This window comes from Silene latifolia, chromosome Y (assembly GCF_048544455.1).
Source record: "Silene latifolia isolate original U9 population chromosome Y, ASM4854445v1, whole genome shotgun sequence".
NCBI classification, from domain to species: Eukaryota; Viridiplantae; Streptophyta; class Magnoliopsida; order Caryophyllales; family Caryophyllaceae; genus Silene; species Silene latifolia.
Window position 1 is genome coordinate 322552485 of NC_133538.1, and position 72089 is coordinate 322624573.

Here is a 72089-nt window from a genome sequence, read left to right on the forward strand (position 1 = left end):
TATGCAGATGTTAATTATTACTTGTTCTTTATATATATTAGGGTACAAACATTAACATATCGTAAGTACTTTAATCTTTACATTTGCAGAAGTTAAACAAAGTCATGGCTGCAGCTAAAGTTATTACTACTACGTCAACGGACAAAGTCACTGAAAGGACTACGTCTTCCCCAAAAACAAAACCACACGACATACAATATAAGCCAGCTACTCTTGTTGCAGTCAAGCCTGCTTATGATTCTTATTATGAATCGTGTGCATATAAGAAAAAAAAATGAAAACTACTTCGTTGAAGGCTTTGCACAACTTGGCTGTAAAAAAGTCACCTAGAGGGGATGTAGTCATGATTAACATTGAAGAGGAAATTATGAGCGCAACTGATATAGCCATACTGGACCCAAAGCAACTGATGGAATTTGTCGACCTTGACAATTTAGATGCTGTTCACATTTTGATTTGGATGAAGTAAGTTTTATTAATAAAACTATTTAGTCATTTCCATTTACGAATAATGATGTTTGTTTAAATTATCAATTACAATAACATTCTTCGTTCCATGTGGCGTAATAGGTACCTGAATAATCAGATCACTAAGTGGAAGTTCCCAATTCATGCATACGGATTCTTGAGTCCTAAGGCGTTCTCTGTGCACAGAATTTTATACAAAGAACAAATCAATAGTATCGCTCGTCGGTTGATGTCGACCAAAAAACTATGGCTTGCCCCCTACAATGAGAATATTTATGTATAGTACGTGATTATTGTAATGAATCGCGATTCTATAAATTTATTATTAACATGCTTACATGCGTGTAAATGAATTAATATCTCAATGTCCCAAATTGAATGGGAAGCATTGGGAGCTACTAGTAATCCAAGTGGAAACAAAAACAGTGTACTAGATTGACTCTCTCGAAGACAAACCCTCTGACAGTATAGTAAAGATGATAACTGAGTAAGTTTACAACCTTCAATAATGTCATTTGTTATTGTACGACTTGAGCCATATATATATATGCAAATAATAATGGCATGTGTGTATATTTATGAATTAGTGTTTTTGAAGCAAAAAGAAGATTATGTCCACTTGGGAAATATGAAAGAAACACTGATCCCAATTTTATCATGCCATTAGTAAGTGTATTCTTAATAATTACTCGTATCATTTAATTTATGTTTATACGAGAGGTTGATTATCTAATTCAGCTGATTTGTCTGTGATTTATATAATAGTCTCCTAAAGCATCAGACGACAAACAATGAGCCTTTTACGTTTTTTAGTCCATGTGGGAAGTTATCAACGGAAATTATTCTACCATTCGACACGGGTTAGTGTGATTTAAAAACTATTTCAGACGTAAATTAAGTTCAATTCTGTATACTTCCATGTATTCTGTCTAATTTGATTATGTATATTTTGAATTTTAGTTTCCACTAATAGTCAACAATGCCCCAGACAATTCGCCAGAGGACATCACCCAGTTGGGAAATATGTGTGTAATACTACGGTTTTCTGTACTATTGGGTACTCTATCGAGTAAAGCTTACTCTGTCGAGTAAGTGAGTTTTGGTTTCGAAACAGTGTACTGTCTGATGGGTACTCGATCGAGTAGGCGTCACTCGATCGAGTAGGGGGCACTCGATCGAGTAAGTGCGTCACTCGATCGAGTAAGTGAATTACTCGATCGAGTTAGTCGGTTTTACGGTTATTTCGCCGGGTTTTGATAGCAACGTGAGGAGGTTATATAAAGTTATTTTATGAATTCGTTTTTACTTTTCACTATTTTCTAAACTATTACACAAGAGAAAAACTACGTAACTTCCCTTCCTCCCATTGCTATCAAATCCTAAGGGCTAGAGTCGTCGGATCGTTGTGTTCTTTACGTCGTTGAGACCGTCGCATCATGGGTAAGATTCTAGTATGATTTTTATGTCGTTTTATTGTTTTTGGTTAAAACCCTAATTGGGTATTTTGGGGGATTTTGGGAGTATGGTGATTGTTAGATAGTAATTATATGATTGTGTGATTATAGAAGGTGGTTTTTTAGAGGAGCAGTTTTGAATAGCTGATTGTGACGATCTAAGTGATTTGTCTTTCCAGGTAGGGTTTCCCTACTCGGTTATTGATTACATTGTATTTGATAGTTGATTGGTGATGGTTGTGATGTTGTTGATCTTTATCATATTGGTATTGTAATTGGTAATTGTTATTGTATAGTTGGTTGGATGTGTTTGTCTATGGTTCGCGAGGCGCGTCCTCGGCTGAGTGGAGTTACTTGTGGGAGTGGCTTCATGCCCTTGATTCGCCCCTTGTGGTTCCCGTCACAAGGGGGTGTGCACATTAAGGAACTTGGGTTTTTGCTCGGAGTTGATGAGCGGGGATTTGGTGGGAACGGCTGCGGTCCCCCACTGGCGGTGTGGAATATCTGTTGCGATGGATATTCTGGCAGGGCTACACACTTTAGTGTGTAGTCAGGTGTGTGGAGATGTGACGGAGTTGGATGATCGTATGTATTGTTATCTAGCTTATCTTGAATTGTGTAATCAGTAACTCACCCCTTTAATTATTTTAAAAAATGTGGTGATCCATTCGGGGATGGTGAGCAGTTATTGAGCAGGTATGAGATGGATTGCGCGAGGGATAGCCTGGATGGAGTCACCGCGTGTCATTATTAGAGTCTTTCGTTGTGTCTTGAACTTATATTTCTTTTCAGTTGGTTTGATATTTTGGAACAGATATATTTTACTTTACAGTTTTGGGATTTTGGTTATGTAATCACTTAACCTCATTTATTTAAGTATGTTCTTTTATGGTCAACTTGATATACATAGCCTCGGGTAACCGAGATGGTAGCACTTTCATGCATTAGGTGGTCTTGGTAAGGCACCTTGGTGTATGGGGGTGTTACTGTGGGCCAGTTATGTTGTTTCATTAACGGAGTCTCAATAGTTTGCTCATGCTTTATGTACGTGTATATATAAAGCCGTTGTGTATTGGCTTCTTTTGTTTTTTTGAGGAAGTTGTGTATTGGCTTTTGATCATCCTGTTTGTACTGTTTTTAAACTGGGTTTAAATTGATCATGGGGTGTAATATTTTGATGCAGGATTGAATCCTTTCAGTGCACAGCTGCTTGAATGCTATTTTTCAGCAACTGCTGAAAAAATATCATTACCTAGAAACGCTGCTGAAATAATAGCATTTTAGCGGCTGCTAGAACAAGCTGAAACAATTTTTTTTAAAAAAAATAAATAATTAAAAACGATAAAGGTTAAAAACAACCCGTTGTAAACAATTATTCGACAACGGTCTTATTCAGATAAATTACCGTTGACATATTTTACCTCCCATTCAAACCGCCAAAAATATAAGATAACGAACGATAACCGTTGTCGAATTCAAAACTTTTACAACAGTTTATTTAAGCAGAACCATTGTCAAAGTTTCATCAATAAAAATAGATAACGGTTACATACCGTTGTCAATAGATAAATATAACAACGGTTTTGCATGCAATAAAGCCGTTGTTAAATTTTGACATTCAATTAAATAAGATAACGAAATGAACCGTTGCCATATATAATATTTAACAACGGTTTTGGAACCATTAAACCGTTGTCAATAGTAAACTACGACAACGGATTTGAAACCATTATTAAGATTTAATAATGGTTTCTTAAAAGTATACCCGTTGCCATAAACATATTTAACAACAGTTTTGTAACGGTTCTTGAGTTGTGATAACGGTATTATAGATCCGTTATTGATGTTATATAACGGTCGCGTGTTTGTACAACCGTGGTATATATTTAACAACCGTCGTTGCAATAGTTCCGTGTTTCTATTTAATAACGGTAATTGCATTATCTGACAGTTATTCAAGGACTTATTTGGCGTAGTGGTGCCAATCTCCCAGTAAAGATGGTTTATCTAATCCGTCATACTTCGTCGGGTTGTGCCTCGCAATAGAAGCACTCACTTTAGCAGGATCGTGAGCTGATGTTGGAGCATGTGTCCTCCAGTTAGTGCGGATAACGTCATTGCACATGCACTTGTACGGACAAGTGGGAGCTTGTTGGGGTTGGTGTCCTTAACAGTTAGTGCAAGGACCTATAAACCTCTAAAAGGATCAAAGGGCATACTTTTGGTATTATTATCAGTTGATCCACGTTTATCAATAACGGTTGGCTTGCTAGATAAGTTTGACGTTATTGTCATACAGATGGCGGTGATCAACTGGTCCCTAAAAGTCACACCTATAGGATACGTTCGAGAGATGTGACGGTATGAAAATACAGTCATGTAGATGCCAAATTTGACTAACCAGTTAGTCTGAGTTATTTGACTAATATTTAGTCAAAATGTGATGTTGAGATATTATATTTAATACGGATTAAATATCATGAGCTAAGGCGAATTAACCAGTTAATTCGTAAAATTAAATATAAGCGATTTATATTTAATTAAATGTATATTGAATATAATTATACAATACTGTTTTGTCGGACACGTATTAATAATTCAGCTAACCCGTATTATTAGCGATGCCTTAATTTCCGATAACCGATACAGATTTATAATACAAACCCGTCATATACATTTTAGCATTTTGGCGAACCGGACTTGAGCTAAAATTAAGAGGAAGTGGAAGCCCACTTCCCCATGCAAACCGTCGGTCCCAGACAAACAAAAGGAGAGACTCCCTCTCCTTTTGACCTAGACAATTCATTTTACAGAAACTCAGATCTCACATCTCGAAAACCTCACAACAAGTTCTCCCAATATTGCAAGGCAATCGGAGAACACGTTCTAGCACAAGGGCATATCTCGGACAAGTCTTGGGTGCAACAATTAGGAGGGAATCTCGTTTGATTTCTGTTCTTTACGCCGTGCATCAAAGGACCCGAGGTTATTTCTTGTTCCTTATCGTTTCTGTTCTTTACGCCGCACTATAAAGGACTCGAGGTTAATTCTTTACCTTTATCGTTTCTCTATTGTATTTATGTTTTATGACGATAATCGCATGTTAAATTTACGTTATAGTCCTAAATTTAGATGGAGACCAGATGCTCACTCCCGCTACTTGGATCAAGATGGAACATCAAGACAAGCTTTTCGGGTCCAACGGTGGATTCCAAAGTTGTATTATGTTCTTATACTAGGATAGGCCACACTAGGAAATTTTTATTTACGTATTGCATTCTTTTATTTATTTTTCGCAACGATAATATGCATCATATTCCGCCTAAAAACCAAACCACCTATTTATTGCATGAAAACTGACACATATAGAGGTCACGAGTTAGTTTTCATTGACATTCTCATGTCACACGTTTTAAAGCCATCACCCAAATTAATTCATTCACGCAGACGCTAGTTATTCGTTCACTTAATATGAATTATAATTTAGTTGATGGGATCTTCCTCGTATAAACAAAAATTGAGAACGGTCTTTATAGGTCAAACTCCAATGAGTCCCTTCTTCGTCGGTAGGCATAATATGACCCCTTCTACGTCGGGTAAGTTGGAACCGATTGACCTATTTTATCTCAACACTATGGTCACTCGTACGATCCTGTGATCATGGTGGACTATAGATAGGATTTACGGAAATCTATCGACCAAGAGTTCTTCCGGAAGAATTAGCTAAACAGTTGGCTTATCAATTTACAGAAATTGAGTCTTGGGATCACTTGTATCATTCTTGAGGGAGATCAATTATGCAAGTGCAAGAGTCTACATGTTTAAAATAAATTTTAAAATAGACTTAAATCACCTCGATGAGTTGCTTATTTCGTTTTGTTTTTCTTTCTTTTTCGGTGTAGATCACGTTTTTAAACCGCTAAACAACAAATGGTCTGGTTCTACGATAACCCAATGCCAAGTGCCACATTGGACCGTGAGTCCTGGCTTAGGATCTTCATGAATCGGATGAATCGGTCTACTCGATGAAGAATGATGGATCCAACTTCGCGGACCGGGAGGCGGCATTACGGAATGCTGCGCGCTGGCGACGGAAGCTCAAATATCTCTTGGAGCCCATCCCGGCAAAACCCAGGTCCCACGGCTAGAGCTGCTTTGAAATCACCAAGTTTAATGATTTACGTATGGAAGCGAGTGCGATTAAAAACGTACTCATTTTTGCAATGGAACCCAATTTGCAGAAGCACTTCATAGCCCATGGTGCAAACAAGATTTTCACCACGCTCACTAAGGAATTCTCGAAAGCACCGAGAATCGTGACTTATGAGCATACCACTCGCTTCTTTGATGCGAGACTCCGAAAAGGGCCAACCGGTTAGCCCACACATTCTCGGATGATTGAGAATGTCGAGAAACCGGAGACCTTTAATCAGTAACATCGGCGAGAACATTGTTATCGACCGCATACTTCACTCACTCCACGATGGTTATTCGCAATTTAGGGCGAATTACTATATGAATGATTTGAAGAAAACTCCCCATGAATCGCACTCCCTTCTCGTACGGCCAGAAGGACATGAAGTCCAAAGGGAGAATGAAACAGGATGTTCTCGTTGTGTCAAATAAAGGAAAGGGTAAGGGCAAAGCTCGGGCAAACCTAGCGATAGGTAAGGCGAAGTTCAAGAAGTCGGGCTCAGGTAAGAGTGGTCCTGGTGAGTCGAGTAACTCATCGGGCGCGACAAAGAGCAAGAAAGATAACATGGAATGCCATCACCGCCACATGACCGGGCATTGGAGACGCACATGTCCTGTTTATCATGAGGACATAAAAGCAGGTCGCGTTAAACCGGTTGGTATGTCTTCTCCTTCTACTTTTATTCATATGATTGAGATTAACCACGCAAGTTACGGAACTTGGGTACTTGATACGGGTTGTGGTTCTCATCTCGTAATCATGTGCGGGGCCTCCGAAATCTCAAGCCTCTCGTAAAGGGTGAGGTTGACTGCGTGTCGGGAATGGAGCAAGAGTGGGCTGCGCGTCTCGAGGGGAACATATGTGATCCATCTTCCTAGCGGATTTGAGTTGTCATTATATGACTGTTATTATGTTCTAGTCTTTCGAAAAACATTATTTCGGTTTACGCACTTGATAAACTTGGTTTTTCATTTGTAATAGAAAATAATTCTTGCATTTTCTCATTACACGATATGATTTACTGGCAAAGCGATCTCCATGAACGGAATTTATGTTTTAGATCAGACCACGGAAATATTACACGTAATGAATAAAAAGTTAAAGGTTGGTGACAAAGATCAAACGTATCTATGGCACTGCCGTATGGGACACATTAATGAGAAACGCGTAAAACAGCTCATCAAACATGGAGCTATCTCGGCCTTTGATTTTCAATCATTTGGCACGTGTGAATCATGTCTCATCGGTAAGATGACTCGTATTTCCTTCAAAGGAGTTGGAATGCGCGGCTGCGACCTATTAGGACTCATACACACGGATGTATGTGGCCCTATGTCAATCACCGCACGAGAAGGCTATAGGTATTTCATCACTTTCACGGACGACTTAAGTAGATATGGTTATGTCTACTTAATGAAGCACAAAAGTGAATCCTTTGAGAAATTCAAGGAATACCGAGAATAGGGTCTGTAACCTATTAGGTAGAAAGATTAAAACACTGCGTTCGGATCGTGGTGGCGAGTATCTTTCTCACGAGTTTGATCAACACCTAAAGGACGTGGGATTGCCCTACGATTAACTCCACCGGAACACCTCGGTTGAATGGTGTGTCCGAACGGAGAAATCGAACACTACTTGATATGGTTCGATCCATGATGAGTCACACCGTGTTGCGACTCATTGTGGGGTTATGCTCTTCTCGTCACCGCTCTCTAATACTTAACCAAGTCCGTCTAAAGTCATGTGACAAGACTCCATATGAACTATGGAAGGGAACGGTCCCTAACTTGTCCTTTATACGGATTTGGGGCTGCGAGGCTTATGTCAAGTGGAGACACGAGGATAAGCTCGGCCCGCGATCGATCAAGACATACTTTATAGGTTATCCTAAAGGAACACTTGGTCATTACTTCTATTCGCCAACCGAACAACGCGTTTTTGTTGCGGCTAGTGCGACATTCTTAGAGAAGGAATTTCTCGAGAATGCAAAGAGTGATAGAACCTTCGACCTGTCGGAGATTCCAAAACCAAACACCGAGCAACCATTGGAGGAACCTGTTCCTTCAATCCCTACTGCGTGAATATTCTGAGGAACCTAGGAGGTCGGGAAGAGTCTTTATTCCTCCGCATGATACATTGGTATGGTCGAGGAACATGACATAGATGACGTTCTACTCTTAACGAGTAGTGAACCCGCAACCTATAAAGGTGCCATGACTAGTTTCGACTCAAAGCTATGGCTTGAGGCCATGCAATCCGAGATGGACTCCATGTATGAGAACAACGTGTGGGATCTTGTTGACTTACACCGCTAAGGTTCGTCCCCTTGATGCAAATGGCTTTACAAGATAAAGCATTCTCGTGGAAGGTCGAAAGAAGATATCTACAAAGCACGACTAGTTGCTAAAGGCTTCACCCAAGTGCCAGGTTTGCACTACGATGAGATTTTTGCACCCGTAGTCATGCTGCGTTCCATTCGGATTATCTTAGCGATTGCCGATTTCATGACTATGAAATTTGGCAAATGGACGTGAAAACCGCCTTCTTAAACGGTTTTTTGGAGGAAGAGTTGTACATGGTACAACCCGAAGGTTTCATAGATCCAGTAAATCCTAAGAAAGTATGCAAACTTAAGCGTTCCATTTATGGACTTAAGCAAGCATCAAGGAGTTGGAATCATCGCTTCGACCAAGTGATAAAAGACAATGGATTTACTCGATCGGTCGAGGAACCATGTCTATATATCAAGTCGAGTGGGAGCAAGATTGTCTTCCTAATATTGTATGTTGACGACATACTCCTGATTGGGAATGACATACCTCTCTTAACTTCGGTGAAAGTATAGTTGAAAAACCATTTCCAGATGAAAGATCTGGGAGAGGCACAAAGAATTCTAGGCATCCGTATCTATCGAGATAGATCACGACGAATGTTATCTCTCGGTCGAGTCTTACATAGACAAAGTCCTGAGAGATTCGGTATGACTAACTCCAAGAAGGGGTTCCTTCCTATGGCTCCAGGGGTGCATTTGAGCAAGTCTCAGGCACCCGAGACACCGGAAGAGAAAGAGCGCATGACACGGATTCCTTATGCTTCGGCTATAGGATCAATCATGTATGCCATGATATGCACACGTCCGGCGTGTGGCATATGCATTGAGTATGACAAGTCGATTCCAACAAAAACCAGGTGAATCACATTGGTTGGTCGTCAAGAACATTCTTAAGTACCTCCGGAGGACTAAAGATTGGGCATTGACTTATGGGGGCTCTCAAAAGCTCACAAAACCTGGGTTCTGCAGATGCTAGCTTCCAAACGGATCGAGATGACTCGAAATCTCGATCCGGATTCGTTTTTACTCTTAATGGCGCCTGATCGGTGGAAGAGTTCGAAACAAATCACATTCAGAGATTCTACGACGAGTCCGAGTACTATGCCGCGTGCGGCTACAAAGAAGCGATATGGATGCGTCAATTCTTACATGGGCTCTCTGAGTGCCCGGTTCGAATGACCCGATCACCATCTATTGCGACAATAGTGGTGCCATCTTCCAAGCTAAGGAGCCAAAGTCTAAAGTCTAGACATGTACAACGGAAAGCTCATCTAATCCGGGATTACGTGGAGCAAAAGGAAGTAGTGATAGAAAAGATTGCTACAGATGATAACATAGCAGATCCTCTCACTAAAGCATTACGACAAGATAAGCATGAAGGGCACGTTAATTCCATGGGAATTAAACGTGTTCCTAAGTTGTAGTACTCCTTTATGGATCAGATTCATTCTCTCTTGTACTCTATACGACATCATCGTTTTGATATTTTATATATATATTTTGTTTGTCATGTGGATTTGTACGACAAATTTTGAACGCCACAAAGTGAATCGAACGAACATTATATCTTTTCATCCCTTAATTGCCCACATGAGCTGATAACTCGGCAATTATTTTGTGACGTTGGTTGATGGTGGGTTCAACGAGCCATAAGTCAACCGGTTGACTGACCAATCACGGAGGCGATTTATACGGATATTTCGTAGGACACAATTGTGACATCGACGTGGAGTCCTAAATGTTCTATAACATTCGGTGCCTGGTCGTGGATAGGACCTCCATGGTGATCCTAAGAGTCGATTCTTTTGACTATCGATTGTCTCTTGAGACTAAGGCATTTTGGGTGACTTTGGTTTCTTTCTCACGGTCATCCGTAACACGGGGCCAAGTAGATTTTTTCTGGGTCATTTCATGTTGTGCTTAGATCGGAAGGAGTCGAGTTGAAGGAAATATTCACCTTTATCGTGCTCGATATTTCTCGGGGCCACTCGAGGAGTCAGAATCGAAATGCATGGCCATGCTCGGATACGGATTCGTTTTATCGGTTAAGTTACTCTCTAGTCGGGGAAACCACTCTAGATACGGATCGATTGTAAAATACGACCTTTGTGGATCCGGATCTGCAAATTGTTTTACATTGAGTGGGAGAAATTTTAAATGAATATGAGAATCGGTTATCGCACATACACTTGTACGGACAAGTGGGAGTTTGTTGGAGCATGTGTCCTCCAGTTAGTGCGGATAACGTCATTGCACATGCACTTGTACGGACAAGTGGGAGCTTGTTGGGGTTGGTGTCCTTAACGATTAGTGCGAGGACCTATAAACCTCTAAAAGGATCAAAGGGCATACTTTTGGTATTATTATCGGTTGATCCACGTTTATCAATAACGGTTGGCTTGCTAGATAAGTTTGACGTTATTGTCATACAGATGGCGGTGATCAACTGGTCCCTAAAAGTCACACCTATAGGATACGTTCGAGAGATGTGACGGTATGAAAATACAGTCATGTAGATGCCAAATTTGACTAACCAGTTAGTCTGAGTTATTTGACTAATATTTAGTCAAAATGTGATGTTGAGATATTATATTTAATACGGATTAAATATCATGAGCTAAGGCGAATTAACTAAGATTAATTCGTAAAATTAAATATAAACGATTTATATTTAATTAAATGTATATTGAATATAATTATACAATACTTTTTTGTCGGACACGTATTAATAATTCAAATAACCCGTATTATTAGCCGATGCCTTAATTTCCGATAACCGATAACAGTTTATAATACAAACCCGTCATATACATTTTAGCATTTTGGCGAATCGGACTTGAGCTAAAATTAAGAGGAAGTGGAAGCCCACTTCCCCATGCAAACCGTCGGTCCAGCCGAACCAAACAAAAGGAGAGACTCCCTCTCCTTTTGACCTAGACAATTCATTTTACAGAAACTCAGATCTCACATCTCGAAAACCTCACAACAAGTTCTCCCAATATTGCAAGGCAATCGGAGAACACGTTCTAGCACAAGGGCATATCTCGGACAAGTCTTGGGTGCAACAATTAGGAGGGAATCTCGTTTGATTTCTGTTCTTTACGCCGTGCATCAAAGGACCCGAGGTTATTTCTTGTTCCTTATCGTTTCTATTGTATTTATGTTTTATGACCATAATCACATGTTTAAATTTACGTTATAGTCCTAAATTTAAAGGGTATTATACGGATGTATACCCACAGCTGACCCCTTTGACTTCAATGCAGCAGTCAAAGCTTCATTCATAGCAATCAGACGATCAATCTCCTCTTAAGACATGTCATTGGGTGTAGGTATAGATTTCTTTGGAGGCATGATTATATAAGAAATAAAACGAAACACATAAGCTTCTGCTTAGGAATTTAGGCATAAGGTTTTTAAATAATGTCCCTGCAAACAAAACATGTGGTTGACTGGACTGGCCCAAGACCAGCCAACCACGGTGACCCTACCTACGGACACCACGGCCCTACACCTCACGGCCTAGCCGTGATACGACCACTATTCATAAAAAAACCTATCATTCTTACCATTAAATTACTACAATTAAACATGGTTTCGGGGTCACATAATTCGCATATCACTAGACATGATATTTCTACTTCATATAACATCCATTCATGTAAATTACATAATTCATGGTATTAACATGTTCATGCTTATTTATATAAACTCATTCAATAACTCAATTCACCACTTGATACATATCATCATCCAATTTACAAAAATTCCAATAATAGCTCATGTATTACACGGCCCTAGGCCAACCATCACGCCACATATTACTTACCTCAATCCGCATCCTGCAACAAAGTTAGAAATTTCTATCTTAAAGAAACAATTGACCCTTAAGACATAAAAAACTTTCTAACTACCCCACTCGTTCAATTTCTCAAGGTGACCGGTTCGAAACTGAAAGGGCCAGAAGTTTGGTGTGAGGGGCCCCTACTCATCCCAAGCCTAAGGGGGCTCCTAACAGTTTCTACCCGGGTTCATTTATTAGACACATCATAAGTTCATTGGGTTCATTTGTTTTAGGCCTGAGGAACGTAGGCTCTGATACCACTTTTGTAACACCCTCATTTATTTAAGAGCCTTACTAGACAATCCTAGATAAATGTAAGTGTTACCATCTCAGTTTCTTGACGCAGTGATTACAAAGGTAAACGAAACCAAAGTACTTTAAAAAATTTAAACGATTAATGGCCTTTATTACAATGTTCCAAACTTAATAACCGTAAAGTAATTAAATACGTCTCGCAGCGGAAATTAAATAAAGTGAATAACAAAAGAATAAATGTCCAAACTAAGTGATCTAGACTCCTAAGTCTGTCGTCCAAGCCTCACGCATTCCGTGCCCCCATGTCAGCCAACTCAAGTACCTGCTATTTAATCTGCTCCCCAATTAACCAGAAATATTAGTTGGTTCACCACAGGACGTCATCAATTAAAGCAACCATCATTTTATTTTGACACAACAAACACACGTCAGCCAAAAGGTCGAGTAGGATATAAAATTCAACAGTTATAAAACACAATAATAAATATGCGTGATATGGAAGTATTCTGGTAGTGGCTATTATGCTGGTGGTGATTGGACCCATAGCCAAGAGGTAAGAGAGCATGGTGGCGAATACGACATTGGCGGAGACAAGACTCGTGAACGAGTAAAACGACATAGTGGGGGATACGATAGCATGACAGGTACCGGTGAACAAGTCCATGGCGGTATTACTGCAACTGCTGTGGAAGTGGTTACCGAGAAGCCCATGCAAGAGGAAGAAAGTAAAGGGTTTTTAGATAGAATAATGGAACATCTTTCTGGAACTGGTGGTGGAACCAAATGACTATCTCTTGTCTTATCACTTGTTGATTTCCTGTTCATTGCATAGTTTCTTTTGGTGTAATTAATCTTGTGTACTTTTTTTGTTGTGTGTGTACTTAATCTTGGGGGTGTGCTCAAGATGAGCAACAAATAGTGTGAAATATATGGCCTTTTTTCGAGTCACAGATGAAACATGTTGATGTCGACGTAAATTTAGTGTGAGAATCAAATGAGGAATAAGTATAAATTTGACTTTGATAAATAAGGGACTTATCCCAGCAAAATATGCAACAAAAAGGATCAGGAACAACTAATCCCAGGAAAAATGTGACGAAAAGGATCAGGAACAACACCACTATACACAGCCAGTTTAAGGCAAATTCTTATTTCAGACCGTCATATCCGTCTGAAAATTTCAGACGGATACCATTTTCTCTCACAAAAAACTCATTTAGGGTGTGAGTGGGAAAGCACATGGGGTGTCCCACCACCCATGTGCTTCTCACTTGTGAGAAGTCTTATTGCGATCTAAAATAAGGCGGTCTGAAGCAAGACGGACTGCCAGTTTAAATATTCTACAAGAAGCTGCAACTATAGCCACTAGCCACCCCAATTAACTATTCTACTAGAAATAGCAAAATGCGTCATGCCGGGTAATACTCATGACTAAGGTTCGATTCTCTGCATCAAAACTGGATTTGTAGCACTGAATTCTTTTGTTGACATCAACACCACCCCTTCGTAGTGTTATATACTCAGAAGTTGCATTTTGGTTCTTTGCGAACACTATTCTTTCCTACTTTGTTCCCAGACCATAACCCCACACAATCAAAGATACAAACCTGATCATCTAGGGATATACGATAACAGAAATCCCTGAGTGGAACTAAATGATGGTGGATACGAGTCTTTTGCTCTATCCATAGACCTCATCAGCTCTCTAATCACATTCTTCAACATATAAACCTCGTCAGCTTGGTGTTTCATTTCCCAATCTTGATTTATACTGCAGATCAAAGGAATTTTTTAGTCGATAAACTGCTTAACTGTAATCAAGGGGTTGAGCAATAAATTGATGTGACGAATTCCTTATTCCTGCAAGCACGGATTACAGCATATTACAGCTCAAGTAGGAAAGTGAAAGCCTAAAAAGGTAAGGGTGCTGCAAGGCAATACTGCAGCAGGCACCAACGCGCAGAAGGAGGAGCTACTACCAGAAACCATGTTGTTTGCCTGACTAGGTGGATATCATGTACCCAAGCCTATGTTATTAATCTTCGATATTGAGGTCATAAACGTGACAAACACACAACACTATTGGAAACAAAATATTTACTCAACAGTTAACAAATCATGATTTTTACTAGTGGATGCACAAGGAAAGCGGCTTGATTTAAAAAGGAAGAATTTGATATATGAAGCTTGCAGTTTGATTTAAAAACATTAAGCCTTATCTCTCACACTCTGTATTCCCACTTTAAATAATCTAAATGTAGGAATATTAGTGATATAAAATTCATGTGTTTGAAGAATGTCTTTGTACACGTGTGATTTAACAACTTTAAGCCTTATATGATTATATCTCACACATCTCTGTATCACCTTACATAATCTACATGTGGGAGTATTTTTGATGAAATTTATGTTTTACAAATATGTCCCTGTACACGTGTCCATATGTCGAGTATTGGGATGTGAGATTGTGATTCATGATGAGTAGACATGTACTTGTGTAAACAAACACCCGTCCCAAGTTCGAGTACCATAGCTCCAAACAAGTGACACTTTAAGCATTAACTAATGGCCAAAATCGAAAGTGCTTTGGTGAGACGAAATGTATAAACACAACAAGTGTGCATCTAGTTGTCGATTTCAGTTGTGGGTCAACTGGAGGTAATCGCCCTTTATTGCTAAGGAAAGGTTACATCCATCTAAATCCTCCCTACCTTACTCGATACAAGAGCCTTTATGAAGACATTGGAGGAAGTGATGCCTATGATGGAGCGCATAAGTAATTTCAGGATAAAAGAAATCTATGTATGAAGCATTCAAAAAGAGCCTGACCTGACTTCAGATTTGAGATTGTCAGAGCAATGTGAGAGAAGTACTTTGACAACAGGGTGCAAATTGATCATTACAAATTGCTCGGAGGTATCTTCTAAACACCAACCACTAAAGCACCATGAATTTGGATTGACAAGAATCATATTCAACATAGAACATTTAGTCTTCAAATCCTTAACCACAGTGCGAAAAGAGTGTTCATCCTTTGCACTCTCTAGAAGCTGACAGGTCAGCATTCTCTCCAATGTATATTTCCTATGCAGGTTGACGCAAGCCAATAAATAAATTCATTAGATGCAACAATTGATATTGAGGTCCGGAAACCTAAAACATCACGCAGATGATTACTACAGAAAAGGAAGCACTAGCAAGAACCAATGAAATTTTACCTGAACAACCCATCCGGTACACTAGAGGAAGAAGAAACTGAAATGTAACATTTAAGTAATCGAATACCGCTGTCTAATGGTTCAGACCCATCAGTGCTAGGAAATGAGCCTAGAACATGGGAACACTGAGGGCAAGAAAAATTAGTCCACTCAATGTCTTTTGAAAGACCAGATGGCGTGAACAAAAAGGCATTACCAAGATAGCAGTTTAGGAACGACTTCTGCTCTTCTTGAAGGTAAAAGGATCCATTAAGCTCTTCGTCCTTGGGGAAAGACTTAGGAGCATCATGTGTACAACAGTGGTTTTCTGACTCAGTATCTTTCTCTAAATCAAAACAAGAGGATGTAAATGATGTCTTCTCATGATCATCAGAAACATTGAAGGCACCATCCATAAAGTGCTCCTCTGATTGGAGTTGCATGGAGCCCTTTTCTGAAGAGGAATCACGTAATATTAAACTCTCGGTAACAGTATCATCGCTAAATTTGCCATCACATTTCCCAACAAGAGACTGTGACAGGGTTTGAAAACCTGTAACATCATCCTTGAAAAGAATTATTGATGCTGAAGTTAACAAGCATGAGCCCTCTGTGCACTTATATAGTTTGACATATTTAGTGACAAGCTTCTCACTAATGCTTCCAAACGAGCAACAGCACGATCCAAACCAATTGTCAGCAACATCAGTCCAGTTCACAGAAGGCAAATCCACCGAACACCTAGAATGTTCATATGAAGCATGATGGTCAAAGAATCTTATGTATGTGCATATAAAATTATACTGTATCGCAACTTAACCAGACATAGGACATTTTCTTTAAAATCTTTCAGCCGTCAACTGATATAATTCATTACCAGAGACAAGGGATCGTTTAAAACATAAACCTATTCTAATATCACAATTTAACCAAGAACACACATCCACACACCACATATCCGCACAACTTGGCAAGGACCAAAAAGAAATTGTCTTGGTCAACTGTTTGGAAACGCAAGTGTACTGAACTTCAAGGTTGTAGTGAGATCGAAAGTCAAGACCTAAGAGCAATTAGAGCAGTTTATACATAGAACATGTGACTTTAATGGGCAAAGTTATTTTTTAGCTTTGACCATCTTCATACTATTCCGAAAAATTTACCGTAACTATTGTTCAATGTTGACATAATTTGACCATGAGAACTGAGAAGGATAAAAAATGGGATATGATTTAGGTTTGCTACATTTGACAAATAATGTAGCGAATTCAAATGAATAGAAGGATTTCTAAATAAGCTAAATCATGCTCTCACTCAAGGTTACCGGATTCGCAATTCGTTAAATTCGCTTTCTTAATTCTAATTCGCAATTCGCTCAATTTAGCGAACAGCGAATTACATTATTTTAAAATTCGGTAATTCGTCGAATCCAATTCGCAAAAGGAAATCATAATTATCCTTTTATATCAACAAAGCTAAAAAAAAATCATACTCCCAAATCAAAATCAAATTAAAGCTAAATCTAAATCTACAATAGTGAATCAAATCATTGTGCTTGGCTTTAAAGTTCAAACTTCGAAATAATCAGGTATCTTGTCTATACTTCAATTTTTCCTGATTTTTTTTTTTTGGTTTTTAACATAATCATATAATTCGCTCATCTCAGTGATTTGGGACGAATTAAGATGAAAACGAATTGCGAATTAATTCGCAATTCGGGGGGGCGAGCGAATTAGGTAACCCTGCTCTCACTATTTTACCAACTTGTAAAGGAATCTCATATTTCAAACCTAACATAGGCACGTGGCAACAGGACAGTCAAGTTCGAAAAACTCAACTACTAAAATATGTTGAAACTCAAGTAACCGTAAGAAGAAAATACTAACCTAACTGAAGTCTTAGTCAACTTAAAGCGACAGCTTCTACAGCAAACATCGACGTCTCCTTCGGTCGTAGTTATTTGAAGAGGATTAGTATGATTTTGACTGTTTCAAGCGGTGTTATGGAGCTTAGTTGTAGGATGTTTGAGATTATTTGGAGGACGGTTTTATGTGTCAAAACGGAAGCTAATTTTGAGTATAAGTGGGCCCGAAGATTTATTAAGCTACCTTGAGATGCGTATGCGAGAATGCTCGAGTAGATTGGTCGTATGATGGAGAAGAATTTCTGCCAGCAACGTTACAGACATTTGCGCGACCTACATTCGACCTACGCGCGACCTACACACAACCCAGGCACGACTAGCGCGCGATAGACATTCGTCCAAGTAGCGCGCAAATACAACTTTTCTAGACTTGGTCTTTTGTCGTGTTATTCTTATCTAGCTCGTTTGTTTTCTTTATTTGACTCGGTTATTTCCGAGACTTGGTTTGACTTTAATTATTTTCAGTTGACTTTCCTTAGAAAGGTATTTAAGCTTATTATCTTAGCCTTATAACGTTATCACGCAGCTTTTATCAAAAAGAAAACCCTATTGTTATTTTCTAGACGATGTGCAATTAATCTTTCCTCTTGGATTCTAGACGATGTGCAACTAATCTTTCCTCTTGGATTCAAGCAATTGAAGCATTGTGAGTTTGAATGTTTTAATTTCTCTTCTTGATTATTGTGAATTGCTTGGTTCTTAATTATATGAATGTTAGGTGTACAACTAGTGAACGATTTCTGCATTCTACCGTTAGTATTGATAATTGAATAGGATATTTATTGATTAACTTTACATCTGTAACATCTAAGAATTAGTATTGAACGGGATACGTTGATATTAGTACTTAAAAGCAATTCACATAAATATCTAAAGTGCAACTGAATTGTATGCACTATTTACCCTCTATCGAATTCTCTAAATCATATTGCTGCTGTTGAATTAGATTGTTAAGGTTGTTTAAGAACGGGATTCGTTTTAATTGACTATTCGTAAGGAGAATTGAATTAGTCATTCACGATACGGTAATCAATATTAGTAATTGAAACCGTTTTACAGTGATCAATTGTTATTGAGTGTGGATATATGCTTGACTCCGAGACCTTTTAAATCATTTAATACACCTTAAAGTCATTAGCTTTATTTATTAATTTGCAATAGCTACCCATTTTAGTTTAGTAGAAAATCAATTCAAAATTCCCCCTTTTTGTTACTACGATCTCTAATTATATTAGAGATGACTTTGCTTACACTTTAATTTGCATAAATTGTTAATCTAATTCTCTTAGTTTCGACCTTTATTTCCGCTCTACTACTGTTTAGTGTTTGGATTTAAGTGATTATAAATTGTAATTTGGGGCATACGACTTTAGCCTGTAAACGTAAGAAGAAAATACTAACCTAACTGAAGTGTTAGTCAACTTAAAGCGACAGCTTCTGCAGTAAACATGGACGTCTCCTTTGGAAGACAACTCCTTGAAATCTAATCAATTAAACAGCAATGAAACTTGAAATAATCAATTCACATTTGGGGATTGGGGATTACATCAATCAAGCCAAAAGCAAAATAAAAGCATAACTGTATACCGGAATCCATAGTAAGCGGTGTAAGAAGTTGATCATCATAGCCCCCGGAATGAAGGTCGGAAATGAAGGATGCAACAATGGGGTGATCAACGGGAAGAAGAAGAGGTATTTTAACCTCAATATGATCATCAAGAGTTCGGAAATGTAATGGAGATTCAAGGTCGACTAAAACCCTAGGTAATGGAACTATAAGACTCACTAAATTTAGGAGATTACGATCACTCCAACTCAATTTCAGGATGGATTTTTCCAAAATTAAATCGATAATGAGTTTGTCACAGTGATTCATTGGATTGAATTGATGAGAAAAGAGGTAAAGTTTAAGTATTGGGATGTGAGATTGTGATTCCCATGTGAATCGCCATTTTCTAGGGTTTTCGCTCGCCATTTATGTGGGTTTTTAATTTTTTTTTGAAGAATCCAATAGGGTTTAATTAGATAAAATCAGCCTCCACCCACTCCCTCACCCCCACCTTCCACCGACAGCTCCAACCCCAGCCCCTCCCAAAACCCCTCCACCCACCTACAATCCCGAACAATATAAAGACACGTCTCCATACTGTTATGACAAAAAGGGCAATACATATCATGACCATTTAGCCGCTTGGCAATGTTCGCCTTCGTAGCTAAACCGTCGTGATATAATTGCCAAAAGAAGACCTTGATTCGAGGGAGGACAGGAAGCTTCTAGATCTTACTCCAAAGCCATTTGTCCCGGGTGAAATTCGATTGTTTTATCCCACCATGATCATCGACAAGCAATTTATAGGCCGAGCGAACAGAATATTTTCCATCTTTCTCGAGGTCCCAACACCAATCATCCACAAGTCTAGCCACACTAACACGGATTTTACAAATTCGCTCTTGTTCAAAAGGAAAGAAAAGAGAACTAACCTTCTGTCGATCCCACCCCGAATCATCCTCACGCAGCAAGTGGGCAACTTTCATCTCCACATCGTTACCAAGCCTAGGAGAAATGACACGTCGCGATTGAGTCTTCGGGATCCAAGGATCCGACCACACCGAAGTGCTCCAAGCATCCTCAATCCGCCGTCTCGCTCCCCTCATAACAACCTCTCTACCTTCCCAAATGCTTCTCCAAGTGTAGCTCGGGTTATGACCAAGCTCCGCATCCACAAAAGATCGATCACCAAAATATTTTCCTTTAAGAACTCGGGCCATAAGACAAGTATCATTTGTCATTAGTCTCCAAGCTTGTTTCCCTAAAAGAGCTTTATTAAACTTAGCAAAATTCCGAAAACCCAAACCCCGCGACACTTAGGCTGACAAATTTTACTCCACGCCACCCACGGCATTTTCCTCCTCCCATTCTCCGATCCCCACCAGAAGGCCGATACCATAGAACGCAAATCGTCACAAATGGTCGAAGGTATCTTGAAAACACTCATGGCGAAAGTAGGCATAGCGTGCGCAACAACCTTGATTAAAGTCTCCTTACCTGCCTTGCTAAAAAGCATCCCTCTTCTGTGGGTTTTGATTGTTCTCCTCCTCCGTTTTTTTTATTTTGAGTTTTTGCCGCCTCCTTTTGATAACAAATTCGGAGTTTGTGTTAGTAGGATGGCAATGAGAATTTAGATGTTTTTCATTTCTTTGTCACATTTTCTCTCTAATACACTTATATTTTAGGTTTAATTCATACGAATAATCCATACTATTACCCATCTTTTCAAAATAATTCGAACTATATTTTAATCTAAAATAAACCCAACTTTCCATACTCTCTTCTCAAAATACACTAGCTTAATTTTGAACTGCTACACCAAGTTAAGATGACCTACTATATCAAAATACCCCCACTGCCTCTCTACGGCCCCCCCCCCCCCCCACAAAAGCACAACTGCCGCCATATTTCCTCATCCATTCTTAGCAAATTGTATGTTGATCTGTGGACTTCTACCGAATTTGTCGATGTCTTCTACATGTTCAATCATCTCTTTCTTCCCCAATTTTCCTCTGTAATTAGACTTTCTGGAGTATTCTTGTATTTTTGGGTGAAGTGCATCAAAGCAAAGCCAAAAGAAGCTTACTTTCAGAAATCAAAGAATTGTACCACTTCCTACTACTAATTTATTTAAGCTTTTTTTTAGCTTTTGTTTCCGATTTCAGGTTAAAGCTAAAATAAATCGCTACCCTGACCTGCCCACTACACTACCTCCCAAATACACCTCCACCACCATCTAACCACCACCTTCGGATCCCAATTCCGCGCCGTCATCATCGAATGACCACGCTCTGACTTTGCCCAGTTTAAACCGACAAAAGACTCAAGAAACCCAATTTTCAAATGCCCATAAAAGCAATTAAAGAACCTTACTATACAAAGAGCATTTTTTAATCGGCATTTTTGAAAATCTTTTATCCCCCAATATTGGTTCATCAATGGTTTACCAAATCATCAATCATATATGATCAACTTTTTATTTTGTTTTTGTCAAGGGATCGAAAATTAGGATTAAAATAGCATAAAGGGACAGGTGGCATTAATCATGTGATTGGTGAGGATGGTGGTGAGATGGGTAGCTTATGGTGGTGTCTGATACGTGCAATTTATATAGACTTTTAGCCTCTTATTGCACGCATTTCTATGCCTTTTTGTATCACTTTGTATTGCAAAATGCCCCGAATTGGCCACTTTGGTTTGTTTTGTCTTAATTGCAGATATGGACCCAAAAGTAGTGGAATCGCATCTTATTCGTCCCATTTAGCATGCATTGTAAGGAGACGGAGATTTAGAGCGGAAGTCGTACTTCGGGATGCGTGAGGGAAGGTCTTATGAAGCTGACCAGACGAGTTGAAGGCTGATCTCAGTGGAAAGTACTCGATCGAGATGTTCTGGAATCCGATCGAGTGTTTTGGCAGAAGTTGAAGGTCGATCGAGTGATTTATATACTCGATCGAAATGTGCTTTTATGGGAATACTCGATCGAGAAGCCTGAAGTGCTCGATCGAACAACTATGCTGGAGAAGTCCTGGACCGAGTGGTCTGAAATGACTCAATCGAGTAGTTTGCTAGATTACACGGGTTATCTAAATCCGTGTTAGGTTTATTTTGTTAATAATTTCGCTCCCCTATATAAGGAAGTGATTATTAGGTCTAAAACATCTCTGGACTCTTAATTACTCATACTCTTAATTACGTTTTATCAAACACTGCTTTACTCTAATTATTGCTGAACTTTTCTCTGCCTCTTTTCTCTCCGGGTTCGAATTCTGTAATCTTTCCTCTCTCTTTAATCTTAATTCTTGTTTGCTCTCATTCATTGCTCTTTTATTAGTTTATGCCCTATTATCATTCCGTTATTATGTCTTTTGTTAGTATGCTTATTGTTATTATTGTTGATTGCATTAAAAACATGAGTAGCTAATCTCCTTATGTTAGGATTAGGGGATCCATGGTAGTATTGAGACGACGTAGTAAATAGACTAGATGATTTACCTGTGAGAATCTGTGACCATAACAATATAACTGTAACATATTAGTTGAGTGCACGCTTCTAAATAACATTAATTCGGCTAACTTTGTTCCTGGATCGGAAGATTGGAATAAACATACCTGCTATGAACAGTAGACTACCCTAATGAGGATGGAAGTTAAGTTAGTGGAAATCTAGGGTGGATAGCGGACCGGAAGGACCTTTCCCTTGCCCTTCTCATAGTAGATTGTCTAGGCTATTTATGACTGAGTCGATAAACTGCCATGGTGAACCGAAATCCTGACATACCTCTTTTATCTGATCACTTAACTTTATTTTCCTACTGTATTGCTCTTATCTTTATTGCTCTTGCCCTTAATCTCTAGTAGTTTAGAAAACAAAATACAAACCCCCATTTATGACTTAGATAGACGGACTTACAGATAGATATCTTGCCTCCCTGTGGAGATCGACCCTACTTATCACTAGCTTCTGTTAGTTATATTTAGGTATTTATTTTTGGTACATAACGACCGTATCAAATTTTGGGGTCTGTCTGTTTTTGCTTCATTTATTTCTTTTGGTCTCAGGGAATTTTTATTCCTTGAGACAGTTCTCACTTATTTCCTTCAATGTTGTGTATGCCCAGGTCAAACAGGTCAGAATTAGTTCCTGCTGATCCTGAGCCAGAGAGATTCTTTCGGCATAGACTAAGACTGCAAAGGAAGATTCAAAAGGAAGACTTGAGTACTTTTGAACCCGAGCTACAACATTTTCTTTTTGCAGAAGATCCGTCTTGTGAAGAAGACAACTCTATTTCTGCTATAAAGCCAGTAAATATGCCTAATATTGCGAGTCACTCAGAGCCCATAGCTCCCTCGATCCCTAAAGGTTTCAGTCTTGCGACCAAGGATAGTAATACTTTCGACATTCGACCGTCCTACATTAATTTGGTCGAACGAAATCTGTACCGAGGCGTGGCGGGTGAAGATCCGCGTAAACATATGGAGGTCTTTACTTACTATTGCTCTACCATTCCCGCCACTAAGGGAGTGACCCAGGATAATATTAAGGAAGTCTTGTTTCCTTTCTCTTTGACCGACGGAGCCCGTGAGTGGCTCACTAATCTTGATCGTACTGCAGCCGGTATCACTGACTGGGAGAGCCTGGCCCTTGCTTTTTATAAAAGGTATTTTCCTCCACAAAGAACTAATCAGCTGAGAGGGAAAATTACAAGTTTTAAGCAGACACCTGATGAGAACTTGTATGAAGCTTGGTGCCGTTTCAAAAGGTTGGTGAGGTCTCTTCCTCACCATGGTTTTGATCAGTGGTTTTTATGCAACCAGTTCTACAATGGGTTGTATGATGACCACCGTGCTATATTGGACGCCTCATCTAATGGGTGATTTCAGAAGAACAATGACGATGATAAGGGATGGGGTATCATAGAAGAAATGGCTACCCATTGTGCTGAGTATGGGAACCCGAGAGGAGGTATTCGTATTGTCTCTTCAGTAGATAGTGCAGTTGTGGCTCAACTGGAAGCCATGAATGCCCGTTTTGATAAGCTAGAGTTGCAAGCTGTTGGTGATCAACAAACGGTTCATGTTGACCAGACATGAAGCCGTTACTTGTGAGAGATGTGGGAGTAATAACGGTCACACTACTGTTGACTGTCTAACAGAGAAGGAGCAAGTCCTTGCTTTTCAGCAATATAGGCAAGGAGGTTCCTATTATAATAATCAGAGTGGAGTCCATCCCAACTTGAGATGGACTAGTCAGAATGTGCTCAATCCAACCCCTCCTCCGTAGCAGTAACAAGCTTATGTTCCTCTTCACAAAGCTCAACAAGGCTTTCAAAAGCCTCCATCCTTTCCACCGCCGCATCAAGGAGCTTCTTCTAGTGGAGTAAGTGAGTTAGCTGAGTTGAAGTCGATGATCTAATCTTTGACTAAGCATTTGTAGATGAGTGACCAACAGAAAGAAGCATCAATAAAGTCACTCGAGACCCAAGAAGCTCAACTTGCCGCTAGCCAATACACAAGGAAGCCGGGTCATTTACCGTCTCAATCTGAGAAGAATCCGCACGAGACGATAAATCTGATAAACTTGCGAAGTGGTCTTTCTTATGAAGGACCCAAAATGTCAACTGTTGAGGACATATCAGTCCCGAAAAGCGATGTTGCAGGCAGTGAACAGTCATCCATTGATGAAACTATGCTTAATCCGAAGAAAATACTCGATCGACTCATTTCGGGAGGTCGATCGAGTAGAATTGCTGAGAATAATGATCGATCGAGTGATATTGAGGGTTGATCGAGTAAAGCTGCAAATCAAGGATTCGATCGAGAGGATGAAATTCCTCGATCGAGTGAAATTTTTGAGAAAAGTGTTCGATCGAGTGAAATCATGCCTCGATCGAGCGATGCCAATAAAGAAGATTTCGATCGAGAGCCTGAAATAGCTTGATCGAGGGAAAAAGCTGCTGAAAGACCTCGATCGAGAGGTAAAAGTGACCGAGCGAGTATAAATAAGTTCGATCCTGTCGAGACATTGGAAGAAAGGAATAAGGGGTTAGAAATTCCTATCGCGGTGCCCTTTCCAAGGCGATTTCAGAACAACAAGGCCAACCAACAGTTCGGGAAATTTGCTGAGATCCTGAAGAGCCTTCACGTCAACGTTCCTTTCGCCGAATTGCTTACCCAGGTACCGTCTTACATGAAATTCATGAAAGAAATTTTACCGCGTAAGAGACATATAAATGACCACGAAACGGTGGATTTGACTGAAGTAGGGAGCACCTTAGTTCAGAATAGGACACCACCCAAACAATCAGACCCGGGTAGCTTTTCAATTCCTTGTCATATAGCGACCCACTTGATTGACAACACGCTATGCTACTTAGGAGCTAGCGTGAGTGTCTTACCTTTGTCTCTCGTTAAGAGGCTCGGTTTGACCAAGTTTAACTGCACTAATATGACTGTTCAGATGGCCGACCGTAGTATATCATGGCCACTAGGAGTAATAGAGGACATACTTGTGAAGATCGGGAGATTCTTTATTCCTGCAGACTTTGTGGCCTTAGACATACCCGAGGACACTCATACCCCTATTATTTTAGGGCGACCATTTTTATTTACTGCTCGCGCGGTAATTGATGTCGGGGGGAAGACCCTTACCTTTCAGGTAGGAGATGAGGAGCTAATATTTCATCAGTCCAAATCTCGTAGGGCTCCCATGCAAGTTCAACCTTGCAATGCCTTACCCTCTAATGACCCAGACTTAGACACTCCAGCTGAGAATATTGAATATTGCGCTGCTATTGTAACACCTCCGCCTCAGATTGAGAGTGAAAAGGAAGACCATTCTGCTGTTTTCCTTGCTACAGGTACAGATAGAGTGGGTGCTGGAGATGCTATCGGTCAAGGTACAGTTGAAGTCAATTCAAGTGTTGGGAATGCCACCAATGCAGATGAGAATGTCAAGGGGAAGAAGAAAGTTAGGGCGTATGTGGACGCTAATTATTCTCCTTCTATCAGTTCGAGTACAAGCTCGTGGCGATCAAAGAGGACGGTCCGAGATGCTGAAGGGACCTCCTTCAGTTAAAAGCCCTCTTGTGGGCTATTACAGTGTTTTAGACGATAAGCGGAGAATGCTCCGTTGTAACAATCTGTAATTTTGAATTTCCGTTAAGACATTTTAATTGCGTTTTTAGACTATTAGATAGTAGCGTAGTTAGTTTTAGCGAAAACCAAATATAGACTGCTTATTTTTGTGATTTGGTATTTGCGGGAAGTGTTTTTGCGTGTTTCTATGCAGGTTTGGGGAAGATATTGTGGGTTAATATCCGTATACTACCCTTTAATTGCAGGACTATAACGTAAATTTAAACATGCAATTTATAGTCATAAAACGAAAAAACATAATGAAATGATTAATGTATAGAAATCAACCTCGGGTCCTTTGATGCACGGCGTAAAGAACAGAAATCAAACCAGATTCCCTCCTAATTGTTGCACCCAAGACTTGTCCGAGATATGCCCTTGTGCTAGATGGTGTTCTCCGATTGCCTTGCAATATTGGGAGAACTGATGTGAGTTTTTCGAGATGAGAGATCTCGGTTTTTCAGAGGAGAATGCTCTTCAAAACCCTAGTTTCTTTTTTCCAAATGAATTTTGTTTCAAAAGGAGAAGAAACCTCTCCTTTTGATGACCTCGGTCCGCGGGTCACTAGAGGGGGGAGTGGGCTTTCCACTTTCTCCTCATTTAACTCGTGATCCGACTGATCCGACTCGTCTCGCTAAATGTATATGACGCGGTTTCTTATTATAAGTCGTCATCGGTTATCGGCTATTAAAACATCAACTAATAACACGGGTTAGTTGAAGTATTAATACATGTCCGACAAAAACGATATTGTATAATTAATATTCAATATACATTTAATTAAATATAAAACGCTTATATTTAATTTTACGAATTAACTGGTTAATTCGCCTTAGCCCATGATATTTAATCCGTATTAAATATAATATCTCTACATCACATTTTGACTAATTACTAGTCAAATAACTCGGACTAACTGGTTAGTCAAATTTGGCATCTACATGACTGTATTTTCATACGGTCACGTCTCTCGAACGTGTCCTATAGGTGTGACTTTTAGGGACCAGTTGATCACCGCCATCTGTATGACAATAACGTCAAACTTATCTAGCAAGCCAACCGTTATTGATAAACGTGGATCAACTGATAATAATACCAAAAGTATGCCCTTTGATCCTTTTAGAGGTTTATAAGTCCTTGCACTAATCATTAAGGACACCAACCCCAACAAGCTCCCACTTGTCCGTACAAGTGTATGTGCAATGACGTTATCCGCACTAACTGGAGGACACAAGCTCCAACAAACTCCCACTTGTCCGTACAAGTGTATGTGCGATAACCGATCCTCATATTCATTTAAAATTTCTCCCACTCAATGTAAAACAATTTGCGATCCGGATCCACAAAGGTCGTATTTTACAATCGATCAGTATCAAGAGTGGTTTCCCCGACTAGAGAGTAACTTAACCGATAAAACGAATCCGTATCCGAGCATGGCCATGCATTTCGATTCTGACTCCTCGAGTGGCCCTGAGAAATATCGAGTAACTGATAAAGGCTGAATATTTCCTTCAACTCGAACTCCTTCCGATCTAAGCACGCATGAAATGACCTTAAAAAAATCTACTTGGCCCCCTGTTACGGATGACCGTGAGAAAGAAACCAAAGTCACCCAAAATCTGCCTTAGTCTCAAGAGACAATCGATAGTCAAAAGAATCGACTCTTAGGATCACCATGGAGGTCCTATCCACGACCGGGCAACGAATGTTATAAAACATTTAGGACTCCACGTCGATGTCACAAGTGTGTCCTACGAAATATCCGTATAGATCGCCTCCGTGATTGGTCACCAACCGGTTGACTTATGGCTCGTTGAACCCACCATCAACCAACGTCACAAAATAATTGCCAGTTATCGGCTCATGTGGGCAATTAAGGACCGAAACATATAATGTTCGTTCCGTTCACTTTGTGGTGTTCAAAATTTGTCGTACAAATCCACATGAAAAACAAAATATATATAAAATATCAAAACGATGATGTCGTATAGAGTACAAGAGAGAATGGATCTGATCCATAAAAGAGTACTACAACTTAGGAACACGTTTAATTCCCATGGAATTAACATGCCCTTCATGCTTATCTTGTCGTAATGCTTTAGTGAGAGGATCAGCTATGTTATCATCTAGCAATCTTTTCTATCACTCTTCTTTTGCTCCACGTAATCCCGGATTAGATGAGCTTTCCGTTGTACATGTCTAGACTTGTTGCTAGACTTTGGCTCCTTGGCTTGGAAGATGGCACCACTATTGTCGCAATAGATGGTGATCGGGTCATTCGAACTAGGCACTACGGAGAGCCCATGTAAGAATTGACGCATCCATATCGCTTCCTTTGTAGCTTCGAGACGCGGCATAGTACTCGGACTCGATCGTAGAATCTGTGTAAATGTGATTTGTTTCGAACTCTTCCACCGGTCATAGCGCCATTAAGAGTAAAAACGAATCCAGACCGAGATTTCGAGTCATCTCGATCCGTTTGGAAGCTAGCATCTGCAGAATTTGCGCATAGCGTTTGAGAGCCTCCATAAGTCAATGCCCAATCTTTAGTCCTCCGTAGGTACTTAAGAATGTTCTTGACAGCCGACCAATGTTGTTCACCTGGATCTTTGTTGGAATCGACTTGTCATACTCAATGCATATGCCACGTCCGGACGTGTGCATATCATGGCATACATGATTGATCCTATAGCCGAAGCATAAGGAATCCGTGTCATGCGCTCTTTCTCTTCCGGTGTCTCTGGTGCACGAGACGGCTCAAATGCACCCCTGGAGCCATAGGAAGGAACCCCTTCTTGGAGTTAGTCATACTTGAATCTCTCTAGGACTTTGTCTATGTAAGACTCTGATCGAGAGATAACATCCGTCGTGATCTATCTCGATAGATACGGATGCCTAGAATTCTTTGTGCCTCTCCCAGATCTTTCATCCGGAAATGGTTTTTCAACCATACTTTCACCGAAGTTAAGAGAGGTATGTCATTCCCAATCAGGAGTATGTCGTCAACATACAATATTAGGAAGACAATCTTGCTCCCACTCGACTTGATATATAGACATGGTTCCTCGACCGATCGAGTAAATCCATTGTCTTTTATCACTTGGTCGAAGCGATGATTCCAACTCCTTGATGCTTGCTTAAGTCCATAAATGGAACGCTTAAGTTTGCACACTTTCTTAGGATGTATTGGATCAATGAAACCTTCGGGTTGTACCATGTACAACTCTTCCTCCAAAAAACCATTTAAGAAGGCGGTTTTCACATCCATTTGCCAAATTTCATAGTCATGAAAAGCGGCGATCGCTAAGATAATCCGAATGGAACGCAGCATGACTACGGGTGCAAAAATCTCATCGTAGTGCAGACCTGGCACTTGGGTGAAACCTTTAGCAACTAGTCGTGCTTTGTAGATATCTTGTTGACCTTCCACAGAATGCTTTATCTTGTAAAGCCATTTGCATTGAAGGGGACGAACCTTAGCAGGTAAGTCAACAAGATCCCACACGTTGTTCTCATACATGGAGTCCATCTCGGATTGCATGGCCTCAAGCCATAGCTTTGAGTCAGAACTAGTCATGGCACCTTTATAGGTTGCGGGTTCACTACTCGTTAAGAGTAGAACGTCATCTATGTCATGTTCCTCGACCATACCAATGTATCTGTCCGGAGGAATAGAGACTCTTCCCGACCTCCTAGGTTCCTCAGGAATATTCACCGCAGCCGGGATTGAAGGAATCGGTTCCTCCAATGGTTGCTCGGTGTTTGGTTCTGGAATCTCCGACAGGTCGAAGGTTCTATCACTCTTTGCATTCTCGAGAAATTCCTTCTCTAAGAATGTCGCACTAGCCGCAACAAAAACGCGTTGTTCGGTTGGCGAATAGAAGTAATGACCAAGTGTTCCTTTAGGATAACCTATAAAGTATGTCTTGACCGATCGCGGGCCGAGCTTATCCTCGTGTCTCCACTTGACATAAGCCTCGCAGCCCCAAACCCGTATAAAGGACAAGTTAGGGACCGTTCCCTTCCATAATTCATATGGAGTCTTGTCAACAGACTTTAGACGGACTTGGTTAAGTATTAGAGCGGCTGACATAAGAGCATAACCCCACAATGAATCAGGTAATATCGTGTGACTCATCATGGATCGAACCATATCAAGTAGTGTTCGATTTCTCCGTTCGGACACACCATTCACCGAGGTGTTCCGGGTGGAGTTAATCGTAAGGCAATCCCACCGTCTTTGAGGTGTTGATCAAACTCGTGAGAAAGATACTCGCCACCACGATCTGAACGTAGTGTTTTAATCTTTCTACCTAATAGGTTCTGTACCCTATTTTGGTATTCCTTGAATTTCTCAAAGGATTCACTTTTGTGCTTCATTAAGTAGACATAGCCATATCTACTCAAATCGTCCGTGAAAGTGATGAAATATCTATAGCCTTCTCGTGCGGTGATTGACATAGGGCCACATACATCCGTGTGTACGAGTCCTAATAGGTCAGCAGCGCGCATTCCAACACCTTTGAAGGAAATACGAGTCATCTTACCGATGAGACATGATTCACACGTGCCAAATGATTGAAAATCAAAGGCCGAGATAGCTCCATGTTTGATGAGCTGTTTTACGCGTTTCTCATTGATGTGTCCCATACGGCAGTGCCATAGATACGTTTGATCTTTGTCACCAACCTTTATCCTTTTATTCATTACGTGTAATATTTCCGTGTGAGTCGATCTAAAACATAAATTCCGTTCATGGAGACTCGCCTTACCAGAAATCATATCGTGTAATGAGAAAATGCAAGTATTATTTTCTATTACAAATGAAAAACCAAGTTTATTAAGTGCGAAAATAAATAATGTTTTTCGAAAGACTAGGAACATAATAGCAGTCATATAAAGACAACTCAAATCCGCTAGGAAGTTGGATCACATATGTCCCCTTTGAGATGGCAGCCACTCTTGCTCCATTCCCAACACGCAGGTCAACCTCACCCTTTACGAGAGGCTTGAGATTTCGGAGGCCCTGCACATGATTACACAGATGAGAACCACAACCAGTATCAAGTACCCAAGTTCCGTAACTTGCGTGGTTAATCTCAATCATATGAATAAAAGTAGAAGGAGAAGACATACCAACGGGTTTAACGCGACCGCTTTTATGTCCTCATGATAAACAGGACATGTACGCCTCCAATGCCCAATCTTGTGGCAATGATGGCATTCCATGTTTTCGGTCTTGCTCTTTGTCGCGCTGATGAGTTACTTGCCTCAACAGCCCACTCTTACCCGATCCCGACTTCTTAAACTTCGGTTTGCCTCTTCTTAGGCCCCGGGCTGAACTTTGCCCTTACCCTTGCCCTTGTTTGACACAACGAGAACATCCTGTTTCATGCTCCCACCGAACTTCATGTCCTTCTCGGTGCATACGAGGAGGAGTGCGATTCATGGGGAGTTTTCTTCAAATCATTCATATAGTAATTCGCTCTAAATTGCGAATAACCATCGTGGAGTGAGTGAAGTATGCGGTCAATAACAATGTTCTCGCCGATCTTACAATCAAAGGTCTCCGACTTCTCGACATTCTCAATCATGCTTTGAGAATGTGTGGGCTAACTTGGTTGGCCCTTACGAGTCTCGCATCAAAGAAGCGAGTGGTAAGCTCATAGGTCACGATTCTCGGTGCTTTTGAGAATTCCCTAGTGAGTGTAGTGAAAATCTTGTTTGCACTTTGAGCTACGAAGCGTTTACGCAAATTGGATTCCATTGCAAAAATAAGTACGTTCTTTACCGCACCCGCTTCCATGGCGAAATCGTTATACTTGTCGAATTCGTTAATTTCAGCCGTGGGGCCTGGGTTTGGTGGGATGGGCTCAATCGGATATTTGAGCTTCCCATCGAATGGCGACATTCCGTAATGCCGCCTCCCGGTCCGTGAAGTTTGATCCATCATTCTTGATCGAGTAGACGATTCATCGATCCATGAAGATCCGAAGCCAGGACTCACGGTCCAATGTGACACTTGGCATTGGGTCGTCCTCACGGCCATCCATTATGTTATTAGCAGTTTAAATGTTCGTGTTCTACACTGAAAAAGGAAGAAAAACAAAACGAAATAAGCAACTCATCGAGGTGATTTAAGTCTATTTTAAAATTCATTTTAAACATGTAGACTCTCGCACTTGCATAATTGATCTCCCTCAAGAATGATACAAGTGATCCCAAGACTCAATTTCTGTAAATTGATAAGCCAACTGTTTAGCTAATTCTTCCCTAAGAACTCTTGGTCGATAGATTTCCGTAAATCCTATCTATAGTCCACCATCATCACAGGATCGTACGAGTGACCATAGTGTTGAGATAAAATAGGTCAATCGGTTCCAACTTACCCGACGTAGAAGGGGTCATATTATGCCTACCGACGAAGAAGGGACTCATTGGAGTTTGACCTATAAAGACCGTTCTCAATTTTAGTTTATACGAGGAAGATCCCATCAACAAAATTATAATTCATTTTAAGTGAACGAATAACTAGCGTCTGTCGTGAATGAATTTATTTGGATGATGGCTTTAAAACGTGTGACATGAGAATGTCAATGAAAACTAACTCGTGACCTCTATATGTTTCAGTTTTCATGCAATAAATTAGGTGGTTTGGTTTTTAGGCGGAAAATGATGCATATTATCGTTGCATAAAAATAAATGAAAGAATGCAATACGTAAATAAAAATTTCCTAGTGTGGCCTATCCTAGTATAAGAACATAATACAACTTTGGAATCCACCGTTGGACCCGAAAAGCTTGTCTTGATGTTCCATCTTGATCCATGTAGCGGGAGTGAGCATCCGGTCTCCATCTTTGGTCTTCTCAAAAATTACAATTAAAATTACAAAATATAAACCTATTTACATTCTAATTAAAAACTGTAATTACAAGTGAAAAATCCAAAACGGAGATACGAAATCTCAAAATACAACCAAGACCGTGTTCCATCATTACGGTAACACGTTCTACTAAGGCCACACTAAGTTACAACTGATTGTAAAAATTAAATACGTAATAAAAGGCATTCACAAGCATTCAAAAAAAAAACGATAAATAAAAATGCATCAACTAAAAACAAATTCATTCGTGACATAATTCCGTAATTATGTTAAATTTATCCAAACCACCTTTTAATGATTAAAATCCATGTGATAAAACCGCTTCTATTATTTAATTTTAATCCAATACAGTCCGTTACTTTAAATACGCTTTAAAATAACTTAATGGTACGTGTGTGAACCGTTTCACAATCATAGCGAGTGTACAATATCCGTATAAAGTACATATTAAGGCCAAAAGAAAATTTAAAGCAAAAAGAATAAATTTTCAAAGCTGTCAAAACAGAAATCCTTCGATCCAGGGACATAAGTGCTCGATCGAGGGACAAAAGGGACTCGATCGACTGAACTGCAAGTCGATCGAGTGGAGGGCCAATCAGAAAGTGCTCGATCGACTAAACTGGTGGTCGATCGAGTACCTTTATCAGCAAATCTGCTCGATCGAGTACGAGGACAACTCGATCGAGCAGTGGGGTTTTGAAAGGGGTCGATCGAGTACAACAGGGACTCGATCGAGCAAAAACAAGACAGAAAAACCACTCGATCGATTAAAAACTTGTTCGATCGAGTACAAAACTTTCTGAAAATTTCAAACCCTCGTGAAACAGTTTTGACGAAACAAAACAACCGCAATTTAGATCAAAACTGATTAAAATCAATTCTACAAATTGCTAGACATTAACATATTGTTATAATGATCGTGTAAAACAACAATATGCATAATATCCAAACGAAAACAACATCAAACATCCGTGTAAACACAAGACACGGTTTTAAATCCATGAATGACCAAAACAAAACAAAATTCTGCCGTGAGAATTACTGTTGCCGCACGGATTTTTAGACAAAGCAAAAATCGTTTCAAGATCGTTTTATGAAAAACACATAGAAAAATTTACGTGGCCTCGCTCTGATACCACTTGTGGGTTAATATCCGTATACTACCCTTTAATTGTAGGACTATAACGTAAATTTAAACATGCAATTTATAGTCATAAAACGAAAAAACATAATGAAATGATTAATGTATAGAAATCAACCTCGGGTCCTTTGATGCACGGCGTAAAGAACAGAAATCAAACCAGATTCCCTCCTAATTGTTGCACCCAAGACTTGTCCGAGATATGCCCTTGTGCTAGATGGTGTTCTCCGATTGCCTTGCAATATTGGGAGAACTGATGTGAGTTTTTCGAGATGAGAGATCTCGGTTTTTCAGAGGAGAATGCTCTTCAAAACCCTAGTTTCTTTTTTCCAAATGAATTTTGTTTCAAAAGGAGAAGAAACCTCTCCTTTTGATGACCTCGGTCCGCGGGTCACTAGAGGGGGGAGTGGGCTTTCCACTTTCTCCTCATTTAACTCGTGATCCGACTGATCCGACTCGTCTCGCTAAATGTATATGACGCGGTTTCTTATTATAAGTCGTCATCGGTTATCGGCTATTAAAACATCAACTAATAACACGGGTTAGTTGAAGTATTAATACATGTCCGACAAAAACGATATTGTATAATTAATATTCAATATACATTTAATTAAATATAAAACGCTTATATTTAATTTTACGAATTAACTGGTTAATTCGCCTTAGCCCATGATATTTAATTCGTATTAAATATAATATCTCTACATCACATTTTGACTAATTACTAGTCAAATAACTCGGACTAACTGGTTAGTCAAATTTGGCATCTACATGACTGTATTTTCATACGGTCATGTCTCTCGAACGTGTCCTATAGGTGTGACTTTTAGGGACCAGTTGATCACCGCCATCTGTATGACAATAACGTCAAACTTATCTAGCAAGCCAACCGTTATTGATAAACGTGGATCAACTGATAATAATACCAAAAGTATGCCCTTTGATCCTTTTAGAGGTTTATAAGTCCTTGCACTAACTGTTAAGGACACCAACCCCAACAGATATGTCGCATTGGGACGTGTGCCATAGGAAGACACCTCGATCAAGTGCTTTTTGTACTCGATCGAGAGGATTGCCCAGCAAAAGAACTCGATCGAGTTGTTTCAGCCACTCGATCGAATTGTGAAAATAAAGGAGTTCTCGATCGAGGGAAAATGTGTTCGATCGAGCAGAATGGATGCTAGAGTCCTCGATCGAGTGTTTTCAAACCACTTGATCGAGTGAATATGCTTATAACACACAGGAAGTCATTCTTTTCAACTTCTATTTTTCATTCCAACATTTGTTCTTCCCCTTTTGTGCGATATACCTTGCGAAAATCCCCTAAAACTTCCATTAACCTTCCCTATTGCCAAAATCATCACCCACTTTGCATTCCGTGTATTAATATCGACATTTGCCCCCTAATTTCCCCTTAAATTTCGTCCTTGTTGCTTTTAATTTGGGATATTAGGGTTTGTTCGGGTTTTAGTCGAAATCCGCCAATTTCTTGCATTTTTTATCGATTAATCTGCGATTTCTTGTGGGTCTTCAATAAAGTAAGTGTTTCCCTCTGTTTATTGTTGATTTATTGCTTTTTTTTTTACTTAATTTAGGCAATTAGGGTTCGACTTTTTCGAAAAATCGTGCTCAATTTAGGGAAACCGTGTTTAATTGATTAGTTTTTGCCCTTACTTGATTGACTAGGATGGATAGTAACACAATGTCGTCGACTAGCTCTACTGTTACCTCATCCTTGATTGAGACGGTGGTCCCTGCTGCTGCCATCGTCGCTTCTACTACTAGTACTGCCGCTTCCACTTTCTCTACTGTTGGTACCGTACCTTCTACGGTGACGACCCCTGCTGCATCGTCACCGGCTGTCATAGCTGCTTACAGGGCTGCCCTAGTACCTCGCCCAGCTACTGGACTGGCTTCTTCTTCGGGTACTGGAGGGCGTGGACGGGGTCGAGGACGAGGCACTCCTGCTGCTGGAAGTGCCACGTTCCGTGCCGATGAGTCTTTGGACCCACATCCTGACTACCAGAAGTACGCTTCGTTAACTCAGTTCATTGTACCCGTTTTTATGATTTAGAGAGCTGTGACTTTGCTTCTACTAAATTTTTGTGTAGGAAATCCCTTGAGAAGTTGGGTATTTACGAGCCTGTAGCCGAGATTTTGAACGGGGCGGGGATGACTGGACTGACCACTATGAGTGCCATGACCTATAAGGAGCTGTCTCTTGAGTTTTTCAGCTCCCTTTTGAGGAGCGCAGACTCGCTCATGTCCACCTCCCTCCGGCCCGTTACTTTTTGCGTCTCATTGGTGGGATGATTTTTGGCCGTAAAGAGCCCAACAACATTAATAATGTTGAGTTGTCGATTCTCGGGGGTTATCTAAACATTGATAGCGAGGGCCCCTTTGTTCTTAACACCGCCTATCTGACTGCTTAGTATTTTAATACTGTTGGGAAGAAGAAGTCGGGCACCATTGTCTGTGGTGGCATAGCCACCTACCTTGCCCGTTCTATCTTCCCTGTATTCCCTCGTGACCTGGCACATGTAGATACTGATAGGTACCTAGATCTCTTTGCCATGTTGGTAATGTTTTGGCTAGCTTTGACCAGCGGACTTGGAAGATTTGTGGTTCCTTGTTCGTGGTCCTACCTTCCACCGACCTACCCCGTCTTGTCCCTTTGACCACTGTTAGGGGTAGTTTGCCTCCACCTTTGCCTTTCTACCACCTCCCACTCGCTCCACCTACCACTAGTTCTGCTTCTAAGAAGCGGAAGAGACCTGAGACTGGAAAAGGATCCACACAGAACGAGGTTGGGTAGTCTTCCACGCCCACGCCTCCACCGATCCCTATTCCCACTCCTTCTGTTACACAGCCGGTCTACCCGGCTAATTTTATTCCTCCTCCATCTTTTGAGGCGTCCGAGGTCCTTGACCAAGGGCGTCGTGACAGTTTGCTTCTCGAGTTGCTTACCAGCCAGGCTCGTATGGAGCGGGACATTGCACTTACCTTGGATGCCCCGTTCCTGAGAGTTAGCCACACCCTTCTTTCTACCGGTACCCGGTAGAGAGGTACCCACAACCAGCTAGCAAGGCGGACACAGCTGAGGAGGAGGAGAGAGCCCGAGCTGAGGAGGGGAGGAGGAGGGAAGAGGAGAGAGATCCTGACTTCGTGGTGGGAGAGGAGGAGGAGACTGCTGACGAGTAGCTGCTGCTCTACTCACTTCCCCAGTTTTCTGGCTGGTTTGGGGAAGTTCTTCATTTTGTATGTACTTTTTTCTCTTTTCTTTATTCTCGTCTCCTTTTTATTTATTGTTTTTCATTCATTTATCAGTTGTATTTATCCCTTTCCCATTATATATATGCTGGTGTATGCTGGAGGACAAGGAGGGCATTGTCCGTTTTGGTTTGGGGAGGGTATTGCATCCTTTGAGTCTGCATTTGCATTTATTTTTGCATTCACGTTTATTTTTCTGCTTGCATTTGTATTTATTTCAACGAATTCATCAAAAATAAAAAAAAATTAGAAAATTTTCAAAAATTCAAAAAATATTCACGTTTCATTTTGCATATAGGTTGAGTCGGAACGGTAGTTTTCCATGATGAAATTGCACTTTAACTTGTCTTATCACTTAAGCCTTGCATCTAATTGGCAGTTATTAGTTTAGTCATGCACATATCTACGAGTTAATGTCAAAAATATAGCTGACCGTGTAGACTTGACCTGATAAATTGGCAAACTACTTTACAATTTCTGAGATATTAGAACCGTATAACTGGTGTCATTCATGACCAGTTCATGTAGAAATTGAGAGTAGTACTCCTTACATAACATGTTCATCACTTTTTCACTTTTATGAAATTCGATTGCTTGTTGCTTGCATACATTCGGGTTTGTGGTCGGTGTCATATGCAGGGAGGTGCTTACAATTTCCCCCTTTCTTTCATTTTCACCCATTTAGCTCCACATTAACCAAAAATAGCCTTTTGACCCATTAGCTACACCCAAATTAAGCCTGCCAGTCAAGCTAGTTTGGTGTAATTTTTGTGGTATGATTTTCACTGATGCGAGTTTGGCCCGTTTATCATTTATATGGAGTTGGTAGAAAAAGAAAGAAACGTGGGCAGGAAAACGAGAAAAGCATGGAAAAGGATGAAAAATACAAAAAAAAAGAAAAAAAAAAGAAAATGAAAAAAAGAAAAAGAAAAAACGTGAGTCAGAAGGAAAAGAAAGAAAAAAAGAAGAGAGTTTTAATAAGAAAATAGACCGTATTAAAAAAGGGAAGTTTGTGACGGTCTTACTCCTTCACTCTTATCTATATCTTTTCGAGGAGATTGTGTATAGGGTAGTGAGTTTTGTGCCGATGGAAGGGCGTGTTTGTGCTTGATTTTAGTCAGCTGAGAATTGGATAGTCGTAAATGGTCCTGTTTAGGTGCTAGTTTGACGCTTTACCTCCACATTTCCATAATCTGTTTTGCCTTTTCTTACCTGTAACCTTACATTCCCATATCTTTTGTAAGCCCTCGGCTGTGACGGACATTGTTGGTTGGAATGTATGTATTGTACTTGAACCGTCTATCATTTTTGTTGCATGCATGTTATTTAGGTCGCAGTTTAGGTGAGTGACTGTCTTCTCTTTCTCTCTTACACATATACTTTCACCCTTTGCTTCATGAGAGAAGAGTGGCCCGTGAGAGTCTGATTTTTATGGTCTTGCAAGGTCGACAGGTCAGCTTATTTATAGACATCATACAACTCGTTTGCGTATTGACTGTTGTAGCTGTAACTGTTAATTTATGTTTGCATTAAATGGTTTAAGTGGACTAGTTATAGCTAGCTCCGAGTTTTCATATCCTTTCCATTAGTTTGCATTTAGTTTACTCGAGGACGAGTAAAGGTTCGGTTTGGGGAAATTTGATACGTGCAATTTATATAAACTTTTTAGCCTATTATTGCACGCATTTCTATGCCTTTTTGTATCGCTTTGTATTGCAAAATGCCCCGAATTGGCCACTTTGGTTTGTTTTGTCTTAATTGTAGATATGGACCCAAAAGTAGTGGAATCGCATCTTATTCGTCCCATTTAGCATGTATTGTAAGGAGACGGAGATTTAAAGCGGAAGTCATACTTCAGGATGCGTAGGGGAAGGTTTTATGAAGCTGACCAGACGAGTTGAAGGCTTATCTCAGTGGAAAGTACTCGATCGAGATGTTCTGGAATCCGATCGAGTGTTTTGGCAGAAGTTGAAGGTCGATCGAGTGATTTATATACTCGATCAAAAAGTGCTTTTATGGGAATACTCGATCGAGAAGCCTTAAGTGCTCGATCGAACAACTATGCTGGAGAAGTCCTCGATCGAGTGGTCTGAAATGACTCGATCGAGTAGTTTGCTAGATTACACGGGTTATCTAAATCCGTGTTAGGTTTATCTTGTTAATAATTTCGCTCTCCTATATAAGGAAGTGATTATTAGGTCTAAAACATCTCTGGACTCTTAATTACTCATACTCTTAATTACGTGTTATTAAACACTGCTTTACTCTAATTACTGCTGAACTTTTCTCTGCCTCTTTTCTCTCCGGATTCGAATTCTGTAATCTTTCCTCTCTCTTTAATCTTAATTCTTGTTTTATCTCATTCATTGCTCTTTTATTAGTTTATGCCCTATTATCATTCCGTTATTATGTCTTTTGTTAGTATGCTTATTGTTATTATTGTTGATTGCATTAAAAACATGAGTAGCTAATCTCCTTATGTTAGGATTAGGGGATCCATGGTAGTGTTGAGACGACGTAGTAAATAGACTAGATGATTTACCTGTGAGAATCTGTGACCATAACAATATAACTGTAACATATTTAGTTGAGTGCACGCTTCTAAATAACATTAATTCGGTTAACTTTGTTCCTGGATCGGAAGATTGGAATAAACATACCTGCTATAAACAGTAGACTACCCTAATGAGGACGGAAGTTAAGTTAGTGGAAATCTAGGGTGGATAGCGGACCGGAAGGACCTTTCCCTTGCCCTTCTCACAGTAGATTGTCTAGGCTATTGATGATTGAGTCGATAAACTGCCATGGTGAACCGAAATCCTGATATACCTCTTTTATCTGATCACTTAACTTTATTTTCCTACTTTATTGCTCTTATCTTTACTGCTCTTGCCCTTAATCTCTAGTAGTTTACAAAACAAAATACAAACCCCCATTTGGGACTTAGATAGACGGACTTACAGATAGATATCTTGCCTCCCTGTGGAGATCGACCCTACTTATCACTAGCTTCTGTTAGTTATATTTAGGTATTTATTTTTGGTACATAACGACCGTATCAGTGTCGGTGGGTGAATGGCTGATTGTGGTCATGGTTCGGTGATTGATGTCCGGTGGTTTGGTGATTGTGGTGGTGGTGATATGATGAGGGGGGAGGGTGTGAGTGAGGGGCCATTAACTGGAAAAAAAAATGGAGGTAAGTTAACTGGTTAAACAAGTAACTGGTTACTTAGATTGTTATGAGAAGAGGTAGGTAATAGTATGGTTTATTATGAGTTAAAATAAGGTTTGGATTATTATGAGAAGGCGACCAATAGTTTGGATTATTCTTATGAATTAACCCTATATTTTAATATATTTTCTCTCGTCATTTATTAAACGATTATTTTTATAAAACAATTTTAACTATTATATCGTCACACGATATAATTGGGATCATTCATAAGGAATGGAAGTCCATTTCTTTGCAAGAAAATGAGAGGATCCTCATCCGATAATGGGTGCCACGCTGACACTGCCACATGCATAACCTGAACTTTTATTCATATTTAGGGGGGTTTGGTTTGAGAAAGGGAAAGGGAAAGGGAAAGAGAATGGGATAAATAAAGGGAAACTATTACAGTACAACAGTTCTGGTACTGTAATTCAACAATTGAACACAACGGAGCCAAGCTCAACCTTGTAAACTATTGAAGAATTAGAGAGAATTATAGAGAAATGAGTAAAGATGTAAAAATGAGAAATGTAAACTTGATGTTATGATTGAATGAATGAGTTTGTTAACTTACTTGCCAGCTAATGACAACTAACAAATTGCCAGCTCATTGACAACTAACAACTTCTATCTGACTTTAACCAACTCAAAGGTTGTTACAACTAATTTCCTAACAAAATTGCTACGCTACATCTTACTTCCACCCATAAAAAATGGCCTGTCCTCAAGTCAATTATTATCTCCAGGAATGATAAAGCCAGGATATTTTGCTTCAAATGCCAAAGCAGGCTCCCATGCAGCTTTAAATTCTGCAAAGCCTTCCCATTGAATCAAGTACTGGACTTAAGCCTTATTTTGGAATTTAAAAGTCCTTCTATCCAAGATTGCAGCTGATTGCAATGTCTGATTAGCTGATTGTCCTTTTAGCCAGTTAGGAAAATGGATGGCAAGGGACAGTGTACCCACGAACTTCTTTAACTGTGATACATGAAAAAGATCATGTATTTGAGCAGTAGTAAGTAGTTTGAGCTTGTAAACAACCTGTCTAATTCTTGCCTCTACTTGAAAGGGTCCTGAATATTTATGAGCTAGCTTTTGATTAGCCCTTAGTTGTACAGAGATTTGCCTATAAGGTTGAAGTTTGAGCCACACCCAATCTCCCATAGCAAATTCCCTATCTGTCCCGTGCCCATCTACCAACGGCTTAATTCTAGTTTGTGCTTTCACTAAGTGCTGCTTAATTAATGAAATCATTTGCTCCCACTTCTGCAATGATCTATCAATTGGATCAACTTCTGATTCACCTGGTAAGTAAGGCAGGTGTAATGGTGGAGGCTGATCGTAGACAACCTCATATGGAGTATGGCCAGCAGTAGTACAGAAATGAGTGTTGAACCACCATTTAGCCAATGGCAACCATAAACTCCATTCCTTAAGTTGATCCCCACATATACATCTTAAGTATGCTTCCAAGCACCTATTCACCTCTGTTTACCCATCTGTTTGGGGGTGATATGCTGAAGAGATTTTGAATTCAGCGTCATGCAAAGAAAATAATCCCTGCCAGAATTGACTAAGGAACACTGAATCTCTGTTACTCACAATGCTTCTAGGCCAACCATGTAGCTTGAATATGTTGTCTAGATATATCTGAGCCTCTTATACTGCTGTAAAAGGGTGAGCTAGTGGCACAAAATGAGCACTTTTGCTTAATCTACCACCACAAATATGACATCCTTCCCATTAGATTTAGAAAGTCCAATAATAAAATCCATGGAAATGACCACCCATACGTCTTCTGTAATTGGAAGTGGCTGCAGCAATCTCGGGTATGTCGCACAATCAGCTTTGGTAGCCTGACAAATTGTGCAATTCCTCACAAACCTTGCCACCTCTTTTGTCATTCCTTCCTAATAAAACAATGCTTTTAATCTTTTTAGAGTGCTCGACCAGAATGTCATGCCTCTCCTGTATCATAAAGCCATTGTAATAGCTACCTTCTTAATTGTGTATTATCCCCAACAACAATTTTCCCTTTTCTTTTAAGAAAAACCATCTTAAAATGAATAATGGTTTACAACATGTTGTTATTTGATTTTCTGAATAATGGCTGAAAGGTAATCATCTGTTGAATACCTATGTGTGATGAGTTGCTTAAGATCAGATAATACTACAAAAATAGCCATTAGCAATATTTCTGACCCTTGAACCCTTGACAAAGCATCTGCAGCCAAATTCTCTTTTATACTCCTATATTATATCTCATAATCAAATCCCATCAATTTGGACAACCAAAATTGCTGGAAAGGAGTTGTGATTTTCTGCTGTAATAACCAAGGCTCTTTTGGCCAGTTCTGATAAGGAAGTGTTGTCTAGACAAGTATTGTTCCCTTTTTTATAATGCAAATACAATTGCTAACAATTCTTTTTCATACACAGATAACTTTTGCCATTTAGGCCCCAATGCCCTACTAATATAGGCTAATGGATGATATTCTTGCATGAGAACTGCCTTTATTCCATCATTTAAAGCATCCGTCACCATTGTGAATTGTTTAGATAAATTAGGTACTGCAACTAGTGGAGCAGTAGACAATGGTACTTTTAATCTTTTAAATGAAGAATGAGCTTCTTCATTACAAAGAAATGCTCGTTTCTTCAAGAGATGGTGAGAGGCCTGCTTATCACAACATATGATTATTTAACAAGCTTCTTGTAATACCCTGCCAGCCCTAAAAAACTCCTGAACTCCTTGACTGATGCAAGCATTGACCATTCTGCAACAGCCTGAATCTTCTTTGGATTTGTCTCAACCCCATTCCCAGAGATAAAGTGACCCAAATACTCCACTTTCTTCATAGAAAAGGAACATTTTGATGCTTTGGCTAACATATTATAATACTGCATTAGTCGAAAAACTTCCTCCAAATGTTTCTAATACTCTTCTGGTGAACTACTATACACTAGTATATCACCAAAGAATACTAGCACGCATTCCCTTAGTAGCTTCTTAAAAACAGAATTCATCCATCCTTGAAAGGAGGCATGTGCATTTGTGAGGCCAAAGGGCATCACTAAAAATTCATAATGGCCCTCATGAGTTTTAAGGGATGTTTTATAAATATCTTCTATGTTCATTCTGAGTTGGTGATAGCCTGCCCTTATATTTGTGGACATAGCCACCCGCGCTGCGCGGACCCGCGCGTTGGTTTCGAGGCGGCGGCGCTACTCCCACGGAACTCCGGCGTGAGGCCAAAGCACGTCATGGGCCGTTACCGATTTGAAAGGCATTGAAACCGGTGAAAGGTTTGACAAGCTTGCATTCTATGTCTAGAATGACTCTCGCGATTCTAATGAACATGAATGTTCACAGAGATATTGAGTAAGGGGTGAGGGTACATATTAGGAAGCTCTTTATTTGAACATCTAATCCTGCCCGCCTCGATAGCGGCCTCTACTAATGATCAGGGACGTTATTTATACTTGATATATTGTTAATTGTCTGCATGCAATGCAACATCCATGGATTTATCCTAGCATGTGAAATTAGACTATGTCGCTGGACAAACAATTTAGCACTCAATTGGATCGAAGTTGGAATTAGGTTCGTTACATGTGAATATGCCAAGCACGTAAATCATACAAGATAAACATGAAAAGACGATAAATTACATGATATGAATTACAATGGATTAATTTAAATTTACGCCATAAATATGCTCAAAGGGAAGGATTTGAAAATAAATTAAAAGAAAAAAATTAAAAGAAATTAAATTTGAAAATATGTCGAATTAAGAGTGATAATACGAATAATAGTCGATTAGAAGCCTAATTAGAAGCCTACGTCAAAACGAGAACGATTTCAGAGGCAGAAGCTAGCCTAGAACAGGCGTTGCAACTGGTGCGTCCTCTGGAAGAGGCGTCACCTGTTGCGGTTGTTCTAGGGCTGGATTTTGACTGTGAAAGTCAGACCCGCGGGTTAGTTATTATTCATTGGTTGTTTTACATTGATTATTGATATACAACTCGAATAAAAGTGATTTAGTCAGATTATATATGTCAACAAGTCAGATTATGGATATTAAAACGAATTATCACGGCGATTACAAAGATACGATATCGGAATTGATTTTATATACACAACTCGAATTAAAGATGGTTAAAACACGAACAAAATAGAACGAAATCTGAGAAATTAAAGAAAAACATGTACAAAAGACGAATTCTAGGGACTTGATATGGATAAATCGAGTCTCTTAAATCCGGTTTGAATTCATGACGAAAACCCGCAAATATCGATTATAAGCGATTTAAGTCGGAAAATTATTGAAAAGGATTTACAAAAACTAATTTGAAAATTGTTAGACGAAGTAAGATGAAGAAAACGAAAGAAAGAAAAAAAAAAAAGAACAGAAACCCGAGGAAGAAGAAGAAGTGCAGCAACTGAAAGCAGCCAATGGAAGAGGCGCATCAGATGCTGTGGCCTTTCCAGAAGGCGCATCAGTTGATGCGATTCTTCCCCACCTCGTTACTCTGCTGTTTCCGTCAAAAGGGTTTTAAAAGATGATTTTAAAAGACGGTTTGAACATACTTATGATATAAATTCTTACATATTATATACAGAAAATTAAAATAAATAAAATTGGGATTTTACACCCTCAAACTTACATGTTTGACGAAACGAGATTGACTAAGTTGTCGTTAGGGATTGCTCGACTCGATGTATGAATGAAAGTGTGTTATGTTCTTTAACCTCTAATTAGACTCCTCTAATTAGTTTCTAAATTACACCAATTTAGAATAATAGATCTAGTTGCATGCAATATGTAAATAAATGAAATAAGGAGAAAAATGGTTTTTACCCTTACAAAATGGTGGACCGATTTATTTGGGCACAAGGTAGGACACCTTCCTAACCGTGTTCTTGAGCTTAATCACTTTAGGATGATCCTCCAAAACCCAAAGTTCCAAATTAGAAACTCTCCTCTTAGTTGCACCCAAGACTTACCCTTAACACTAATAATATTATTAACTAGACAATATTCCTAATAACCTTAAATTTATTCTAATAATATTATTATTACTACACTAGTAATATTTTGTGATATTAGAATTTTTTTAGAACAAATTCAAGCATAAAACTTATTTTATGTTAGAGAGGTTTTGAGATATAAGCACAAAGATAAGAATGAAAAATGAGAACATCATCACATGATAAAGGGGAGGGGGTGCCGGTTTCATGGTCCATGGGGAAGGGATAATGCTTTTCCTTTTTGCTTTTTGTCTTACCCAAATAATAGGCTAGGTTTAGGTGTAGGTCAAGTGTGATGATTATGCTTTTCCATATAAAATAATCAACCACATACACCCTAAAACTACCTACTAAAACCGGCTCCCACACTTAAAATAGACTCCATTTTATTTTTTGTAATTTGTCATTTGTAATATGTTGTGACATATGACATGTAACATGTCATTAGTAATATAAATGCATATTTAACTAATTAAATATCATTATATATTAAATAAATTATATTTAACAAATTAACAAGTAATTCACAATTACATGTATATAAAATGGGTCACATTAAGTCTAGTTAATATAATCTACAATATTTTGCAATTATGATTAAGAAATTGTTCTTATCTCAAATGTTTCATAAACATTAATCAATTTTAGTAATATAACATTTTAATTACGAAATGGAATCTTATTTAATCACATTACAATAAGATATATAACTCTCACTCATTGATAAAATTTTGTTCACTTTAAGGAATTAATTAATCTGTATCGACATACAATTAATTAACTTATCAGTTAAGAGAATTATCTTATAGGTGTGACCTTAAGGGATCAACTGATCACCACCGTCGAACGACAGTAACGTCAAACTCTAGTCAGCCAATCGTTACCGATTAATGTTGATTAGTTGACAATATATTGAATCATCCCTTGTGTATTCTTTTATATGAGATTTAAATATGTGATCGCACTATTGTTGAGGACACATACTCCAACAATCTCCCACTTGTCCGAGACAAGTGTGCGTCACCAATTCTCTTGTCCTTTTACTATCTCCCACTCAATGTAATTTGTCTTGCAGGTCGTACTTGCATGTGATCATATCTAAAGTGGTTTCTTCGATCTGGAGAGTAACTGTTTAACCAGAATTATCTGCCGTAGATACCTTCCGAGCGTGGCCACGCATTTCCAGTTTACTACTCCTCAAGTGGCCCTGAGATTTGGATAACCCTGACAAGGGGTGGACAATTCCTATCGCACTATTCCCTTCGAATAGCCACAGCTCATTATGACCTAAAATATGCCCATTTGCACTCCATATTCGGAAGTCGTGGAGCAAAAATCAAAGTCAATCAAAAACTATGCCACATTGGGCGAACAGTCTCTAGTCAAAGAATCAACTCAAAAAGAATACTATAGTAGCTCTCGCCACGACCATGCTATATAAAAATTGCCAGAACTCTATAAGCGGTCAATGCCCGACAGAGTGTCCCATACAGGCTGCCTATGTGATCGACTAGTTATCTCTTACGACTCTATGGCACTTGAACTTGCCATCAATCGACTCACACTCTAGTCACTTGGAGACGTCACCTCATATAAGTGACTAGGGGCCAATACTATGTTAATCCAGTTCACTTTAATAGGGTTCAACGTTGTCCTTACAACCTATTTGGATATAACAAAGTAAAAGAGTTTAAAATAAAACTCAAACGATGAATGTATTATCACATATGTAAAATTAATACAATATCAATTACTACATAATCTATAATCCATAATTAATTTGTATATAATTGTACATTTCAATTCAATTGAAATGATATGACTTATCATGTTAAGCCTATGAGAAGGCCTTGGTCAACAAGTTTTAGCAACATCTTGCACCTTACTTAACCTAATTATATACTATTTCCCTTCATTATCTATAATCTTGTATTATAAAATCTTTTGAGTACGTGTCTAGATTCAATCTAGACATAGCCTCTCTTGCCTTATGATAACTCCCACTGTCCTTACAGTGTTTGAGATTCATCCTTCTTGCATATCTCATAGATGCAAGTGTACTCAAGGGATCAACTGATCACCAGCGTCAAACGACAGTAACGTCAAAGTCTAGCGAGCCAATCATTACCAATAAATGATGATCAGTTGACAATATAATTTCCGTTGTATATTACTCAGATTTTACTCCTAAAAAATTATAGCCAAGATGGTTCTCCAACCATCCTTATGTGTTTAGAATATGGTTTTTGTGTAACTTATTGCACATAAATCCAATAATTATTTCTAAACACTTATCCTCTCGTATATATCACTTATAGATTCGGATATTAAAGATGCTTTGCATCTCTTCCTAGTCTCCCAATCCCTCCTTCACGGAGGAGAGCATTGGTCCATAATTCTTAATGAATAATATGTTATCTGCATATGAGACATAGAAGACATATCATTAGTGCTTCTTGAGTACTAATGGTTAGACTATATGGCTATATATTGACTTTCATAAAGATTCGATTTTAATTTCTCGTCATACTTTAAGTATACGAAGTATACGAAGTATAAGAATAGTGATACATCTTAGCATAATGAATTAATCCAGCAGCGAAAGCAAATGGATTCAATTTCTACATGTTCAATACTTTTGAACTTGTCAAGATTCTTATTAACATAAGAATATTAACTTTATGCTAATATCCATCGAACTGGATATCTTATAGATGTATTAGTCTTCTCCTAAGTCTTTCATCACTCATAGTGATCAATATGTCATTCAAATATAAGACTAATAATACCACCCTACTTCCACTAAACTTCATGTATAAACAATTCGAGAAAGGTTTATCACATGATTAAAACATACCATTCAAATCCTTGACGTCTACTTAAGATTTCTTCTTAAGTTCGTATCCTACCTTAGGATAGTTGCGATTTACAAAACTCATGCAAGATGATTTTAAAATCCAACAGTCAAATAATATTATGAAATCCGAATTTAACGAAGCGTTGTATTCGGTGCAAACCAGTTACCACTAATCAACCAAGTTATGGAAACATCTTAATGTTTATGTTCAGTTCGGACTTTTGCGGAGTTGAAACTTGATAAAGCATCTTAATAAGTTACAGGTTTGTCACTTCCAAAACATAACATGACTCCTGTCCACTTAGGTTTCGAACCAATATTTACTGATTTTGACCAAGAAAGACCACTTTCCTACGTCTTATCTTCAGTTTGTGGCTCTTGAACATTTTCTCCCACTCTGTCTTTAAGAAATAATCCTCTTTTTTTCAATAGACAACATCACGAGCCACAAACCCTTTGTTCTCGTGATCATGTAGGAAGAGAGAGCACATGTTTATTATCGAAACAAGCTACAATTTAGGTACCATGCCTAACCATATCTCATATGAAAAGTAGATGATTGCTTTAACCATGTTTTGTTTTAGTGGAAAATTTAAATGCCAGACAAATTTTATAACAGAAACTACCTCCAACTATATTGTAAAGATTCAATCATATCATAATGAAAGTGAACTTGTGATACCATATCACACTCTTTTTGGTGCAAATAAAAGTCTTCACTTTATTGTTCCCCACATTAACAAAGTACTAATACTTTGGTTTTATAATCTTTAGGTTTTGATACTTTTAAAAATTCATTGAACTTATTCAAAGAATTTATCTTCTTACCTCATTAAGTGGATACCAAGTATCTACTTAGTTCGTTGGTAAAAGAGATGAAGAAGTAATAACCTTTTCTGATTGAAATTGTATTCGACCATACACTTCAAAGTGTAAATAAGGCGAATATCTTGCTCTATTCATAATCCTTTTCAAGGAAAAGTCATGAATTATCTTGATTTGAATACAAGATTCGCACACACCAAAAGATTCCCAATCAAATGGTTTGGGAGACTAGTCAAAACTAGTTTCTAAATGTGATTTTCAATCGAGAATTGAGAAATGATTGGGTCACCAACTTGAGTCTTGTATATGTGACATTTATTTCTAGTTTGAATATAATTACCTTGATTTGCATGGTCTTACCATAAACTTAATCGTGGTATGTAAGGGCACAACGCTTGTTTTAATTGCATAATAGAGAAACCCTTTGCGTTTAATATAAAAACTTGAATTATATTCTTATTTAGACTTATTGTACATCATAACAATTATTGAGTTACATTTCTAAACACAAAACTAAAATGAGTACACTACAACATTCTTGCTAGTCGTCACACGATAATGCCAAAAATTATGATGAAATCCACAAATTTGTTTCAAATACTCATGATGTGGTAATTAGCAAGAATGCAATGTCAATGTCATAGATATTCAAGAACGAATATGTTGGAGTCACACGACCAACTTCCTTGATCTTTACTTAATTGGGGTTCGTATCTATTTTAGTATCTAACACTTTCTCTTTTGAGCCTAGTTCTATCCTTAACAATTAAGATAGGTACTTACTTCTTATCGCTCCCACTGACTTCAAGAATTTCTACTTGATGAAGACTTATCTTCATATTAATTCCTAGTTAATCCTTCACAAGGGTTAACTCTATTGTGGTATTTGGTTAATCAAAATTTCTAACAAATCAATTAACCAATTTAACATTGTCATGTTCTTAATTAATTAAGTGCTTGATGACAAGTGTTTAGGTTGAGCAATAAGACTTTTGAACCGTGGATGCATAGAAGATATTATCAAAACATATTTTCACTAATCATTACCTCTTTTCATACTTCTTCACATGAAATCATACATAGGTATGTAAGGAATTTAAGATGCTAATCTTATATAACATATGACAATTCCTATGGAGTTCTAAGAAATAGAACGATTCCTATGGAGCTAGTCCATGCCTTATTTAAACGGTTCAATTGAGGCCTTTAGAAAAGAGATTCTATTTGTCTTTAGCTATAGTGATTTAATGGAGACATAAGTTAGAAACGAAATGACATCGTATACGTCTAGGAGCAAAGATATAGAACAAATTTAAATAACGAAATAGTGGGAAAACAAACATTCATCGTAATATATGAAAAATTTTAGCAAGTTTTAGCATTTATATAATGACCTACACCCAATTATATAAACGATTCCAAGACCCAAATTCATACTAGCTCGATTGTGGGACAACGGTCCCTCTACAACCTTTACTAATACAATTTGGTGGGTTAACCCATTTAACCGATTCTACACTTAGAACTCTCGGTCGATGAAATTACATTAAGTTCATCTTTAGCCCGAACCTATTGGGACAACGGTCCCTCTAATACTTTCGTTGAGATCAACCAAATTTCGAAATGTAATAACATCTTATTACCCCACTTAACCAACGTTAAAAGAAAGCACCCCGGTATAATATTTCAATACCGTGTTGTACCCCTAATGAAATTGGGATTCATGAGTTCCTACTATCTGATAAAGCTAAGTCTCAATTTTTAGAAATGTGAAGGTCTTGTCAAATTATTATCTATCTCTTTTAAGTGAACAAAATTAGTGATCTATCGATAATTATAATTTATAAGGTCGATGATTCGATATAAAAGATATGCATGAAATGTTATGGTAATTTGGCATGCATGCAAAAATATAAAATAGAACATGTAAAGAAAACCAATTTTCTAGTATGGAATTTCCTAAAATAGAAAATCCAATAATCTATTACATATTCGGAAACCAACTCCTTTGTTCCCTTGAACTTTATGTGACACGCCTTCCAAGGATAACACCGTCTTGATTTGAACTCCTTTCCAAATGGCTCAGTCTTTAGGAAACTCAGGAATTACAATAATAATAATAAAATACATACCTATTCCTATTATACATTTGTAATAAAAAATTAAATCTATTAAATTACAAAACGATGATGCGAGATCACAATAAAATTATAACCGATCGATATTCCCTTATATTACGGGTAATACCGATTAAAAACTAAGGCCATACTAAGACAAATTACATGATACAAAATTAAATAAATTTAAATGACATACATCTATAAAAATATGCAGCATTATATATGTATTCAACATGCAAAAATCAATGTGCCAAATCGCCTTACTAGATTATATCGTATATCGTTTTGGTTTTATGGAAATGCGTGACTTTAAACTTATTAAAATCACAAAATAATACTTAAATCTAATTTAAGCCCAAGTTAATTACCCTAACTGTCTTAAGACTCAAATATTAGTCCACACTAAGATTTGACAATAATCTAACTTGGTTTTGTGGGAATTATCGGTATACTTCCTTTTAATTATAAGGATTATAACGAAATTATTATTATGAATACGAGTCATAAAAGAAATTAAATAAACAAAATAGTAGAGGATTAATAATCAACCTTTGGTCCTTGCAAATTCGGCCTAAGAACAATATCAAAACGATATTCGCCTAATCGTTGCACCCAAAATGATATGAGAAATGCCCTTTTGTTCTTGCTAGAATCGATCCCCAAATTCACTAATTAATTTATGGTTTTTTGTGTGATTTTTGATGAGAGAATAATTAGGTCAAATTAGGCTAAAAGAGTTGTAGAAATGATCTCCCTCTCTCCCTATTATAACCGAAAATAAGGAGAGGAATAAAGGAAGATATTTCTTCCTCTTTTTCGGTTTATTTGACCGAGTGACTCCTAAAATAAGGAGAGAAAAATCTCCTTATTTTTGGTAGTTATTCTAATGTATATATTGTGTATTAATTATAAACTGTCTTTTATTTTATTCCGTATTAATAAGTCTACACACAACAGCTTGCAGTCGAATTATTAATGCCGGTCTGTAATAATTTATTATGACAATATCGTATAATATATACTTTAACTATAAATATCGCATATTTATAATTAGCTAATTAAATATAACTGATTATGTTTAATTATGAATTAACAACTTAATTCGTACAAGCTAACATTATATACATTATTTAAATATAACATATTATATTCAATTTACGAATTGACAGTTAATTCGTCTCAGCTAATATTATTTAATTAGATTAAATAATCGTCTCATCAACACATTGACTAACTGTTTAGTCAAATACATGGACTAACCTTTTAGTCATATAAGGCATCAATGTGCTTACATTTCCATAATCACATCTCTTAAACACATCCTTTAGGTGTGACATTTAGGGACCAATTGATCACCGCCATCAGTATGATAATAACGTTAAACTTGTTGGAATATGTGTCCTCCGACAATAATGCGATCACAACTGTTGACCATGATGATCACATGTTTAAGTCTCATTATAAAGAATACAATTGGGAAGTAATATTTTACTGTCAACTGGTCCACACATATCGGTAATGATTGACTGGCTAGAGTTTGACATTACTGTCGTGCGACGGTGGTGATCAATTGATCCCCTAGGTCATACCTAAAGGGCAACACTTTTAATTGATCAATTAATTGATCGTATGGCGTTACGAGTCAATTAATTTATTTAAAATTGACGGACGATTTTGGAAGTAATATTTACGTATCTCATTGAAATTTGATTAAATGAGATACGGTCTGAGCAATCGAATTGTATCATTACTCAGATGAAATTATTGTTTAAGGAAACAATTGAATTTGAATGAATTATTATAAATACAATTTATTGTGATTTATAATTGGTAAAATATTTTGGTACTAGTAATTGCGAATTACTGAGTCGATTTTTGTATATGACGTATTTTATTAATACGTTGATTTTTAATATGTTAAAAATACATAACAAATTTATGTAACATATGACATGTGACATAAGACAAATTGACATTTTGACAAAGATAATATGGAGTCCATATTATCTATGAGTACCGAAATTAAGGGAGAATTAGGATAATATTGTGTTTATTATTTGAGTGGTAAACATGATGATTACCTTAATTGACTAGCCATGCATACCTAGTGTCCATTGTGAAGAGCAACTAGAGCATGCATTGGCTCCCTCTACCCCTCCTCTTCCACCCGGTTTTTGGAGAGGAAAAACCACGTTGGTTTTTCCTTTTATTTTACCTATTATACATAAAAATGTAATTGTTGCATTTTTTTTCATTCATTCATTCATCATAAAAATATTTTAGAGAGATAAAATATTTTTCTTCTTTCTCTCCTTTCTCCTAACCGGTTTTAGGAGATGAAACCAAATTATTTTGGGTCAATTTTTCCTACAAAATTAATATTGTCTAGTATACATAATATTAATTTTATTAAGAGTGTGCCTTGGGTATTAAGCTTTGGGAGAGATCCTATACTTGGATCTTAGTTCTTCCATCAAGGAAAGCACAAGAACAAGAGAGAAGGAGATCTCTCTTGTGCCCTAATAAACCGAAAATCCAATGTAAGATAAAGATTTCTTCTTTATTTTGTTTATAGTTTGCATGCATAGGATCACCAATTAATTTTATGATTAAATTAACTTAAAACATATATGAATATGTTGAGTATATAGATCTACTTTTCCTTCAATCGGTATCAAGAGCCTTGGTTGTTTGCATGCAAATCGGTTAAAAGTTTTTCCGAGTTATACGATTAACATATAAAACTTGTTAAATTTGTGTTATTATGATATATCATGAAAATCATTATGCATGTTAAAATTTCTGGTCCTAAAATGTTTTTAGGATATTTTGGTTAATTTATGGATTTTTATTGTTCATATTATATAATAATGGCATTAAATTATGATTTTATGAATAAAATGTCATTTTCGGACTAAAATTAGCTAAACCTCGAATTTTTCAGTGATTTTTGGATATGTTGTCACATATATTATTTTGAGATGACCTGTAAATGTTCATAATTTTTGGACTTCTTATGCTCGAAAAATGGATTTTTCATTATTAAAATCGGATTTAGATGAAAAATAGGTTAATATGAGATAAATTTTGAATCTGGTCATATAAATTTAGTATGTTGTCACATGCAATTTTATAAGATGTGTGTAAAATAATAGGCTATATTGAAGTCTTTATGCATGATTTATGATTTTTTGAAGAAAAATAGAATAAATAGTGACTTAATTAGTGAAATATTAATAAAACATACTCTATCACTAAGGAAAAACATCATATGTTTCATTTTATTATCTTTTTCAGATCTAAAATTGAAAAGTTGTTGGATATAATTTTTATCATGTTTTTTTGATTATTTTTGTTAAAACCGATAAACCGCAACATTGTTTTTCCGGATAAATTTTGAAATTTTTAACCTAAGTTTTTTGAACATTATGAGTGTCATGGTATTTTTCCAGAATGTTCATGAGTTTAAATTTCAAATTTCAAATTTATTTGAAATTTTGTGATTTATTTGAAGTTTATAGCTTTTTATTATAATTTTAAGTCCATTAATGAACAAATTTTAGAAATATGAGTTAATTGTGGTCAAATTATTAGTGAAGACTAAATTTTGAGTCCTAAGAGGTTAGGGTAATTAACTTATGCATAAATATGAATTTATGTAATTTTGGTGATTATAAAATGTTGAATCACGCAAATCCGTAAAAACCGAGTAATATACGATATTGGCTATTTAAAGGCGATTTAGCATAAAATTGGGCATGTTCATACATATTATAATGCTGTATTTTCTTTATGATTGTCATAATTTTATTTTATATAATTTTGAATTATGTAATTTTTACTTAGTATGGCCTTAGTTTTTAATTGGTATTACCCGAAATGTATGGGAATATCGATTCGGTTGTAATTTTATTGTGATCTCGTATCACCGTCTTGTAATTTAATAGATTTATTTTATTATAGTTACAAATGTATAATAGGAAATTATGTAATTTATTATGTAATTTTATTTATTCCGGAGTTCCCAAAGACGGATTTCTTCAAGATGGCGATACATAAAGACGGTGTTACCTCGAGATGCGTGCCACAACCGAAGTTCAAGGGACCAATGGAGTTGGTTTCCGAATATGTAATAGTTAAATAGTTTTCTATTTTAGGAAGGCCATACTAGGATTTTTTTTATGCTTTGCATTTTATTTATATGTCGCATGCATCGCTAAATCGCCATAACTAAAACATGCATCATCATCTTATCGAGTTAATCGACCGTGTCAAATACAATTATCTTAGTTCACCGCTTTAGTTCACTTAAAACGTGATAGATAATAAATTGACATGACTTCTCGCTAAAACAAATCAATTGAGACATAGCCTTACCAAATAGTAGAAACCATGAAAACCTATTTTGTGAGGGAGTGCACTCGGCCCTACCGGGGTACAAACCTTGTTACGTAGGGGAAGTGGGTGATAAATGTCTATCCACCGAATTTATATTAATAATGGGTATTTCGGCACACCGTGCCCTAAGTTGATATGGGTTTGGATTATGGACACATTTATTCGAAATTTGGGTTGTACTCAACGAAAGTATTCACGACGATTTCCGGATGTGTTTCGGGCTAAAGATAAATATTAATGTAAATTTTATCGACCAAGAGTTCTAAAAGTAGAATCGATTAAAAGGTTAATCCACCGAGTTATGTTAACAAAGGGTATTTCGGCACACCGTGCCCTAAGTTAGTATGAATTTAGGTCTTGGAATCATTTATCTAAGTTGGGTAGAGGTCACTAGATAAATGCAATAAAACTTGTTTAAATTAGTTTTCACGAGTATTATTATTAAAACGACATTTGTTTTACTCCTTCTATTTTGTTTTGTAGACCACTTCTTTTCTCATAACAAATGGCAACACCAACCCCTAACGCCACGCCTCTCGCTAATTCATCATGGCTCCGATCCTTCATGGATCGATGTAAACTTGAAAAGAATGGGTCAAATTTCTCCGATTGGGATGCCCAACTCAAACTAGCCGCCCAAGGTGACGACGAGCTTCGTTACCTAACCGAGGCCTCTCCACCCGAACCTACTACTAGGTCGACCGCCGCCACTAGGGAAGCATATGAGGCTTACCATAAGGAGTCCGCCGTAATGAAAAACGTCTTGATATTTGCGATGGAGGCGGATCTCCAAAGGAGAGCCTTTAAAATGGGCACCGCTAATGAGATTTACTCCAAGCTTGTGACAATGTTTTCACAAACTCTGCGGATCGTCCAATATGAGGCGGCCGCGGCATTCTTTGATCTCGACTTCAAAGAGGGCCAAAAGGTTAGCCCTCATGTGCTCAAACTTATGGAGCTAGTCGAGACCTTGAAGATTCAAAAGGTTGAAATCCCCAAAGAACTCATTGTAGATAGGATTCTACACTCCTTATCCAAAGTCAAAGCGTATGTTCAATTCCGGGTGAATTTTAACATGCAAGACAAGGATGTGTCCCTTGAAGAATTGCACAAGTTACTTGTGCAAGCCGAAAGGGACATGGGGTTAAATGTGAACCCACCAAAGGATGTGCTGAACATAAGCACTAAGAGCAAGGCGAAGTTAAAGAAGAATGGGAGGAAGGGTAAGAAACAAGCTCCCACTTTCACCAAAGCTAAGGCTAATGATGCTAGCACGTCAAAAATAAAAAAGGGTCCTCTTGGTAAATGCCATTATTGTAATGGTGTTGGACATTGGAAAAGAAATTGTTCCAAATACCTTGGTGATATTAAGGCTGGAAAGATTACTCCAGTAGGTAAATGACTATCCTTTCTTTTATGTTTCTAATTCAACTATGGTATTGTGATACAAATTTGTGATAATGTATCTCCCTTTTTATTGTAAATAGGGCCTCCACCAAGCAAAGACAAGGGAAAAGAAAAGAAAGCTTGAGAAACAAATCAAGAAGCTAGGAATAGCTTTCATGGAGCTTTGCTTTTTATTGTCTTATTTTAATCATGTTTTGGATTTTTAGAACCTTTAAGATTCCGTGTTCGACATGGAAAGGTATTTTGGATAATTTGTTGTATTTTGGATAATGGTGGCTTGGTTTGCAACCCAAGTCACCCGTTTTATCATTTTATCCTTTAATCTAAAATTCGTATTTAAATGCTTGCTCTTAGAAACATATGTTTATTCACTTAAAGTGATCTAATAGACAACTATAATGACGGGATTCATTATATGTCCACATGCTTAAGGCTTGTGTATGATCATTTATAAAGTGATTTTGAGTCTATGAACTCTCTTAAAGGAATGTCAATCACCAAGTACACTTACGAAATCTAAAACTATGAGATAGTTCTCCTTATACTTCAACATCATTATTTGTGTCTCATATGCTATCTTTGAATCTCTAGTGTATTTATTCTAAAGATAGAGTGGGAGAAAAATGAGGACACAACTCACACCAAGATAAGTTTGTGTACTTGTGTAAATGAGATCTACGCAAGAGAGAATGATTTGAATGAAGGTATATCTATTTATATAGTATACCCAATAGATGAGATCTATGGTCTCAAGTAAGTTCTATATGACTAAAGAGACCAAGTGAAGTAATCATAAGAGTATGTTATCAAGATAACTACACGAGAAGACCAAAAGAAAGTTTTGGAACAAAATGACTAATATAAAGTCTTAATAAGAGTTTTGACTAGTTTATGAAAAATTTTGACCAATAGTTTCAAGCTTGAGATTTACTTAAGAGCCTAAATGAATCAAAGTAACATCCTAGAAAATAAACAAGATTTATGACTAGAGGTTGCAAGGATTGATATACCGATATCTTCAATAGCCAAGTTTTAACCACGCAGATGTCATTACTTAACCTCATTATGAAATGGTTAAACCTCCTTCCGAAAGGGTATTTCGAAGGACGTGTTCTAGATATTATTTATATTTGAATAATGACATTGCTACACATCATTATGACATGTGTGAGTTAGAGATTAAAATCTCTTTTAATAAGGTTAAGATGAGACCACTTCAAAATAGGTATTTTGAATGGATATGATGGGAACATATATGGTTTTATCTTAATAACTTGGCAATGCAATTTATATTTCAATTAAGAAGTAAATTTCGAAACATGTGGAATTGAGTGGGAGTTTAGAAATTATCATGTGAAGACATGGAATTTAGTAGGAGCTATCATCCTTTGAATGTTTACAACTCATTACTCATTAGGAATGACGAGCTAATATCTTCTTTCACAAAGAAGTATTTGAGTTTTCAATTCTGGATGATTATGGACTATGATGAATCCAATTACATCAAGAGATATTGGATTAGTATTAAGAAATACACATCGTATCAACATACACATAGGTTATTCATGTAAATGAAAATGGAATTGCCATTAGAAGTCATGGTCGTTCATTGAACCTAAGAGCGGTTGATCACATGATCATTAGTAACTAATGTTTCCGCCATTAGAATAATCATGCACATGTCCAATGGTGAATCATATGCATAAAAGCATGATGATTCATTGGTAAGCCATAATAGAAACGTCATGAATTCTCGAGTAGAATCCGATGAGCAATTTCGGTGTTTGATAGAATGCTCTGTTATGTGACAAGAGGTTGCACATATTAATGAAAATCAGAGCACATGTAAGGATTTATGAGAATCCTAAGCCTTTCAAGCTAAAAGGAGAAATAAGAAGTTTGGAAAGATACTTAGTTGAATAAGAAGTTGCACAAAACTAATCTTTCCTGATATGCTAGGACTTATGAGAAGTGCTAGACTAATCATCTTGACAAATTGTTGCAAGACTTTACAAAACATTTACCTAGTACATTGTGTGTGGATGAAGTACTTGATCAGTACAAGTTATATCATTCACCACAAATTCGTTCGTTATGTGATAATCGATAAGGAAGTTCTTTCAAGATAAAGAACCAAAACCAAGGTCGGGAACCTTGATGTGTACTTGGTAAGGTTCATGCTATAAGTGATAACATGAATGTAAAGGATAATACGATTAAGAAGTTTGAACACATGGACACGTAACATGTTAAACTTCTATTGAAATCAACAAGTGTTTACACACTTACGATATGCATCATAAGGTTGTAATCTTGTATTGACTACTCGAGTGTGATGTCGACATTTGTCGTTTGAGTTATAGTAACTCACCTTATACTTTGTTACATCCAACGGGTTGTAGAGAAAATTGAACCCCGTTTAAGTGAACACAGATTAGCATTGTATTTGCCCATAGTTACTTAAATGAGGTGACGTCTCGAAGTGACTAGAGTGTGATGCGATTGATGGCAAGTTCAAGTGCCATAGAGTCATGTGAGATGACTAGTCGATCACATAGGCAGACTGTTAGGAACATTTTGTCGGGCCTTATGACCGCTTATAGAGTTCTGGCAAATTTATATAGCCTGGTCGTGGCGAGAGCTGCTATAGTATTCAAATGAGTCGATTCTTTTGACTAAAGACTATTCGCCTAAGATGGCACAGTTTCAGATTAACTTTGATTTGTGTTACTACGACCTTCGTAAATGGGGTCAAATGAGCATATTTTGGGTTATGATGGCTGTGGCTAGTTGAAGGGAATGAGTGCGATAGGAATTGTCCACCCCTAGTCAGGGTTATAACAATATCTCAGGGCCACTCGAGGAGTAATGAACTGGAAATGCGTGACCACGCTCGGAATGTATCCATGGTGGATAAATCCGGTCAATCAGTTATTCTCCAGATCGAGGAAACCACTATCGATATGATCACTTGCAAGTACGACCTGAAAGACACCTTGCATTGAGTGGGAGATAGTAATAGGACAAGAGAATTGGTGACGCACACTTGTCGAAGACAAGTGGGAGATTGTTGGAATATGTGTCCTCCGACAATAATGCGATCACAACTGTTGACCATGATGATCACATGTTTAAGTCTCATTATAAAGAATACAATTGGGAAGTAATATTTTACTGTCAACTGGTCCACACATATCGGTAATGATTGGTGACTAGAGTTTGACATTACTTTATCGTGCGACGGTGGTGATCATTGATCCCCAGGTCATACCTAAAGGGCAACACTCTTAATTGATCAATTAATTGATCGTATAACGTTACGAGTCAATTAATTTATTTAAAATCGACGGACGATTTTGGAAGTAATATTTACGTATCTCATTGAAGTTTGATTAAATGAGATACGGTCTGAGTAATCGAATTGTATCATTACTCAGATGAAATTATTGTTTAAGGAAACAATTGAATTTGAATGAATTATTATAAATACAATTTATTGCGATTTATAATTGGTAAAATATTTTGGTACTAGTAATTGCGAATTACTGAGTCGATTTTTGTATATGACGTATTTTATTAATACGTTGATTTTTAATATGTTAAAAATACATAACAAATTTATGTAACATATGACATGTGACATAAGACAAATTGACATTTTGACAAAGATAATATGGAGTCCATATTATCTATGAGTACCGAAATTAAGGGAGAATTAGGATAATATTGTGTTTATTATTTGAGTGGTAAACATGATGATTACCCTAATTGACTAGCCATGCATACCTAGTGTCCATTGTGAAGAGCAACTAGAGCATGCATTGGCTCCCTCTACCCCCCCTCTTCCACCCGGTTTTTGGAGAGGAAAAACCACTTTGGTTTTTCCTCTTATTTTACCTATTATACATAAAAATGTAATTGTTGCATTTTTTTTCATTCATTCATCATAAAAATATTTTAGAGAGATAAAATATTTTTCTTCTTTCTCTCCTTTCTCCTAACCGGTTTTAGGAGATGAAACCAAATTATTTTGGGTCAATTTTTCCTACAAAATTAATATTGTCTAGTATACATAATATTAATTTTATTAAGAGTGTGCCTTGGGTATTAAGCTTTGGGAGAGATCCTATACTTGGATCTTAGTTCTTCCATCAAGGAAAGCACAAGAACAAGAGAGAAGGAGATCTCTCTTGTGCCCTAATAAACCGAAAATCCAATGTAAGATAAAGATTTCTTCTTTATTTTGTTTATAGTTTGCATGCATAAGATCACCAATTAATTTTATGATTAAATTAACTTAAAACATATATGAATATGTTGAGTATATAGATCTACTTTTCCTTCAAAACTTTCTAGCAAGCCAACCGTTATTAGGTAATCGTTAATCAACTGATAAAATACAAAGTATACCCTTGTGAACCTATAAGAGATTTATAAATGTTATCACACTAATTGTGGAGGACACAAGCTTCAACAATCTCCCACTTGTCCTCACAAGTGTATGTGCGATAACCGATTCTCATATCCTAAAATTTCTCCCACTCAATGTAAAACAATTTGCAAAATCCGTATTCACAAAGGTCGTATTTTACAAGTGATCAATATCAAGAGTGGTTTCCCCGACTAGAGAGTAACTTAACTGATAAACGAATCATCATTCGAGCATGGCCATGCATTTCAGTTACAACTCCTCGAGTGGCCCTGAGAAATAACTAAACCTGATAAAGATTGGATATTTTCTTCAACTCGAATCCTGCAGATGTAATCACAGTATGAAATGACCCAGAGAAAATCTACTTAGTCTCCTGTTACGGCAGACCATGAGAGAAACCAAAGTCACCCAAAAACTGCCTTAATCTCAAGAGACAGCCGATAGTCAAAAGAATCGACTCTAGGAACACAATGGACGTCCAATCCACGACCTGGCACCGAATGTTTTTAAACATTTAGGACTCCATTACGTTGTCACAAAAATTGTCCTACGAGGTATCGTTATAACCCGTATTTGTGATCAATCAGCCAACTGATTGACTTATGGCTCGTTAAACCCACCATCAATCGACTGCACAATATAATAGCCAGAGTTATCAGCTCATGTAGGCGATTACGGACCAAAACAAATATAATGTAATTCAGTTCACTTTGTGGCGTTCAATGTTGTCAGTAGAATCCACATGAAAAACAAAATATGAAATAAAATGACGAAGTTATAAATAGTATATGAAAAAGATAATGTATCAAATCCATAATCAACTACTACAACTTAGGAACACGTTTAATTCCCATGGAAATAACGTGCCCTTCATGCTTATCATAATTCAACGGTTTAGTGAGAGGGTCCGCGATGTTATCATCCGAAGCTATCTTGTCAATCACTATCTCCTCTTGCTCCACGTAATCACGGATCAGGTGAGCCTTCTGATGTACATGTCTAGACTTGTTGCTAGACTTATGCTCCTTAGCCTGGAAGATGGCACCTCTATTGTCACAATAGATGGTGATCGGGTCATTCGAACTAGGAACTATCGTAAGTCCTTGTAACAATTGACGCATCCATATAGCTTCCTTTGCTGCTTCCGAAGCGGCATAGTACTCGGATTCAGTGGTAGAATCTGCTACAACATTCTGTTTGGAACTCTTCCCGCTGATCGCAGCACCATTAAGAGTAAAGACGAACCCGGACTGAGATTTTGAGTCATCTCGATCCGTTTGGAAGCTAGCATCTGCAGAATCGATTCGCATAGCTTAGTATCTCCTCCATAAGTCAATACCCTATCCTTAGTCCTCCGTAGGTACTTAAGGATGTTTTTAACAGCTATCCAAAGTGTGTTTCCCGGATTCTTTTGTACCGACTCGTCATACTCAATGCATATGCCACGCCTGGACGTGTGCATATCATGGCATACATGATTGATCCTATAGCTGATGCATAAGGAACACGACTCATGCGCTCAATCTCTTCGAGCATCGTGGGTGACGATACTTGCTCAATCGCATCCCGGCGTCATTGGAAGGTTCCCCTTCTTGGAGTTGGTCATGCTTTGAACCTTTCAAGAATCTTATCCAAATAAGAATCCTGACTCAGTGATAACGTCCGTCGTGATCTATCTCGGTAGATACGGATTCCCAATATGCGTTGTTCCTCACCCAGATCTTTCATCTGGAAATGGTTCTTTAACCATCCTTTAACCGAAGATAAGAGAGGAATGTCATTCCCAATCAAGAGTATGTCATCGACATACAATATCAAGAAAACAATCTTGCTCCCACTCGACTTGATATATAAGCATGGTTCCTCGACCGATCGAGTGAAACCATACTCTTTTATCACCTAGTCAAAACGATGATTCCAACTCCGAGAAGCTTGCTTAAGTCCATAAATAGAACGCTTAAGCTTACACACTTTCTTAGGATTTTCAGGATCTATGAAACCTTCGGGTTGCACCATGTACAACTCCTCCTCCAAATAACCGTTTAAGAAGGCGGTTTTCACATCCATTTGCCAAATTTCATAGTCATGAAAAGCAGCAATCGCTAAGATAATCCGAATGGAACGCAGCATAACTACGGGTGCAAAAATTTCATCATAATGCAATCCGTGCACTTGAGTGAAACCTTTTGCCACTAGTCGTGTCTTATAGGTATCTGGTTGCCCGTCTACAGAACGCTTTAATTTGTAAAGCCATTAGCACTGTAGAGGTTTTACCTTATTAGGTAAATCAACTAGACCCCATACGTCATTCTCATACATGGAGTCCATCTCGAATTGCATGGCTTCAAGCCATAGCTTTGAGTCGGAACAGGTCATGGCACCTTTATAGGTAGCGGGTTTATTACTCTCTAGGAGCAAAACGTCATTCTCCTTGACCATACCAATGTATCTGTCTGGAGGATTAGAGACTCTACCCGACCTCTTAGGTTCCTGAGGAATATTAACCGTATCATCAGTTGGAGGAACAACTTCCTCCATCTGTTCCTCGTTTGTTGGTTTTGGAATCTTCGACAACTCGAAGGTTCTATTATTTGTCTTGTTCTTGAGAAATTATTTCTCTAAGAACGTCGCACTAGCCGCAACAAAAACTCGATGTTCGGTAGGCGAATAGAAGTAATGACCAAACATTCCTTTTGGATAACCAATAAAGTATGTCTTGACCGATGGTGGGCCGAGCTTATCCTCGTGTCTCCACTTGACATAAGCCTCGCAGCCCCAAACCCGAATAAAGGACAAGTTGGGGATCGTTCCCCTCCACATTTCATATGGAGTCTTGTCAATAACTTTAGTCGGACTTCGGTTAAGTATAAGAGCAGCTGACAAAAGAGCAAAACCCCATAATGAATCAGGTACTACCGTGTGTCTCATCATGGATCGAACCATATCAAGTAAATTTCGATTTCTCCGTTCGGACACACCATTTAATTGAGGTATTCCAGGTGGAGTTAACTGTAAAACGATTCCACAGTCTTTAAGGTGTTGATCAAACTCATTTGAAAGATAATCGCCACCCCGATCTGAACGGAGTGCTTTAACCTTTCTACCCAGTTGGTTCTCAACCTTATTCTGGTTTTCCTTGAATTTCTCAAAGGATTCACTTTTATGCTTCATTAACTAGACATATCCGTATCTACTCAAATCGTCCGTAAAAGTGATAAAATATCTATAGCCATCTCTAGCGGTAATTGACATAGGTCCACATACGTCAGTATGTATGAGTCCTAATAGGTCACTAGCGCGCATTCCAACACCTTTGAAGGAAATTCGAGTCATTTTTCCGATAAGACATGATTCACACGTGCCATATGTAGAAAAATCGAATGCGGGAATAGTCCCATTCTCGACGAGTTTCTTTACACGTTTTTCATTTATGTGTCCCATTCGGCAATGCCATAGATAGGTTTGATCTTTGTCACCAACCTTTAATTTCTTATTATTCACGTGTAATATATCTGTAGTTTGATCTAAGATGAAAATTCCATTCATGGAAACTGCTTTGCCATAAATCATTTCATTGAAAGAGAAAATACAGCTATTATCCTTTATTGAAAATGGAAAACCGTCTTTATATAGTACGGAAACAGAAATAATATTCTTAGATAAACTAGGTACATAGTAACAGTTATATAAATATAACTCAAACCCACTAGGGAGCTGGATTACATATGTTCCCATGGAGACTGCAGCAACTCGTGCTCCATTTCCGACTCGCAGGTCCACATCACCCTTTGCGAGGGGTTTGATGTTTCTTAGGCCCTGCAAATGATTACACAGATGAGAACCATAACCAGTATCAAGTAACCAAGTTCCGAAACTTGCATGTTTCTTAGGCCTGCTTTTATGTCCTCACGGTAAACGGGACAGTTCCTCCTCCAATGTCAAGTCTTGTGAACCGCCCTTACTCTTTGCCTTGCCTTGTGAGCCACTAGTCTCACCAGGCCCACTCTTACCGTTTCCTGGCTTCTTAAACTTTAGCTTACCTACAGTTAGGTTGCCGGGAGCTTTGCCCTTACCTTTATTCTTGTTGAAAATCATGAGAACATCATGCTTCATGCTCCCACTCAATTTCATATCCTTCTCGGTCTGTACGAGAAGTGAGTGTAGCTCATGTGGACTTTTCTTCATGTCATTCATGTAGTAATTTGCCCTGAAAAGGGCAAAACCATCACGAAGTGAATGAAGCTACGGTCAATGACTATGCTCTCACTGATTTTACAATCAAGTGCTTCCAATTTCTCGACATTCTCAATCATGTTAAGAATGTGTGGGCTAACCGGTTGGCCCTTCTGGAGTTTCGCATCAAAGAAGCGACAGGTATGCTCATAAGTAACGATTCTCGGTGCTTTTGAGAACTCGTTAGTGAGCGTGGTGAAAATCTTGTTTGCACCTTGGGCAATGAAGCGTCTCTGCAAATTGGTTTCCATTGCAAAGATGAGTACGTTCTTTATCGCACCCGCTTCCATGACGAAGTCACTATAAGCAAGTGACTCGTTAACTTCTGCATTGGGGCCTGGGTTTACCAGTATTGGCTCAATTAAGTACTTGAGCTTACCGTCGGCAATGGCGGATTCCGCAATGATGCCTCCCGATCCATAAAAGTTGGACCCGTCATTTTTCAGACGTGTGAACTGATTCATGTGGTCCATGAAAGCTTTCAGCCAGGACTCGCATCCAAGTGTGGCACTTGGCATTGGGATTTCGTTATTTCCAGCCATTTGTTGTAACAGTATTATCAAAATAAACGTATTCTACACTGCGAAAAGAAGAATAAATATAATAAGCATACTTATCGTTTATGATTTAAGTCTAATGCAATACTTTTATAACGCGAAGACTCAAGCATTTATACAATTGACCTCCCTCTAGAATTATATATATGATCCCAAGATTCAATTATCTGTAAATTGATAAGACAACCTTTTGGCTAATTCTACTGTTAGAATTCTTGGTCGATAAATTTCTGTAAATTCTATCTTTAGTCCATCATAATCACGAGAAACTCTTCGGACTATAATGTTGAGGTAAACTAAGTCAACACAAACTACTTACCCAACCTAGAAGGGCTCATATGGAGAGTAAGGTCCTATATACCTACCGACGAAGAAGGGATTCATAGTTGTTTGCCCTTATAAAGACTAGTCTCAATTTCAGTTTTAGAGGAAGATCCCATCAACTTTATTTTAATTCATTTTAAGTGAACTAATATCTAGCATGCGAGAATGAATAAACTAAGGTGATGGCTTAAAAAGTGTGACATCTGTATATCTATGAAAACTAACATTCAATCTATATGAGTCAATTTTCATGCATTTTAGTAGGTGGTTTGGTTTAGGCGTAATATGATGCACTAACTATCATGTGAATGAAAAGCAATAAGAACGGTAAAACGTAAAACAAAAATAAAGTCCTAGTGTGGCCTATCTACCAAAATGAACATTAAATACAATTTTGGAATCCATCCTTGGACCCGAGAAGCTTGTCTTGATGTTCCATCTTGGTCCATGTAGCGGGAGTGAGCAATCCAATCTCCATCTGTAGTCTTCTTTAAAATTACAATTAAAAATTACATAATAAACCTATTTACATTCTAATTTCAAAACCATAATATAAAAGAAAACCAAACGGAGATACGAGATCTCAAATTACATTAAAAATTATATTTTCATCATTACGAAAACATAATTTAACTAAGGCCACACTAGGTATTACAAATTACAACTGATTGCAAAAATACGTAAATAAAACCATTCAACGATTCATTCAACTAAAAAATATGCATCAACTAATAAATTAAACATGCAAGATATAATTCCTTAATTATGTAGATTAATTTATCCAAACCACCTTTTTAATTGATCAAATTATGTGACAATTCCTCAATTACTCACAATAATTTTAATCTTAATTCACATTAATCTTGTAATATGAATTTAATCCAACATTATTTTAAACTTCTTTAAAATAATTAGGTATAAAAAAATTGTGAACTTCTTCACAACAATTAATCATACATTATTAATTTAATGTATAATCAATATTGGCCAAAAAAAAAACAAAAAAAAAAAACAGAAAATATTTTTTGTTCTTCTCGGCAATTCCTCAAAAACCGAAACAAAAACAATTTTTTTTTTTTATAATTGCAGCTCACGGCAAAACAGGGAGGGAAAAACAGATTTTTTTTATTCCATTTGGCATTTAGCCCTAAAACAAAACAACCTTCCCTTTTTTTCTTTTCTCGGCTTTTAGCCCTAAAACAAAAAAACAGGTTTTTTTTTCTTTGTAAAGCTCTTGGCTGGGAAAAAAAAATAGCCCCTTTTTATCGAAAAAAAAAATTAAGATGAACAAATTGTTTAATGTTGCTAATACATGGATTCAAACTTCATAATTCAATTTAACCTCTTAAAATGAATATAAAATTTATGACAAAATCGATTATCCGTATATATGATTCATCCCCATTGATTTGAACATGATTAAATTAAGTTCTATGCCAAAACTATATAGCAAAAACAATTTATCAACAATGAAACAATTTCCATTTACATTTTAATTTAATCCTCATAAATCAAACATCTACAAATTCATCATATAATCATTTTAACTTATTAAAACAACAATATGAAAAATCAAAATGGAAATCAAAACATCAACAAAACCGAAAAACAAATCGGCAAAAAAAATGATTCGGCATTTTTTTTTTTTAAAAATTCAGCCGATATATTTTTGTTTCTACAAATTTTTGATTAAATCATTTATGAAAATCATACAAAAATAATTTCGTGGCCTTGGCTCTGATACCACTTGTGGGAATTATCGGTATACTTCCCTTTAATTATAAAGATTATAACAAAATTATTATTATGAATACGAGTCATAAAAGAAATTAAATAAACAAAATAGTAGAGGATTAATAATCAACCTTTGGTTCTTGCAAATTCGGCCTAAGAACAATATCAAAATGATATTCGCCTAATCGTTGCACCCAAGATGATATGGGAAATGCCCTTTTGTTCTTGCTAGAATCGATCCCCAAATTCACTAATTAATTTATGGTTTTTTGTGTGATTTTTGATGAGAGAATAATTAGGTCAAATTAGGTTAAAAGAGTTGTAGAAATGATCTCCCTCTCTCCCTATTATAACCGAAAATAAGGAGAGGAATAAGGGAAGATATTTCTTCCTCTTTTTCGGTTTATTTGACCGAGTGACTCCTCAAATAAAAAGAGAAAAATCTCCTTATTTTTGGTAGTTATTCTAATGTATATATTGTGTATTAATTATAAATTGTCATTTATTTTATTCCGTATTAATAAGTCTACACACAACAGCTTGCAGAGGATTTATTAATGCCGGCCTGTAATAATTTATTATGACAATATGGTATAATATATACTTTAACTATTAATATCGCATATTTATAATTAGCTAATTAAATATAACTGGTTATGTTTAATTATGAATTAACAACTTAATTCGTACAAGCTAACATTATATACATTAATTAAATATAACATATTATATTCAATTTACGAATTGCCAGTTAATTCGTCTCAGCTAATATTATTTAATTAGATTAAATAATCGTCTCATCAACACATTGACTAACTGTTTAGTCAAATACATGAACTAACCTTTTATTAGTCATATAAGGCATCAATGTGATTACATTTCCATAATCACATCTCTCAAACACATCCTTTAGGTCTGACTTTTAGGGACCAGTTGATCACCGCCATCAGTATGATAATAACGTCAAACTTTCTAGCAAGCCAACCGTTATTAGGTAATCGTTAATCAACTGATAAAATACAAAGTATACCCTTGTGAACCTATAAGTGATTTATAAATGTTATCACACTAATTGTGGAGGACACAAGCTCCAACAAGTTTTACATTATTGCTCATTATAATCTTATTAATCTTAACAATTAAGAAATAATTCCCAATAAATCATAAAAATTGGAAAAATTCGAAATCAAAATTTTCTATATTCTGGAATATGACCAAGATCCTAAAAATTCAATAAAAATTTCTCACAAAGTATTTTTAATTTATTTCATGAATAAATAGCATAAATCATAATTTTTACAACTTAATTCCAAATTAATCACAAAAATTATGAAAAATTCAAAATCAAAATTTTGAACATACTATAATAATTTCTAGATCCTGGAAAAAATATAAATCCGACCAAAAATTTCGAATTTAATTTTATGACTAACAAAGTTGCCTTTTATCGATTTTATCACATAAAAATCAATAAACACACAAAATTAACAAAATTAATTTTTATTTTTCACATCTGATGTTCTAAATATGTGTTCAACTTTGGGGAAAAGTTTCATGTCATAAATTTCGTATTAGCTAATTTTTAGCTTATATAATCTCGATTTATTCCATTTTAACCATTAAAATCATAAATCATGAAAAATTAATCACATTAACTTCAAATTTTACATACAATAATTAAAATATACATGTGAGATCATATTAAAATTTCGTGGCCAGAAACAACATATAACTATTTTTAGTTATTAAATAACCATTTTACTCATTAAAATGTTATTATTATCCAATAAATTATAAAAATGAGTAATAAAATTCCATAAATAATTTAAAATGACATAAAACATTTTAAGACCAGAATGTATACATGCATGAAAAATTTCGTGTATATACTATATTTACACAAATTTTTCGGTTTTTATTCTAGTCATCAAATAACTCGTAAAAAACTCAAAAACGATTTGCATGCATCAACAAAGCTCTGATACCAATTGTTAGATTCTTTAACCCCTAATTAGACTCCTCTAATTAGTTTCTAAATTACACTAATTTAGAATAATAGATCTAGTTGCATGCAATATGTAAATAATTGAAATAAGGAGAAAAACGGTTTTACCCTTACAAAATGGTGGACCGGTTTATTTGGGCACAAGGTAGGACACCTTCCTAACCTTGTTCTTGAGCTTAATCACTTTAGGATGATCCTCCAAAAACCAAAGTTCCAAATTAGAAACTCTCCTCTTAGTTGCACCCAAGACTTACCCTTAACACTAATAATATTATTAACTAGATAATATTACTAATAACCTTAAATTTATTCTAATAATATTATTATTACTACTCTAGTAATATTTTGTGATATTAGAATTTTTTTAGAACAAATTCAAGCATAAAACTTATTTTATGTTAGAGAGGTTTTGAGAGATAAGCACAAAGATAAGAATGAAAAATGAGAACATCATCACATGATAAAGGGGAGGGGGTGCCGGTTTCATGGTCCATGGGGAAGAGATAAAGCTTTTTCTTTTTGCTTTCTGTCTTACCCAAATAATAGGCTAGGTTTAGGTGTAGGTCAAGTGTGATGATTATGCTTTTCCATATAAAATAATCAACCACATGCACCCTAAAACTACCTACTAAAACCGGCTCCCACACTTAAAATGGACTCCATTTTATTTTTTGTAATTTGTCATTTGTAATATGTTGTGACGTGTGACATGTAACATGTCGTTTGTAATATAAATGCATACTTAACTAATTAAATATCATTATATATTAAATAAATTACATTTAACAAATTAACAAGTAATTCACAATTACATGTATATAAAATGGGTCACATTAAGTCTAGTAACTCTAGTTAATATAATCTACAACATTTTGCAATTATGATTAACAAATTGTTCTTATCTCAAATGTTTCATAAACATTAATCAATTTTTTTTTTTTTTGGTGAAATGTGAGTATATAATATATATCAAAATCAACATTTACATGAGGTGCTTATAGACTAAACCAACCATAAGAATATCAAACCAACAGATGCATATTTTTTAGCCACTCTAATTCATCTAATCTCAGCTGCATTTTGTCCCTACCACGAACTCGAATTCTCATCTCCTCTACTATATGCTTGGCTACCCTTTCTGGACATAGCATGACCTTCTCATTCCTAGCCTTGTTCCTTTGATGCCAAACATGATATATCAAGCTCAACATCAGGGCAATCTGGACACCCTTTTGCACCTTAGTACCAGTCCTTTGCACACACCATTCCACCACCCCACTCTCAGGGAAGCTCCAGCTAGTCAT

The 72089-nt window shown here is 37.3% G+C and overlaps 2 protein-coding genes and 1 non-coding gene across 5 annotated transcripts in view; all 3 read right to left on the reverse strand.

Moving 5' to 3' along the window:
* Window positions 1-12661: 12661 nt before the first annotated feature.
* On the reverse strand, window positions 12662-19767 carry LOC141633995 (uncharacterized). 3 transcript variants are annotated; one of them, XM_074446333.1, is made up of 6 exons: window positions 19254-19767; window positions 19068-19149; window positions 15767-16486; window positions 15378-15632; window positions 14156-14319; window positions 12662-12882 (listed from the first exon to the last, which is right to left on the reverse strand). In XM_074446333.1, exons 1-5 carry the CDS (start codon window positions 19639-19641, stop codon window positions 14160-14162), a joined length of 1605 nt encoding a protein of 534 aa, XP_074302434.1. In that variant the 5' UTR covers window positions 19642-19767; the 3' UTR covers window positions 12662-12882; window positions 14156-14159. The 3 variants fall into 3 exon arrangements, with proteins under 3 accessions (XP_074302434.1, XP_074302433.1, XP_074302436.1); XM_074446332.1 differs by lacking the exon at window positions 12662-12882 and having other exon boundaries at window positions 13948-14319; XM_074446335.1 differs by lacking the exons at window positions 12662-12882; window positions 14156-14319 and adding an exon at window positions 14334-14408.
* Window positions 19768-23902: 4135 nt separating this feature from the next.
* Window positions 23903-24008, reverse strand: LOC141636660 (small nucleolar RNA R71). Its single transcript, XR_012541260.1, has one exon. It is a non-coding gene; the product is annotated as a small nucleolar RNA R71 (small nucleolar RNA).
* A 47799-nt stretch (window positions 24009-71807) lies between these two features.
* Window positions 71808-72089, reverse strand: part of LOC141631298 (uncharacterized) — an 828-nt gene continuing 546 nt past the window's right edge. Inside the window, exon 2 of the mRNA XM_074443987.1 lies at window positions 71808-72089. This exon is cut by the window's right edge and continues 228 nt beyond it. Coding sequence (XP_074300088.1) covers window positions 71808-72089 — 282 coding nt within the window.

Coding starts and splice junctions, on each gene's coding strand:
- LOC141633995 (XM_074446333.1), bottom strand. CDS start 19,641: ATGGCGAGCGAAAACCCTAGAAAATGGCGATTCACATGGGAATCACAA. Junction 19,150..19,253: donor ACCGCTTACTATGGATTCCG/GTATACAGTTAT, acceptor TTAATTGATTAG/ATTTCAAGGAGTTGTCTTCC. Junction 14,320..15,377: donor AATCTCAAATCTGAAGTCAG/GTCAGGCTCTTT, acceptor TTTGATCTGCAG/TATAAATCAAGATTGGGAAA.